The sequence below is a fragment of the Lathyrus oleraceus genome, chromosome 5 (assembly GCF_024323335.1).
Source record: "Lathyrus oleraceus cultivar Zhongwan6 chromosome 5, CAAS_Psat_ZW6_1.0, whole genome shotgun sequence".
Classification (NCBI taxonomy): Eukaryota; Viridiplantae; Streptophyta; class Magnoliopsida; order Fabales; family Fabaceae; genus Lathyrus; species Lathyrus oleraceus.
The window spans coordinates 171,284,929-171,357,017 of record NC_066583.1 but is presented as its reverse complement, the minus strand read 5'-3'; the positions used below and the strand labels follow the sequence as shown (position 1 = coordinate 171,357,017).

At 35.8% G+C, this 72,089-nt stretch overlaps 3 protein-coding genes and 1 non-coding gene across 6 annotated transcripts; 2 read left to right on the top strand and 2 right to left on the bottom strand.

Moving 5' to 3' along the window:
• Positions 1-29,726: 29,726 nt before the first annotated feature.
• On the bottom strand, positions 29,727-32,713 carry LOC127081135 (uncharacterized calcium-binding protein At1g02270). 3 transcript variants are annotated; one of them, XM_051021416.1, is made up of 10 exons: positions 32,341-32,713; positions 32,161-32,265; positions 31,979-32,084; positions 31,404-31,624; positions 31,248-31,324; positions 31,048-31,156; positions 30,841-30,966; positions 30,624-30,731; positions 30,408-30,515; positions 29,727-30,276 (listed from the first exon to the last, which is right to left on the bottom strand). In XM_051021416.1, the coding sequence occupies exons 1-10, from the start codon at positions 32,497-32,499 to the stop codon at positions 30,040-30,042; spliced, it is 1,356 nt and encodes a 451-aa protein (XP_050877373.1). In that variant the 5' UTR covers positions 32,500-32,713; the 3' UTR covers positions 29,727-30,039. The 3 variants fall into 3 exon arrangements, with proteins under 3 accessions (XP_050877373.1, XP_050877374.1, XP_050877372.1); XM_051021417.1 differs by having other exon boundaries at positions 29,727-30,279; positions 31,527-31,624; positions 32,341-32,712; XM_051021415.1 differs by having other exon boundaries at positions 29,727-30,279; positions 32,341-32,711.
• Positions 32,714-33,355: 642 nt separating this feature from the next.
• TRNAM-CAU (transfer RNA methionine (anticodon CAU)) lies at positions 33,356-33,427 on the bottom strand. The gene has a single exon. It is a non-coding gene; the product is annotated as a tRNA-Met (tRNA).
• Positions 33,428-53,367: 19,940 nt separating this feature from the next.
• On the top strand, positions 53,368-54,787 carry LOC127081134 (60S ribosomal protein L9). The gene is made up of 3 exons (NM_001426876.1): positions 53,368-53,949; positions 54,133-54,255; positions 54,345-54,787. Exons 1-3 carry the CDS (start codon positions 53,578-53,580, stop codon positions 54,429-54,431), a joined length of 582 nt encoding a protein of 193 aa, NP_001413805.1. The 5' UTR covers positions 53,368-53,577; the 3' UTR covers positions 54,432-54,787.
• Positions 54,788-60,117: 5,330 nt separating this feature from the next.
• Positions 60,118-66,837, top strand: LOC127081132 (uncharacterized). Its single transcript, XM_051021413.1, has 9 exons — positions 60,118-60,402; positions 60,490-60,736; positions 60,820-60,969; positions 62,839-62,896; positions 62,985-63,077; positions 63,218-63,316; positions 63,797-63,888; positions 66,153-66,212; positions 66,305-66,837. Exons 1-9 carry the CDS (start codon positions 60,242-60,244, stop codon positions 66,572-66,574), a joined length of 1,230 nt encoding a protein of 409 aa, XP_050877370.1. The 5' UTR covers positions 60,118-60,241; the 3' UTR covers positions 66,575-66,837.
• Positions 66,838-72,089: the final 5,252 nt, after the last annotated feature.

Sequence of the window (72,089 nt, the reverse complement as noted above, 5' to 3'; positions counted from 1 at the left end):
ACCAACAAGAAAAATAGAACTTTTATAACTATCATCATATTTGAGTTTAATTCAATTGTTATATAGACCATAGCACTGGACATATCCAATCTGGACACATATCCTTTACTGTTGCTCTCTTATGTTTTTTATGTTGTTTCAATCTTAATCATTTATACAGTAATTAATATTAATTATTTTTTATATTTGATTAAAATGAATGGCTGAGATAGAACCTGATCATTCAGCCACCACAGAGGATCCATGTTCATCAAATCTCTTGCCCCAAAATCCTAGTATTTTTTTGGACATGGTTGCCCTTCTCGATTTCCTTCTCCACATACATGATTTTCATGATATTTTATTTATTTATTTTTAAATTATGAATTTTAACTAAAAAAATTGAATGCTCATAAATTTTAAATAATACATATTTTTTACTTTTTTTTAAAGAAGACGTGTACCTTTTGAATTTTAACAATATACTTTTTACTATTTTAAATAATATATTTTTATAAAAAAAGTTTAAAATCAATATATTACTAATTATATACATGAAGTAAAATTCACGAGAGAAAATATTTAAGTATGTGAATATTTCCAAATTTTAATGATCTCAAGTTTTATATCGATACAATCCGAAACTAAAGATGTTTTGGTATATATACTATGATGAAACTTAAAAAAAAAAAGACAGTTTAATTACATTATTTAAATATTTTTTGTATTTTATTTATAACCTAAGTATCATTTATAACTAACTTTTCCGTTTTGAAGATATTTTAGATTTTTCGATATAAATATATTTTTTTTTATTTTTTTATCTAGCATTTGGGTGGTGGATGGCTCTATAAAGAAAAAGGCAAATTGTATGACGCATTCCGGCGGCTGCTACAATTAGGTTTTTAATTTACATTCCTTTTAAATTAAATATGATCGATTAAAAAGTGAATCTAGTTTCTTAAAAAAAAAAAAAATGATAAAATCAAATAAACTATACTTTCTAAGGGAAACAAAGTCAAAAACATCATTAACAAAAAAAAAAAGTCCAAAATATCAATGGGATGAGGGGGAATAACATGATAGAGGGCCAGTTTATTTTAACTTTAAAAAAATGAATTTTTTCTTTGTATTTTTAAAAATAGATTCTACAAAAATGTTTTTCAAAATATTATAAGTTTTTCTAAATTTGTTTTTTATAAATTAAAAGATTGAATTGTTCATTTTATAACATAGATATACATAATTGAAGATCAAAATATAGTCAAAATCACAATTTTTTCAAAAAGTTGTATCTTAAAAATGATTTTTATGAAAAACTATTTGAAATAGCTTCAAAATTAAGTGATTTTTTTGAAAATTTGATACCCAAAAAAAGTTTCGATAAAATGATGAAATACCTAAAATAACATTTTAAGAATAACTATTCAAACCAAATTTTCATTTGAAACTTTTATGAAAAATTTCTTTGTAAATTTTTTTTACACTAAAATATATAACACTATAAAAATCATTTTTAAAAAAAGCCAAAACAAACGGGCCCAGAGTTGGTTATGACACCAATTCCAAATTTGCAATGTAGTATTCAGAGATTAGACTATTATCAGCGAGTCTATTTGCAGAATCATTATTTTTCTTTAAGATAATTATTTAGATTAAGATTGTGTTTAATTGAAGAGGAATAGATGGGAGGGGATGAATTATTTTTAAATTAGAGTTTGTTCTAGTCTAGGCTATGGTTCAATTCGCCAGCTCCAATAACACTTCAACTAAGATTCGGTCCATTCAACTCCAAGAACACTTAACACATGCATGTTAGTGGCCTAATTATTTATATGTTGTATTTGATCGGCGGCCTTATGAGATAGTTGTTGATATTCATATCCGAAGGACGACTTAAGAGTACTTGAGTCTACATAATGATCACGATCTAGTATCTTACCAGATTGAAGTCAGTTAAGCACCCAAGCACCGTTGAATTATCAGACACCTAGGTCTGTTGACATCAATCCACTACAGTGTCCACGAAGAAAGGTTATAGTACTTCATAATCATGAGATGGACCTACTCTAAGAAGTACATTTGATCAGAGTTGACATGAGCATTGCTACGATCAAATCGTGCTCCAAGGAATCTTCTAACATTTGTCCTCTGAGAGAGTTGTAGCAAACAGAAGATTAAAAGTCCTTACAACTCTAGAATCTCGCTATAAAAGGTAGATTGCAAATGAGTCTCATGTACACATAACTCTAACCTAAAGCTCACACTTACGACAATCATTGACTTGAGTAATCACTGAAGAAGAAGAAGAAGAAAAAGAAGAAGATTCACTCCATATCATTTGACGTTGTTTGTGGAAAACGTCCTTCGATGTTTCCACATTTTCATTTAACCTAGATCTACTAGTGAATAACATAAGCAAGCAAGCCCCAACCATAGTCACAACCAAAAGGAACCTCATATCACCCTCATTTTATTGCCAACGAGGTTATGAGGTTGAACCAAGAGCCCCGAGACGAACGAATCACTTCATTGTAATCCCATGAAGTATCGACACCCCTACAACAGTCTAGAGATCCTCCCAAGAATGACGAGTCCCCAAGGTTTTGGCGATGAACCACAAGGAATTTTTTTTACTGAGAGGCCCTTGCCCCACCCTCTAGAGCCAGATAGATGCCATCTAGTAGAAGAACGAGGTTTTAGGTCGAGTTGGTCAAATATCATTATTATGCCCCACTGTCGAGGCCTATAAAGGCAGATCTAGATGTAACCCATATAGACGGGGAAATTTCTTTTTTCACTGGTGAATATCGATATACACCTCCCAAGAGTTCCAGGTCTAAGAGAAACAAGAAAGACCCAAGTATACCCATGTATGTATCACCACAAAGGCGCCTGTTTTCCAAGCTATGTCACCAACATCGACGTCGTGATAGACGATACAAAGGCTTGACACCATCTTCCTTTTAAAAAAATCATGGGATAAGGGTAATATCCCAAGAAGGAACACTTTCACATCTAAGATCAACAAGCATCCCATTTGTATGGACCCCCAAAAAACCTCTAGGGATGGGATCATATGATGGAACGACGAATCACAATGACCATATTGAAGTCTTAGATATTGTTCTCACCTTCTAGGATGCCAAGGGCCGAAGGTGTTAGATGACAAGCCATGATCTAGAGGGAGAGGGGGGATGAATAGATCATAAGTTAGAACTTAAACCAAAATTGGTTTTGAAAAAGTTTATAGAGCGGAAGCAAGTTTCAAATTTTTCCCGGATCAAATAATCGTCTAACCGAACCTACTATCGAAAATCTCGGCTATGCGTAGTGGTGTCAATGCAATTATAATAATCCACAAGTCAATTAACAACAACTAATCACAACTAGTTGAATACAATACAATAGGAAAAGTCTATCTCCAATGAAAATACACAAACAAAATTAACTCAGGCAATTTATCAAACACTTAGTGTACGATTAACAATGTTTGGAATTTTATGTGGTGTTTGTTGTTCTAGAAATCCAATCACAACCAAATGGTTTGTGATTTACATAACAACACAAATTTCAAAATGCATTCAAAATTATGATCCAAACAGTATTGATCAAACGATCAATGCAATCGAAAATTTGCAAACTGAAAAACAAAAGAGATATAGAGAGAGCGAGAGTACACATGGATTTACTTAGGTAGTTCCCCAATCGACCTTGCTATGGGTATGTATGTCCTTAACTCGAATTCAAATTGAGATATTATATTATATCTTACTTTCAAAAAGTGTGTATATAAGAGATGAAGAAATCGAATCCTACAAACCCTAGGTTTGATGTTGACTTTACCACCTCCAAAACCCTTGATCAAAGATTGATTAAGTAGCCAACAATGTCGTTTCAATTCACCGTCACACGCTACTTATTTTAATGAAACCCCTTATTCTTCAAATCTTTCACTCAACCGAATTAATCCCAAGCGCACACTTGTTGAAACCCAAGATTTATCAATACGATCCACCGTCACACACTACTCCCTTGCAAGGCACCCTTTGTCCCAAGGCTTTTACTCGATCGGATCCGAATTGCACAATCTTGTCCAAAACCTTCAAACCCTAAGAGATCTTAAACGAAAACCCCAACTCAGCTTTCTAATTTGAATCCCTCAAAGTTCTCAACCCAATATCCTAATAGAGAGATGGGTTCGAAAAGCCTCCCACTCTACACCTTCATATATATCTGATTCGATGCAATATCTTCGGTGCCTATATGAAGATGACCTTTGAAAGTGTCTAAAGTGTGCTTAGTCGCAACCACCCACTGGGATTTTTTCTGTGATTGTTGTCGGAGGATTTTTATAAAATCCCCACAGATAAACCAGTCTGGGAATTGAGGGGTAAGGGCCACTCCAGAATCAGCGTTTGGCAGCCAAGGAAATTTAAGAGGAAACATTTTGAAATCCATTTCATATCGTTTCTCAGAAGGAACGTACGAAGGGATTTTTAAATTCTCTATTTTCTTTGAAATTATTTCCTTTAGAGTGACAGCTGCCTCACAGATGGTTTGACTAAGATCATTGGACCGATAGGCAATTTCAAAGTAGTTTTGGAATGCCTTGATTTCTATGATGTGTGTGTAAGTACCTTTCTTGATTTTTTTCCTGCACAGAGAGGAAAGCTTTGTTAAAGTGCTGAGTGAATGAAGGAGCATCTCAAAATTCTTCAACATAGTATTGTGACCACCATTTCCCAAATTCTGGAGTACAAAGGAAACTTGGCTTGAAGCTAATTGGAGTAAGGTGTGTCCTGCCAGTATATCAAGCTATTTGTTTGAGAGTGGTGGTTTCGTTGTGATTTGAGTTATAGAGAAGGGGGTGATTTTTCTGTCATAAAGGCACTTTGGGAGAACCTGAATCAACCCAAATTATCGAGCCACGAGGTTGGGTTGATAAGCAATCAGGGTAACTTGACTCTTCGACGAATTTAACCTAAGGGTTATTAGTTTTGGAGTTATAAAAGCTTCCCATATTAAAAGAGACTCTATTTCTTGGTTTTTGTTGGGAGATGGTAAAGGTCTTGTGAACCATTATGGCCATATTTTCTAGTGGCGAAAGAGGCCATGTTCGACGTAAACTCATGATGTTTTACAAACATCATGAAATAGCTCATGAATGTTGGTTAAAGGGATTTTCCTTCGTCACTTGGGGTTAACTGAGCCAAAAAGATTCCTTCGACCCTCCTATTTATGACTTCCTCAGCTTCTTCGTCGACGAGACTTTTGTTAGGAAGACTTGCCTCGAAGGTGGCATTTAGCCAGATCTGCATCAACCAGAAAGGACCAGAAAGGAGGAGATTTCCTTTCTCTCCTAGATTCTTGAGTTGAGTAACGCCATCACTCAATGATTCGTAAGTGTTGGCCAGGATCATTTCACTCAGACAGACGTCGTGACCAGAATGAAGTTGGTTCTCCAGAGTGAGATACTTCTTAGCAACTTGGAGTGACTTCGAGTAGAAGACGCAGTGGGATAACCATAAACCTAAGAAGGTGATGCGTTCTACGTCGGAGACGGTGTCAGTATCTTTGTCATGATAGTATGTTATGTGGGTCGAGTAGGCGACCCTAAAGGTGGAGAAGGCTATGGAGTCATCAGATTCTACATCTGGGACATAAGTATTCCCAGTTGGTTTTAGCCATGTGATAGCGGTTATGTCGAAAAGAGTGGGTGTTACCATTCCACAAGGGAGGTGGAAGGTATAGTGAGTGTTGTCCCATAAGTACAATGAGGAAACTAGTAAGGTCGAACTGTAATCCAGTTCTACCTTCGACAACATGATTAAGTCATAAATTCTCATGTCCTTCCAGGTTTGAGATTTAGTTTTTTTTATCTTGTTTAACCAGTTTAGATAGTCAGTTGGGTCTTTAAATGAGGGGGTCGCTCAAAATACTCTAAAGACATTGTTCATAAACCTTAAGTCTATAGTTTCATCTACTAAATATTGGGATTCCTCAGTAGTAGTAGTTCTTTCAGCACTAAGTCTTTTTGCTTGGCCTATTGGTTTGCACTTATGATAAGTGGGGAAAAAGTCCCTAAGTCTACTAGGTTCAATATTCATATCAGGTAAAGGTCCTAACAAAGCATGATTTTTTTCCAGAAACAATTATGGGAATGAGTACCTGAGATTCATAAATTCTCCGTTGTTCTTCAGTCCTTGGTTTAGGAATGTATTATTGGTTACCCATCATCACTGGACCAGGAATTGTGGCAAAAGGAGGGAGGTCCGAGATCTTTTTGGGGGCCCTCGGGTGTTTGATATAAACCTTGACAACTTTGGTTATTTCTTTGAGGGCTTTGCTTGAAGTAGACATTTTTGTTAATGATCTGAAGAGAGAAAATTTGGGTTTTTTGAGGTGGTTTTGAAGAAGATGAAGAGTTGGAGGACTTGAGGGTTTCAAAAAGCGTAAAAAAGTGGAATTACTGAGAAATGCGCTTTTTATAGGGTTTTGTGGGAGAAAAAAATGTTCAAATCAGCATTAGTGATTGACAAACAAGTGGGACATGTGTCTCTCTAGGATTGCATAGTGGGACGGTGGTAATTAAGGCATAATTCCCACAATCTCCTAAGGTCTAGAAAACGTGATGATTAAAAAGATTCATGCATGGGTTGACAAGACATGTTGGAAAAGGGTAATGATGATTCTGACGTCATATGTCAGGTGGGAAAAGATGAATAGTTTTTTCAATGTTGGAGCATGTTGATTGTAATTTTAAGTGTCGGGTTTTTGTTATCGTCTCCACAGGGATTGTGAGATATCACCGCCTTTCGACAGTTGTTTTAATTCTTAGCTTAAGGTAACAATGGTTTTTGGTTTTAGTCACGGTATCTTGCATAAAAGTGTAAGAAATTGCGGTAAAAGATTTGGTTTTAATATTTGAGAAATATTGCCAAAGTTAGGGATCGACGATCACTTTGCATGTATATGTTCGATCAACAAAACTTATAAACTCCTTTAGATGATAAACTATTTCACAAAGTCCTTCCAATGTGTTTATCTCTAACACACATTGTGAGTTTTCCCATTTTGATCCATTGTTTATCTCTAACACAATCTATCAAAATGACAACTTTTTGGTTCAACCTTATGGTGAACAAAATCATTCATTACTATCTCTAGCTAACAAACAAGATTGGATGAAAACCTAGGTAAAGAGTTGGTAAACATCTCTCGATCATAAACCAACACAAAGAGTTTTCAATAAAACAAAGTTTTCACCATATATTCATCATTAAAGAGTTTACAAATGAAGATCATCTCATATACACACAAAGCTTATGACCATCTACATCTAACCTTGACAAAATGAAGAACTTAGCTACTCATTTTCATGGTAGCTTGGTCAACAAGTTTCGGAAGAAGGTTGATCAACATCCGAGTCGAATAATCGAGATTGGATGGGAATCCACCTTATTTTTGTGAAAGATTGTTAAGAGATGAAGAGAAATGATTTCTAGGTCACAAAGTATTTCTAGAGCAATGCTGGAAAAATATCTCAAAAGTACAAAAGTATGGAAGTGTAAGGTATGGCTCCAAAAAGTAGCCCCTGCTACTTATAGTGCTGCTACTGAGTTGTCATGCTCGCTGTAGCACCTCAAATTTGCACCTATCATTGTACATACATTCTCATATTAGGTCATAACATTAACATAGTCCACTGCATAGCATTGCATTGTCCCTTTTGCCCCAAGTGCAAGCCATTCAGAAGAATTAGGTCAAACTGGTCAGGAGATCAGCCAGTCAAGCAAGCAAGTGCAATTTTCAATGAGACAAGGCCCTAGGGTTGGTCCAACATGTTCACATGACCTAGGGGTCCTTTTGGAGTGTTTTGGTCAAGGTTTGAATGCTCAGAAGTCATCAGTCATGGCCCAGTTCACCAGAAACTCTAAAAGGTCAACTGTTGGTCAACTGTGCATTTAATCAGTGATTGGATGGTGGGAATTGGTTTGAGAGGCCTCAATCATGTCCATATAAGCCTCATATAACATGTCAAACATCATCATGGAAGAATTTGAAGCCAGACAAGAAATTTCCAAAAATAGAAAGTTGACCTGTAATTGGAATTTGCCAAAAATGGAAAGTCTTGATCCTCAAACTTACATCATGATAAAAGCTTCAAATGAATTTTTTCCCAACATGAAAGTTGAAGATCTTGTTCTCCCATTTCCAAAAAGTCCAAGAACACTCAATTCCCATGTATGGTTGGAAAGTTATGATCAAATCATTCTCAAAAAATTTTGAACTTCAAAAGGCCATATCTTCCAAACCATTTGGCCAAATTGGGTGGGGTTTTTTGCTACAAGTCATATTTGATGCCCTCTATCCAAATATGTCATCATAATTTACCATAAACTCACCAATCAAAATGGCATTTTTGAACTAGCATGAATTAATTCAAGTGAGGTGGAAAATTGACTTTCCAAAATAACCAATTCCAACCATTTTTACCACTTGCAATAGTTCAGAAAACTCATTTTGGACATGTTTAAGGCCCAAGTTCGCAGCTGTACACATCCACCTTGCAACATGAGTGAAAATTGGTCAATTAGCAAAAACACCTCTCTCACCAAATTCTGTTTACCACTTCCATTAATCATGTTTAACCAACCTTAATCAGACTATATATGCTCCATTTTCTGCAAAACAACCCTAGCCACTATTCTCAAACAGATCAAAAACCTCATATTCTCTCAAACCCTCATCTTGCATTTTTGAACTTTTCTTGAAAAAACTCCAAAGGACACGAGCTAGGGTTGATTGCTTCCTCACTCACCACCATTTTTGAGCTCTTTGCAAGCATCATTGTCCAGCTGTAAGCAAGGATTCATGGATTGTTTTGGAAGAGCTTCATCCATGGCAGAATTTGTTTGAAGCTAGAAGCAAGGCATATGAGCACTCCATACTTGACCATTCATCATTTGGGAGCTTGAAGAACAACTGTTTTGAGCTTACACGACCAAACAACACCTGAATCGGCACTGCACTTCAGATTTGGTAAGGTTTCGAATTTCATTATTCTTAAAATCAAGATATGCTTTGTATAGATCCTTTCTTGCTGGTCATTTTGAGCTTTGAACCAAGGAAAATGGTTGAGTATTTATAAAGTTATGCTGACTTGAAATTTGATGTTCTAAAGTGTTTTTGCATGATTCTTCTTTGATAGCTTGAGTTAGTGGAAATGGTTGTTAGAATGTTGATGTATGTTGTTAGATGTTTCCATTGATATGTTGATTTTCGATTTTGGTTGCAAAAAGATGTTGCTGCAAATTTGGAAGTGATAAGCGATGAACATGCCACTGTAGCGTACCAAACCCTAGAACATTTGCCCAGAACCCTTTTGATTTCATGAGACCGTGTTTTGGTCGTTGGGTGTTGTTTGTTGCATGGATTTACTGTTTTATCGCCCATGAGCGAATGGCTGAGCGACACGTCTATTTCCCATGCGCTGCGTTTCATTTTAAGTTCCACTTAATTGCAAAAATGCCACTGCCGTGCCACATTGCCCTATTGAATCATGTCATTTTTTATTTTTATTTCATTTGATACACCAAACTTCAAAAAATCATAGCACATCCATTTTTAATCCAAAATTCATGGGGTTTTTTGCCAATTGTTCATCTCAATCTCTAGTGTTTTATCATATTTTTTCCAGATTTTTTGGATGATTGGATTTGTAATTGTGCTAGGGTTTTGTTCATGTGTCCATTTTTTGTACACTTTGCCAAATCAATTGTGAAATGATGATGCTTTATCCAATGGCTTTGAAATTTTTTGTGCTTAAACTAGACACATTCATGGTGTTTTTGGTGTAGAGTTTGTGAATTTATCATTGCTGGTTTGTGAGTTATGATTTTTTGAATTAGGGTGTGACAATTTGTGTCACACCATTGATGTCCAATTTCATGATTTTATTTACCTTGCCTAATGAACTCAATTTGGTCTGATTTTTTGCATGAACATGCTTAGGGATGTCTAGTTTACATGTGATTTTTTATGGAATTATTGATGGCATTTCCTAATTGTTTGGAATTTTCTCCCCTGTTTTACCAAAATGTTGACTTTTGTGACACTTGATGCCATTTGTTTTGTGAAATTCTCATACATTATTGGATGGACATGAAATTTGACATGTGATTAGTAGACATTTTAAGGTTTATCATGGTTTTAGCCCCATTCATTTCTCATTTGCTATCACTGATTTATGATTTATTGAAGTTGATGCATGTTTGGTTGACTTCTTTGAGCATGTTTGAACTTGCCCTGCCTTTCTGATTTTCATTTCCCTACTTCCCATGATCCAATTGAGCTGAAATTTGGTGTGCTTACCATGCTATGGATTATGTTTGACCATGATTTATTTGATGATTTTTTGGATTGTTTATGATTGGTTTTGAACTGAGTCTTTCTGTTGACTTCTATGAGCTTCCATATGCCATGCCTTGACCTATTTTGCTTATGAAATGATGATGATGAATGATATGATTGTGGAACCAATTGAGTTTGTTTCTTGATTGTTTGAACTTGATTTTGGACACTTGCCACTTGCTGTTTTGACTTTCTCATCCCCTTTTGACCCTAGGCTTGTCCTAGTGGTCCTGTTGCTCATGTTTGAGTTCATTTTTTCAGGATAAGAAGCAGTTGCCTTAGAGAGATCAATACAAATTGATTGATGCTTGATTGATTATCATGACTAACTTGTTTGTTTTGTAGGTTGCTTGGCTCATATGTTTGAGCCTTGTGCATTGCACAGTTAACTGACTGTGTTGACTGTTGATTTCTATCTCATTTTGATTTAACTTTGAATTGAATACTGATGTTATCTGACTGGTTTCAGGTACCTTTTAGTTGCTTTTAGTTCCTTGTGAACTTTGCTTTGCTTTGCTTGAATAGCAATTTGCATTGAGGTATAATTTCTCATCTTCATGTAGTCTGGAAGACCTGGCCTGTTACTTGGCCAGGCAACTGTCTGAAGTCCTCCTTAAGAGGCAATGTTTGTGACTGTTTACATTTGTCCTTGTATAGAGTCAAAGACCTCCTAAGTGAAGAGGCAATTGGCAGAACCCAAGGGATATGCAATCTATCCCCTGATATTCTGTGTGTCATCTGCTTTGCTCACATCACTGTGTTGATGCATTGCAGATACAAACCCAAGAACTTGTACAATTGTACAGTTGAGTCAGTTTTAAATGTGTAGAAGGGTTCCCACTTTCTGAACCCACACATTCTTGTCTTAAGCTCTCCCAGGCCAGGGATAAGAGCTGTGAAGTCCTATCTTCACTCACCTTTCATCTGCTTCACCTTAGCCCCTCAATGGCAAGGTTAAGAGCTAACACTACCCAGTTCCAGTGGTTTGTTTATTGAGGTTGATATGACCCCTCGACTAAAACCTAACCTTGTTTGAGCCCATTGCTTGCATATAGTGTGTGCTACTTGTGCTTGTGTGTTTGTTTGACTTGCTTCCTGTGCAAGTTAGGTTTAGTTTGACTTGCTTCCTGTGCAAGTTAGGTTAGGTGTGGCTTGCTTCCTGTGCAAGTCATGTTTAGGATAGGCTTGCTTCCTGTGCAAGTTAGTTAGAAACCTTAACTTAGGGATGATTTTGCATGACAACATCTAGGCTCGAGTCGTAGTCTCCCTAGTGTTGTGTCTCCCTCTGTTATCTGGTTAGGCTAGTCCTTTTTCCCTCCGTAGGGGAACTACGTCGCCCTGATCCTCATACCAGATGAGGTACGTAGGCAGGAGATGAGCTGATCTCTCCGGGCGCCCTTTTTGTTTTGTTTGTGTGAGTTGTTTCTCCTTTTTCTGGTTGGAGTCCGACGTAAGTCCAGCGATTGGCAGTTGGTTTCCTGTGTGTGTTTGTTGGTTCGGATGCTGATGTAAGTCCAGTGATTGGCATTCAGGCTCCACGTTTGCCTTTGCCAGTGTTTGTTTGTGTGCGTGTCAGTCGAGCTACGAATGCTCTGATTCTCCTTCGTCCAGAGAGATACGTATGCATAGGATGCGATATCCTAGCAAGCATGTGTCGTTTCCCCAGTCCGAACTACTTTGACTCTGATGTCTATGCTTGATAGACTAAGTAGGCCCAGGATGCGACATCCTGCCGAGTCAGTTTCAGTCTTGTTTGTTTTCTTGTGTCTCTTTCAGCCAGTGTGTGTGTGTGTGAGCAGTGTTTTAGCAACCATTGTCCTTTCTATTGTGCGTGGATCCCGTCGAGTACGACGGATGCGTAGGGGTGCTAATACCTTCCCTTCGCATAACCGACTCCCGGTCTCATTCTCTTTGGTCGCGAGACCATGTCTTTTCCAGGTTTACTCTGAGCGTTTCCTTTCCCTCTTTTGGGATAAATAACGCACGGTGGCGGCTCTGTTGTTCTTGTTTTCCCGCCGGTTTTTCGCGTAATGCGACACTCGCTAGGCGAGCAGAATGGCTCGCCTAGCGAGCCCCAAAATGAGGCACCTGAGGCACCTGCGCCCAAAGAAATATCCTTTGCCAGATTGGCATGTTCGCTAGGCGAACAAAACCTTCGCTAGGCGAAGCCCACGCTTCACCCTTCGCTCCAGCGAGCTTAGGAGGTTTTGCTACTGGAATTGCTCGTTGGGAGCTCGCTAATGGCTCACCTAGCGAGTGAGTGCTGGTTGCGCTTTTGACCAAGTCTGGACGTGTTCGCTACACCCTTCGCTGGCTGCTCACCTAGCGAGTTTGTTGATGTTTGCTACTGTAAAATACTGGAGCTCTTCGCTGGGTGCTCGCCTAGCGAGCTCTTCGCCACAACCCTCGCCTAGCGAGCAAGCTGATGAATGCATCCTTTTTTTGGTCCCTTTCCAACTTTCTTGTGCCTTCATTTTCTATTATTTCATGCCTAATTCCTGCACAATAACACACAAATCAAAGGTACCAAGATCGTTTATCATTGTATTGCAATTCATCTAAAACAAAGGTGGTTTCGAACACTTTAGCAAGGAAATGGAGTGAAAGATGCCCATATTTGATAGCTCAAATAAGCACTTTTTGGTATCTAACAACTCTCCCCAACTAGATTCTTGCTTGTCCTCAAGCAAAGTATGCCTCTTGAAGGACAAGAGGATTTGCATTAAGAAAAAGGTTTCTCCGAAATCGGATAAAACGGCTCAAACACAAGCGAATCAGCAGATACAAATTTCCAACGGTTAGAATAAAATAATACACAAGAACTAAAACTTAATAGCAATGCGAAATATGTATCTATCCACAACAATATTATCTTGAATGAATCACCCTATCTCTCCTCTTCGAATAAGGATTGAAGAAATTACGCGTTTGCAACCGCGGGAATAATCTCACTCTCCAACAAACAATGAAGAAATCAATTCAATTCATACAATGTCTAACAATTATAAATGGTAATGTGGAAGCACGAAGATCACTAAGGACTTTTCGGTTGAAGCTTGGTTAGGTTAACAAACAAGGGTCATTTCTAAGGCCATTGAAAACAAAATTGCCGATGCAAAAGAGACATTCACTGTACATTATTCACACATCTCAACTTCGTTCCATTTGTTTCTCATTTGAAACCTTCACAACTCTTATTTCACAACTCAAATTTTGTTTTTCACTATTTTTCTTCCAAGCAAGCATTCATTTTCATTTTCTCTATTTTTTCTTTTCTTTCACATCATATTTACAAAACAGATGTTTCTCTTTTCTATATTTTATATATTTTTTTTTTATGCTTGCTCGATTTTTCAAGAGTTGTGGCACTTACCGATTCTCATTTTCGTTCTCCCCAACTTATTTCTTACTCACCCTAAGTGAATGCTCTTGACTTTTTACGGCAAAAGAACAATTATCAAAAATTTCTGGGTTTCAAAAAAAGATTTTTGAAATCTCGCTTTATTTCAAGCTGAGATTCAACTGTTTAAGCTCAAAGGGATTAACGAATACTCTCTCTGCTCATAGGTAAGTTGTATTTGGAACTGGTTGTGCTCGATAGAAAACAAGGCTTATTAGAATCCACATATTCATAATAATAAAAGACAAAGCATGAATCAAATGAATCAACAAAGCTTATTAGAATCCAGCATTTAAGTGTACAATGGAGGTTTCCTCACAATTTGTGGTTTTAAGTCCTAGATGAAACATTCATTCAATTATGTTGCAAAAAGACAATATTCAATTACAAAAAAGAGTAAAGGTCTTAATGCATTCTAAAATTCTAGCCGGAGGTAACCATGTACCTTAGCATTATTCACTTGTTTATTTTTATCATTGCCATCCAAGCTCGGATGCACCTTCATTGGATACTTCTTTGAGGAGCAACCAATCTAGAAGGTTTGACACTCAACCAACCAAAAATTTATTAAAACAAAAGAAATTTAAAACATAAATAATAACATTACTTCAAGATTTAAAATTGTGCATGGGGGACAAAACACCCCAAAAGTACATAACCAAAATCAAAATACACAAATCTGAAAATACAATAGAAATAAAACATAATATGAAAAAAAAAAAAAAACTTAGCCCTCCAAGGACTCATAACCCCCATCACTACCGACTTCAGAACCGGTAGCCTCATCATCATCATCATCATCATCTTCAGCAGCACCAGAAGAAGCACCAGCACCACCTGCACCAACACCCGCCCCCTCTCCAAACACAGGCATGTCCACAGGCCAGCTAGCATGCTGCAGAAACTGCTCACGAGTCATCATAGAATGCTCACCGGAGGGGTCACGCATCTGCAACTGTAACAGCTGCATAGAATCGTGCATATCGAGCATGGCGCGTTGAGTTGCCGCCATCCAATCCCAGTTGTAGTTGCAGACAGCCTGCTGGAAAGGATCGGATCCTAGAGTAAAAGTACCAGGACCATCCGAAGCCCCGGTAACCTCAGCAGCTGAACTACTTCTTACATTCTTCGGTTTGCAGTACTTGGCCAGGTATCGGTCATCAATGGTCGGCGGGATCCTTACCTGACCCTTGGAGGGTAGCCTCACCCTCGCTTGTTGGCACAAAGCCATGATTAGACACGGGAAAGCAAGGGGACAATTCACTCGTGCCCCCGACTTTAGCCCGCTTTCAATCACGGACTTCAACTCCAAAGCAATAATCCTTGCCACATCAATCTGGATATTCGTGAGGATGCAGTGAACCAAGTGTGCCACTGGGATCGGCACGGTAGAAGTATGAGACTTGGGTTTGATGTTTGTAAGAACCAACAAAAGGATCAGTTGAGCCAAGGGAATCATGTCCTCCCTATGGTATCTCATCGAAACCCCGGATGGGTTCAGCTCAACTGATTTCCCTTCCAAAAGCAGGGCAGCAGAAATTGAATCGGTATCCCGGTGAAGCCTTAAATCTTGGTGGTAAGTGTCTCTCTCATTGGCTCCCAGATGGAGCGGTTCACCCAGGACACTGTTAATTGCATCCCGATCGAACTCAACAGGACGGCCGGGCACTCTAGACGTCCATGTGAATGGCTCGTCGTCGTCCGGCAGTGCGTTCGCGTAGAACTCACGCACTGTTGCGATGTCATAATGCTCCAAGGGAGATATCAACCGGTCCCACTTTTTGCTGTTAATCAACCCGGCGAATGTACGGTTCGTGCCTTCAGGGTTGATTATAAATCTCTTTTCCAGCAAAATCTTTCGCTTTTCCAAAGCAACATATCTAGCTGCTTGCTTTGGCCCGACAAATTTGTCGATGTCGAATTGTATGGGCACGGGACGGGAAGTGTTCCTGCCCTTTCTCTTTTTCGAAGCGCCGGACCTGGATTCCATCTGCAAAGACATAGAGAGGAAACAACACAAACACAAAACAGATTAGAAAGCAAAACAGAATTCCAACTACTGTCATGGTCGCTGCTGCTTCGCCTAGCGAGAACCTAGCGAAGCTTCGCTACAGGTTCGCCTAGCGAAGTGGCAGCGAATGCTCGCCACTGATTCGCCTAGCGAGTTGCTAGCGAATTTTACGGGTTTTTGGGTTCTGCAATGTTTACACTGAAATTTCAGAAAAACCCAAGGTCTCATGGTATCTATTTCAGAACAAAATGATTTATCATGAAAGGCATCGTTCTAAGGTACATCCAAATCTACACCCACATGCAAAACCTAATTCACTCATTCCCCCAAATTTACCCTAAATGACATATACTTCAGAAATTTACAATGTGAAAGCATAAAGTAATGAGAAGGGGCAAACCTGGTTTGAGATCTGTAGAAGTTAGAATGCACAATGATGGTTGCAATGTAACAGGTGGGGTTGTGAGTGAGATGCAAAGTGAGAGAGTGTGTGTGAGTTATGAAGTTCAGAGCTATAAAAAGAAAAATGGTACTTGGGCCCAAAAGAGTGGCCTGCTGAGAATTAAATGATTCTGCCACGCAGCGCTCGCTGCTGCTTCGCCTAGCGAGCAGCTAGCGAATCCGCTCGCTACTGCTTCGCCTAGCGAGCATCTAGCGAGCATGACAACATTTTCTTTTTCAAAATAGCATTCATGGTACATTCAGCAAGGTTTATCAATTGGCATCCCAATACGACACCACAGAAAAACTGTAAATACTTACAATGTTGGGGTGCCTCCCAACAAGCGCTTGTTTAACGTCGGATAAGCTCGACGGTTCGATGCTCACAGAGGAGCATCCAAAGAAATAGCACAGCTCTCGCGATCCACATGACCGCCGAGATAAACCTTCAAACATTGGCCATTAATGGTCCAACTCTCCTTCTTTTCCATGTCCTCAATGACAATAGCTCCGTACTCCTTAACTTCTTTGACCCGAAATGGCCCGGACCATTTTGATTTCAACTTTCCGGGGAATAACTTCAACCTGGAATTGAACAATAGGACCAACTGTCCGGGCACAAATTCTTTCTTTCGAAGCTTTTTGTCATGATATTTTTTTACCTTCTCTTTGTACAACCAACTTGAGTGATATGCGGCATTGCGCATCTCTTCCAACTCGAGCAGTTGCACCTTCCTTTACTCACCGGCCAAATCCTTTTCAAAATTTAAAAATTTCAGAGCCCACAAGGCTTTGTGCTCCAATTCGACCGGCAAATGGCAAGTTTTACCAAACACCAATTGAAAAAGAGTGAGCCCAATTGGAGCTTTAAAGGCGGTACGGTATGCCCATAACGCTTCATCCAATTTTTTGTGACCACTCTGAATTTGACACAGTTTTTTCGAGAATTCTCTTAATCTCACGATTAGATACCTCGGCTTGACCATTAGCCTGTGGGTGATACGGAGTTGCCACTCTGTGTGATACACTGTAATGTTTTAAAATGCTTTCCAACGGTGCATTACAAAAGTGTGACCCTCCGTCACTTATCAACACTCGGAGGGTTCCGAAACGGGAAAATATGTTTTTCTTCAAAAAATTTATTACCGTTTTCGCATCCGCCCGAGGTGAGGCAATCGCCTCAACCCACTTAGAAACGTAATCAACTACGACAAGCATATACTCGTTACCATAAGAGGGTGGGAATGGTCCTACAAAATCGATGCCCCAACAATCAAATACTTTGACCTCTTGGATGTTTTGGAGAGGCATCTCGTCTCTCTTACCAATCCCACTGCTTCTCTGGCAACTATCACAACTTTGCGCATGGGTATGTGCGTCTTTGAAAATAGTGGGCCAATAAAATCCTGATTGAAGGATTTTAGTGGTCGTTCTCACCCCATTATAGTGTCCGCCGTAAGGCGAGTTGTGACAATGCCAAAGGATGCTCTGCGCTTCATCGCCAGTAACGCATCTCCTTAAAAGGTTATCACTACCCAACTTAAACAAGTACGGGTCATCCCATACATAATACTTGGCATCCGAAAGAAACTTCCTTTTTTGGTTCGAAGTTAGGTCGGGAGGCACAAAACCACTAGCCTTGTGGTTCGCAAAGTCTGCAAACCACGGCCTAACTTGAATTTTGAAAAGTTTTTCATCAGGAAACTCTTCCCGGATTTCCTTCTCTGAAGCGGTAACCTCCACATTAACTAAGCGAGATAAATGATCCGCCACCAAATTTTCCGATCCTTTCTTGTCTTTGATTTCAACATCAAATTCTTGCAACAAGAGGATCCAACTGATGAGCCTTTGCTTCGAATCCGGTTTGGTGAGCAAATATTTAATCGCCGAGTGGTCGGTATACACTACGACTTTAGACCCTATAAGATAAGACCTAAACTTTTCAAGCACATACACTATCGCAAGTAATTCTTTTTCAGTGGTGGTATAGTTAATTTGAGCCTCATTAAGAACTTTACTTGTGTAATGTATCGCATGAAAATTTTTCTCTTTTCTTTGGCCTAATACCGCTCCGATTGCATAGTCGCTCGCATCACACATTAGCTCAAAATTTAAATTCCAATTTGGAGCGACTATAATTGGAGCGGTAACCAATTTTTCTTTCAAAGTCTCAAAAGCTTGCAAACATTCATCGGTTAAGAGAAATACCTGGTCCTTAGCTAGCAAATTACTCAAAGGCTTAGCTACCTTTGAGAAGTCTTTGATAAAGCGCCGATAGAACCCGGCGTGCCCCAAAAAGCTTCGGATTCCCTTCACATTCACCGGAGGAGGTAACTTTTCAATCACTTCAACCTTAGCACGATCAACTTCAAGCCCTCTTGAAGAGACTTTATGGCCAAGCACTATCCCCTCGGTCACCATGAAGTGGCACTTCTCCCAATTAAGCACAAGATTGGTCTTCACACATCTTTCAAGCACCGTTTTCAAGTTTGCCAAGCATAAACTAAAGGAACCACCAAATACCGAGAAGTCATCCATGAAGACTTCCATTGTTTTCTCAATAAGGTCGGCAAAAATGGCTTGCACACATCTTTGGAAAGTCGTCGGTGCATTGCACAACCCAAAGGGCATTTTTCGGTATGCGAAAACTCCAAACGGACATGTGAAAGCCGTCTTTTCATGATCGGCCGGGTCAACCGCAATTTGGTTATACCCGGAATAGCCATCCAAGAAACAATAGTATTGTTGCCCCGAGAGTCTTTCGAGCATTTGATCCATGAACGGGAGTGGAAAATGATCTTTTCGAGTTGCGGTATTCAACCGCCTATAATCAATACACATTCGCCACCCCGTTGCAACTTTAGTAGGGATCAACTCATCCTTGTCATTTCGGATCACGGTAATTCCACCTTTCTTCGGAACCACATGCACAGGACTAACCCATGGACTATCCGAAATCGGGTAAATCATTCCCGCATCCAACAACTTGACAACTTCCTTTCTAACAACCTCCTTCATATTAGGATTTAAGCGGCGTTGTGGTTGAGCTACCGGCTTAAAATCCTCTTCCATTAAGATCTTGTGCATGCAATAGGAAGGACTAATTCCTTTGAGATCGGAAAGAGTCCACCCCATGGCTTCTTGATTTTTTTTAGCACATTGATCAAACGGGCTTCTTCATCATTTGACAAAAGGTTGCTTATGATGACCGGCTTTGCTTCGGTCTCATCTAGGAATACATACTTCAAAGTAGAAGGTAACATTTTCAATTCAATAGGTGCTTTTTCGTCATTAACCTCCTTCTTCAAGTCTTCCTCCTCAACTTCCCACGGTTGTAGTTCGTTTACACTATCAAGTTCCCTTAAGCATTCATCAAGAGCTTGCTCTTCTTCAACTGTGAAAACTTCAAATGAGTCATCAAGAGCTAACTCCATAGGAGATATCTCATGAATATGCTTAGAAACCTCCAAAATTGCCTCTTCGATCACATCGATGCGAAAGCTATCACTTCTATCTTTTGAATGCTTCATTGTTTCGAATAGATCGAAAGTAACTTCTTCATTTTGGACTCTCGCCTTCATCAAACCGTCGTCAACGTCTATCATCATGCGCGCGGTTTTCATGAACGGTCGGCCCAGAATGAGCGGAGCATCATCATCCTCTTCCATATCAATAACAATAAAATCGACCGGGAAAAATAATTTGTCGACTTTAACCAAAACATCTTGGGCTACGCCATGAGGATGGGTAGTCGACTTATCGGCCAATTGCAAAGTCATCCGGATGGACTTAATTTCAATGTCGCCAAGCCTCTTTACAATAGAAAATGGTATAAGATTAATGCTTGACCCCAAATCAATTAGTCCTTTTCCGACATAGATATCACCAATTTTAACCGGAACAAAGTAACTCGTCCCGGATCAACCTCTTTTTTTCGGAAGCGTCCTTTGAATGATTGCACTACAGCTCGCATCTAGGACAATGGTCTCCGGTTCCGTATACCTCCGCTTTTTTGTAAGTATGTCTTTCATGAATTTGGCATACTTGGGCATTTGCTCCAATGCTTCGGCAAACGGAATGTTGATTTGCAGTTGTTTGAAAATATCCATGAACCGTGCGTAATGCCGTTCATTCTCCCTTTTAGATGGAGCATGTGGATAAGGAAGGTTTTGGATTGGAGTAGCGCTCACTACCTCCTTTCCTTTAGCAACTCTAGAACTTCTCTCTCTTTTCTTTGTTACTTTCTCCACCATTACTTCATCACTCTTATTTTTCTCAATTTCCACACTTTCTTTCTTTTCAACTTCATCATTCATTTTGTTCTTTTCAACTTCTTCCTCACTCCACTCCCCCACTTCACCATCAATATTATCCTCCAATATTTCCTCCTCATTTTTTTTCTTTTCCTCTCTTTATTCACTCTCATCTCTTTTTTTATTCTCACTAATCAACTCCCTTCCACTTCTCGTCGTGATTGCTTTACAATGCTCTTTAGGATTTGTTTGCGTGTTCGCCGAAAAAGATGGACCGGGTTGTTGTTCCGCTAGTTGCTTAGCAAGTTGTCCAACTTGAGTCTCGAGATTTTTGATTGCCGCATCGTTGCTCTTTTGATTAGCCATTGACATTTGCATAAATTGTGTCAATGTCTCTTCTAACTTTGAAGTTACGACCGGCGGTTGTTGAGGTTGATAAGGATTTTGGGGAGGGTTTTGACGGCTAGAAGAACCACCCCCATAACCTTGGTTATGGTAATAGTTACTCCTAGGTTGGAACCCTTGATTCCCTTGGAAGTGTTGTTGTTGATTTTGAGGATGTGGTTGATAAGGTTGTTATTGTTGTTGTCTCGGTTGGTAGTCTCGTTGGTTCGCCATGTAGTTTACTTCTTCGAACCCGGGAGGTGGACAAAATCCGGTGTCATGCTCACCTTTGCAAAGCTCACAACAAGCTATTTGTTTAGCTTTTGAAGGTTCTCTCAACTCTTTTATTTGCTGCGTTAAGAGTTCCACTTGTTGTGAAATGAGTTTGTTTTGGGCAAGAATGGCATCGTTCGTCCCAAGTTCAAGCACTCCCGGCTTCTTCAAAGAGTTGCCTCTACTTTGACTTTGGAGATCATTTAGAGCCATTCGATTTATGATATCTGTAGCTTCTTCGGCGTTTTTAGACAATAAAGAACCACCCGAGGTAGCATCCAACAAAGTCTTGCAATTTGGTTGAAGTCCATTTTTGAAAATATGGATTTGAGTCAATTCATCAAAACCATGCCCTTTACATTTCCGAAGCATGGATTTGAATCTTTCCCACGCCTCATTTAATGATTCGTTGGTTCCTTGTGAAAACACTGAGATGGCCGTCTTGGATTCCATGAACCGGTTGTGGGAGAAAAATCTTTCGATGAACTTCTCTTCCAACACGTTCCAATCTGTCATGACGGCAGGTGTTTGATCTAAGTACCAATCTTTTGCTTTGCCGAGCAAAGCGTGGGGAAATAATCTTTTGAACAACGGTAGCTCTTGAGCTTGATCAACTCCGGCCGCTAATGTTATCTCGTAAAGTTTGGTGATAAAAGCAAAGGGATCTTCATGGTCCATTCCGGTGAATGGACTTCCATATAGTAAATTAAGAGTTCTCGTCTTCATCTCGGCTTGCCTTCCCGTGTGGTTAGCAAACTGAGCAGTATTCCTTGGACTGTTTACACATGGAGTGGAAATGGGCGGTGGTTGTGGTGGTTCCATGATAGGTATGAACGGTGGTGGATGTGTGGTAGAAAAACTTTCTCCTTATTCTTGTCATTGTCTAGCTTATTGCCTCCTTCGTCTCGTTCTGCTATTCAGCCTCCTTGCTGTTCTTTCGATCTCGGGATCAAAAAGAAGTTCGTCCACAGGAATCTGCCCAGCATAAAACGAAAGCTGCACACTAAACCAAACAAATTACAAGCACAAGTCAAAAATTCGAAAGCTAAAAATTAAGCAACTATTGCGATGCTCGCAATATCAATTCACAATCCCCGGCAACGACGCCATTTTGTTGATTGTAATTTTAAGTGTCGGGTTTTTGTTATCGTCTCTACAGGGATTGTGAGATATCACCGCCTTTCGACAGTTGTTTTAATTCTTAGCTTAAGGTAACAATGGTTTTTGGTTTTAGTCACGGTATCTTGCATAAAAGTGTAAGAAATTGCGGTAAAAGATTTGGTTTTAATATTTGAGAAATATTGCCAAAGTTAGGGTTCGACGATCACTTTGCATGTATATGTTCGATCAACAAAACTTATAAACTCCTTTAGATGATAAACTATTTCACAAAGTCCTCCCAATGTGTTTATCTCTAACACACATTGTGAGTTTTCCCATTTTGATCCATTGTTTATCTCTAGCACAATCTATCAAAATGACAACTTTTTGGTTCAACCTTATGGTGAACAAAATCATTCATTACTATCTCTAGCTAACAAACAAGATTGGATGAAAACCTAGGTAAAGAGTTGGTAAACATCTCTCGATCATAAACCAACACAAAGAGTTTTCAATAAAACAAAGTTTTCACCATATATTCATCATTAAAGAGTTTACAAATGAAGATCATCTCATATACACACAAAGCTTATGATCATCTACATCTAACCTTGACAAAATGAAGAACTTAGCTACTCATTTTCATGGTAGCTTGGTCAACAAGTTTCAGAAGAAGGTTGATCAACATCCGAGTCGAATAATCGAGATTGGATGGGAATTCACCTTATTTTTGTGAAAGATTGTTAAGAGATGAAGAGAAATGATTTCTAGGTCACAAAGTATCTCTAGAGCAATGCTGGAAAAATATCTCAAAAGTACAAAAGTATGGAAGTGTAAGGTATGGCTCCAAAAAGTAGCCCCTGCTACTTATAGTGCTGCTAATGAGCTGTCATGCTCGCTAGGCGAGCAGAATGGCTCGCCTAGCGAGCCCCAAAATGAGGCACCTGAGGCACCTGCGCCCAAAGAAATATCCTTTTCCAGATTGGCATGTTCGCTAGGCGAACAAAACCTTCTCTAGGCGAAGCCCAGGCTTCACTCTTGCTCCAGCGAGCTTAGGAGGTTTTGCTACTAGAATTGCTCGCTGGGAGCTCGCTAATGGCTCGCCTAGCGAGTGAGTGCTGGCTGCGCTTTTGACCAAGTCTGGACGTGTTCGCTACACCCTTCGTTGGCTGCTCGCCTAGCGAGTTTGTTGATGTTTGCTACTGTAAAATACTGGAGCTCTTCGTTGGGTGCTCGCTGGGTGCTCGCCTAGCGAGCTCTTCGCCACAGCCCTCGCCTAGCGAGCAAGCTGATGAATGCATCCTTTTTTTGGTCCCTTTGCCAACTTTCTCGTGCCTTCATTTTCTATTATTTCATGCCTAATTCCTGCACAATAACACACAAATCAAAGGTACCAAGATCGTTTATCATTGTATTGCAATTCATCTAAAACAAAGGTGGTTTCGAACACTTTAGTAAGGAAATGGAGTGAAAGATGCCCATATTTGATAGCTCAAATAAGCACTTTTGGGTATCTAACAGAGCATTAGTGGCATCAAAGTTATGCAAGAGTTGTTCAAGGGTGCCGAACCATAGTCTCAAAAAATACCTTTTTCTTTGAGGTGTCGAAAATGACATTTTTAGGGCCCAATTTGTTACCTCCAATTTCGACGCCTGATACAGATTAAGGGAATTAAATAAGGAAATAAGTTCTTGTGAAGAAATTGAATGTTTTGACAAAATTATACAGTTTCCAGTCGAAGATACCTTGTTACAATGGTGAAGGTGTTTTGTGGACTTAGAAATGTTTCCAACAATGGGGAAACAGAAGCATCACTAACGGCAGTTCGACAAAGGATTTGAATTCAAATAAGGGAGGGGATTCTTTGTTCTTATCTAAATTATTGGGCATATGTGGGGCATGGTGGGCAGTTACGCACATGGAGAGTGCCACTTGTCTCAATCTGGTGAATAAGTCGTTAGAAGCGGTTATTTTGATTAGTATAAATAGGAGGTCTTAATGTTAGGATCAGGGGTGTTCAAGATTGTACAGATTCATCAAATTACCCAAAGTACCTATGTGTAGAGAAAGTGTAAATTGAGAAAATGTATGTTTGTTGTCGCACCATGTTTTTATTCAAAGCAATTTAATCAATCTTTTCTTTTCTTTTAAGAAATTTATCTTCTTCGCCATTTACTTTCTAGTACTTTCCTTGCTTTCCTTGCATTATCTTTCCTTTATATTCTTTAACAAGTTATTTGAGTATGAACCTTGTCGAAGTGTTTATCATTCCTCAAACTTCACCCTAAAAATAATTAGCACATGTCCTAGGATCAATCTGATCGATCCTGCAAGTAACCAAAATATTTTCAATTTGAAAGATCAAGGGTTGTTTACCAATTTTTACGGTAAACACCACCACTTAAGCTGGACTCTGGTAGAATAACTCCTCGGCCACCACCTAGGTTGAACTCTGGTGGAACAAAATTATGTTCACTTCCGTGACTAGCAGTTTGAACTTCTAAAATGCCAGGACAGACATTGCCTTTGTATGAGGTTCCACGACTGCCACCAACATTGACTCATTTGTCTGGGGTAGGATCTCAAGGTGAGAAAAAGATACACAAGAATGGGGGTTAAATTGTGTATGGGAAATTTTACTTCTTTTTCTTAAACCTATTTCAGAACCTAAGATGTCAAGCTCAAATTCTGATCCAAGTAAGAGTCTGAATCAGATCAGAGTCTGACTTCAGAGTTTGTTGCACAACAGAATGTAAAAGAAGAAGTAAATAAGGAGACAACCAATATATCTCGGTTCCTTTCAACCCAATAGTAGTCCAGTCCCCTTGCAACACAAAAGTTGTTTACTATAATCAATCAGATTACAATTTTCTCAATCAAACTAGAAAGAGACTTCATTACCTAAACAACATGTTCAGGACTTCATGCTCAATCTCATGGAAAGAGACTTCTTGCTCAATCATACCAGATCGAGACTTCCTGTTCTGCCCTCAAGCATGAGACGTCAATGCTCAATCACATTGATCGAGACTTCCTTTCTCTTTCCTCAAGCATGAGACTTCAATGCTCAATCATCAGAAAGAGACTTACTATGAGAACAAATGCTAGATTCTCTGGATTCTCTTAACAAAAGAGTCTGGTATTAACTTTGTGTTTATATGTGTGCTTCTTAGTTAAGCAGATACACAAAGGTTTTACTTTCTTGAGCATAATACAAATTGATTGCTCCTAAGTGTAGAAGAATTAAGACTTCATTCTTATTTTCTTCTTGCATATTTTTCTTCTTTGTTGTGCCTTTTTGTTCTATTTATCTTCTTGATCATATTCACATATTCTTTCTTCAAGTCATATGTGAATATATTTCACTCTACTCTCACACACTTAACCTTTCTGGTTATATTTCCCTTTTTGTGTGTGTTTCTCTTACATGTGTTTTTTGTGTAACACAATTCTCTCACTCAACCCATTTTTGTGAGCTGGTATTACAACCTTGTGAACTCAGTCACATATTCTTCAACCTCATTCATTCTCACTTATTTGAACGTCTTCAATCTTCTTTTTATATAGGTGTTGAGAATAGATTCGTTGAAGACTGAAACTATCCATGGTACAAGTAGTCGTTGAAGGTCTTTAGCTAGAGTACATAAAGTAAACTATAAACCTAACTAGCATAAAGACGTTGAGAGGAGCATAGTAGAGTTCAGAACAGTTGGAGAGATAAGATCCCGACAACGTTACTTTTTGCTTGATTAGACATAAACTAGTGTACCGTTGTCACCTGATCTTCTTTATATAATTTCTGACCGAAGACTTCTTATAGATGTTTGTTGAAGCTTGATTTGAATCATTGTTATCTTTATAATTAATTTTATGGATCAGAAACTTTTATAGAATTAGTTAAAACATGACCAGAAGTTAAAGTATGTATTCAGAACCTGGTTGGAATGAGACTTCAGAGTCTTAAGTTCACAGGTTCTAAGCTTGCCTTTATCAGAGTCTTGATCAGAACTAATTTGGATGAACACTTTCAGAGTTGATGACTTGATATAGACAAATTTACTTTGAAGCAGAATCTTCATAATTGTTGATGAAGCTTGTTCAGAAGTTGCAAAGTCAATCCTTAAGACAAAGTTTGCTTGCTTCAGACGACTTAGTCTTCAGAATCTTGCTGATCTTTTAATTTCAAGTATGCTTAGATTCATCATCTGAAATACTTGAGTTGACTCTTCAAAGTCTAAAGACGTGGTTCTGATCCTTCAAATTCATAACAACTTTGCTTCTCTTTAATGATTCTTCTAAGTGATTAACTTGATTTATATCGAGATTAATGTCTTTTGATCCTGCACACTCGAACAACCATTAGTAAACCCTATTGTTCTTTAAATTCTTTGTTATCATCAAAATCTTTTAAGGGTGTGAGCAAATTTTGTTCCAACAGAATCTACCATTGATAAGATTGAGTAGGAAGAATGGTTGAAAGGAATAATTATATAATATTATAATATATATATTAATATATATATATATATATATATATATATATATATATATATATATATATATATATATATATATATATATAAAAGAAACTCTACTTTAACCCTAATCAGACTCACGATAATATGTAGAGAGGAATATTATGATATATTATTATGATTACAAAGGATGTTTTTATAAGAGAAAATAAAATCAATCCACTCTTAATTTCAAGAGAGAGATAAAAAAGTATAAATTTAGAATAATAAAAAAAGAAAATAATATATTATATTTCAACATTATTTTTAGAATTGATATATAAGTTACGCAACTCAATTTTTTCTTGTCTATTTTCTTATTCTATATTCGTCAATCTACAACAATCAAGCAAAAATATTAATTTCCATTTAATTTATATTTGTAATTGTATTTGTGGTAAATATAATAGAGGATAATTTATTTGCAATGAGATGCACAAGAGAGTTTTTTGAGTTCTTATATATAAAAAAGTGAATCCTCTCTCCAACTATATGGTCGGAGTATTCATAGACTCGATTTCTTGGCCTAGTAGTTGTTAAGAGGGATGGTTCAAATGCCTATATGTTCGGCTACATGTCCTCAGACCTTGACTGGATCGAGGAAGTAAGTGGAATTAGTCACCCTTTAATAGGAAGTGCATTTAGCATATAGAAATTATGAGGTCTTGAGTTACATCCAATATGTGACATGACATATTCTCCTTAGATCCATGACTGAGATATATTGGAATGAGGCGGTCGATCCATGTCTGAGATGTATCAAGATGGATCGGGCATGAGAGCTAGATGATTGGCGACCCAACATTTTTTAGGCCCATCCAAAGTTATTCAAATTCAGTACTTAATATAATACTAAATTAAATTCTTTGGTGCAATTATGAGCATGATAACATATAGTCTAATTCTATATACACTATATTACTCCTGTATGTTCTTTAGTATATCTTGCAGGTTTTGCATAATATATTGCACAATTATGAGCATGATATCATAACTAATCTCACGTGCAGGAAAGGAAAGGTAAAGGCGAAAAAGAAAAGCAAATGCACCTACCTATATCAGTATAAAAAGAGATCAGTGTGTTTACATTACAGCGTCCCTTACTTTTAATTTATGAGTTAACAATTCACATTTGATGTTGGTGCAAAGAGCAAGCTTTATATTTTTGTTGTATACGGCTAGATTAGTAATATTTCTTTTAATTTATGTAAATGTAAAGATTTATAAAAATTAAATGAACAGATTGTTAATGCAATTGCAATGCAATCTTGTCACTCTGTATATTTAAAGGCTTCAGAATACAGATTACTTTTACTTCCTTTTTAATTTTTTTTGCCATTTCAGAGGAAAAGAGGGTGGTGAAAAAGCTCTAGCGTTTATATTTTAATAATGTTACTTTAAAGGGTGTGAGAGAATCTAACTTTAATAATAGTATTAATGCTCTTTAGTAAAGGTAAGTTAAAGCATGGATTGGAGGATTGACTGATGAAGCCTAATGTCACAAATTTGTGGCCTGAAGATCATTACATCATATCTGCTAACCACTTTTACTTGAGAAAGAATAGAGCCCAACATATGAAAACACGCTTGCTTTTGTTTGCTTTATATTCAATTTCATGCTTATCTGAAATGTTGGATATACTTAAAGGTTGATTTTCATTACAGTTTCTTTCTTTTTTTGTTGTTGATATAAGGGAATATGATATTGGTTTGATTTATAAATTATGAGTGCTTGAACTGCAAAAAAAAAACTTGAGAGATCATAAGTAAAAATTATTTTAAAACCCTCAAATCTCCTGTTAACTAGATATTATGACTTCAATATAATTTAAAAACTTAACTTCAGTGTTGATTTCTAGAAGTTTTTTATCTCCAAAATTTAATATGATTTTGATGACTTATAATTTTATATAGAGACTATAATGAGCGTGGTTTGGGTAGAGTATTATAGGATTTATTCCATATTTGTGATTGGAAAAAATTCTAATATCTGAGTCTATACCTGTTTGTATACCAACTTTAACATCCGTATTTGTGCCGTTTGGGTATTTAAATACATGTACTCGTTATCCGTATTTCTAAGAAAAATAAATATATCATTTTATATTTTTAAAATTATTAAAAAGTTGTCAAACATGTATTATTGAATTATGAAATAAAGAAACACCAATAGAATTATCAGTCAATGTACCCAACATGTACATGTTGAAACACATTTCAGTCAGACTCAACACCAATATAGTTATCGGTCAATGTACCCAAACGGCACAAGTATGAAATGTGTTTGTTTCCTTCCTCCCACAATCGTCAATTTATATATAATCTCATAGGTTCAGTGTCCATAAGGTCATTAAGATTCATGTCTCTTTGTCTTCTACATGAGACTAATCAAGGGGAATTAACTCCCTTACATTTTTTGTTTGGGATCGACTATTTATGATTGTTAATATGTCATAAATATTTATCTGCATATTAAAATGTATTAGTCAACAATAAGATACGTTAGTCTTAGGCCGACATGTTCGACTTGGTCCATTTATGTTAATCTAGCTCGGTCCTGCCCCATGGGATGGGTGCCTTGAAACCAACGCGGGCTCTGCTGAGTCAGGGTTTAGATCCGGCCCAAATTTTCAGTTAGAATAACTTAAATTTAATAAAAAAATTCAATTTCAAAAGAAAAAATGAAACAAACTTTTGTAACGGTTGGTTTTATGTTAATGATAGTCCATTGCTCTGCAGGTATAGTTTTCTTTACTTTGTGGTACTAGCTGCATGAATATTGTCTATAATGCACGGCAATGTTAAGTACTTTTAGCCTAAATTCAGTAAATGTACGATCTTTACGATGTTTAATTTATATTTTCTTATGATTCTTTTCTGAAGTTCTTTTTCTGATTTTGGATACAGAATTTGATTTCATTGCTAAGATAGCTGGCAGTATCTACAAAGAAACTATTTAATTCATCTTTATACAATTTGAATACTCTATCAAGAGCAAAATATGTTACAGGATACAATGTGTCTGAACACTCATCTATACAATGCATCTTACCATGCTACAAAAAGGATTGATGCCTAAGAAAACCTATACAAACAAAACAACTATATATACATATCAATTTTTTTGTGTTTTCTTTTGTCAAATCTTTACACGAGACAAGAAAACTCATTCCACTGTTTCATCCTTCGTGTGTTGTGATATCTATGTACACAAGTTTTAATTCTAATTAATAACTCCTAAGCTAGAGCACCAAAAAAGTATTGTGTCAGCAAATCATCTGAGAGCATGGCATTGTTATCGGCGAAAACACAACGGTAAGTCGAGCATGATCAGAAAGGGAGTAGTCTTCAGGCCATCTCCCTTTCTCCACCTCAGGAGGGAATAAAACCGCATTTTTTACACTAAAACCAATTGTTTGTTCTTGAACATCATTTGAACTGTCCTCTTGCTCCCTATTCTTGTTGTCGTCTATCTGATCTAAAACCGACGAAATCCATATTTGCTGCTGCAACCGCATAATTTCAAGACCATGATTTAGCAAACAAACTAGGAGCAAACAATATCAAACAAGCTTGTGACTCTTTTCTTGTATGATATATTGTTGTTTATATAATTTCATGTGAAATACTTTACCAGAAATTCTTTATAGTCAAGAACACCGTTTCCGTCTATGTCAGCTTGGACCCACAACTCCTTTATCTCTTCCTCACTCAACCCATGACAATGGCCAATTAAATTGAGCTGCATAGATTGTAAAAAAATCCTTATAACCAGCTGGATTTCTCATACAAACACAAGCATCAGAAGAAATTTCAGAGAAATAATTCAACTGTGAACGCTGCAACGTACCTGACGAAGTGCTTCACAGAAACCAGAATAGGTAATACAATCTTCCTTATCGGCCCTTAGAAATGCGAATCCATCACTCTCTGTCAGTGAAGCTCTCCGCAATAGATACTGGGAAAAACATAGAAATTTTTGTCAAAACAAGTCAGTTCCACGAAGATAAAGATTGTGCTATATATCATAGTAGACGGTAGTCTAAGAAACATGTGTCTATGATTACCTTGAACATGGCAAACACTGCTTCAGTCCAACTTGCATTTAGCAATTTTCGATATTTGTCAGGATTTAGAAGCCAGATAAAATCAACAGCACATATATTTCCTCGATGATTTCGGTGACTAACCCACTGCATCGATATAGTATAGAATACTATAAGTGATTGACTCATTTTATATAAAAAAAGCTGAAGAGAATGCTAAATAATGACCTTATCCGCCTCTGCATCAGTGTACTGATGTGCAGTATCATAAGATGATACAAAACCTTGAGACCTCAAGAACTTGTAAACATGTCCACGTTTGCTTCCATTCCAATCGCTGAAAAATAAAATGTTGTAAATAAAACATTGTTTGTTCAATAGTTTTACGGAAAAACAAGTACATGGAAGTCGATATAGAGTTTAACTACCCGCATAACATGATTGGCATTGGCTTGAGTTGAAAATCATTCTGATAAGATTCTACATATTGAAGTATCTTATAAACCTGCAACAAAATGGAAATTTTAAGGCAAGTCTGATAATTAGAAAACACTTGTATACCGAATTTGAATGCATACATATACCTGTTTCAGCCGTACAAGCGACAGTGTTGCATCATGAGGAAACAGAAGGTGAGTGTTAACGATAAGAATTTCCTGCCTAATTTCACTATTTTGCCATTTTGAAAACGGAAAGACTAACTCAACATGTAACAACTGAGCTACGCGATCGCCACAGTCGTTGAAGTGCAACTCTTTATAATTAAGAATATTAAAGTATTCCGTTTGCACTGCTATTAGAAGACCTGTTATAACGCAGAGGTAACACACTATATCAGAATTCCCATTTTGCATAAATTTTCAACAAGCAAGTCCTAAACAAAAGTATGCATGTGGAAAATAGAAATTTTCCTTCAATTAACACAATTCTAAATGTCCTTGACCAATTAATATACATATGGTGTTCCCGTTTGCCTAATTACTCAATGCATTATAAATCCATAATGTTCGATGAAAAAAACTATCTAAATCTTGAGGCTTTCTCTTACCCTATTGAACCCTGAAATCCAATTCGCCAAAACTTTGTTACTATAAAAAAGCTGATTATTTATGATAACCAAAAGGGGTAATTTAGAAAATTGGAGGGAGAATGTGCATACCATCTCCTCGGTTATTAGTCCTTCCGAGTTTGAAACTAACATAACCAGCATCTTTAAGTCTTTTCTCATACAAATTAACAAGCTCTTCATTTCCAACCCAAAACTCCTACACAAAATTCATTAAATTCAACGCGTTATTATTAACCACCTATTATAGAATCTCAAAACAGACGCAAACAAACCTGAAGACAAATAATAGAAGACTTTTCATTTAAGAGCCAATCCAAAATTCTATGATTCCTCGCCAACCAATATGCTCTATAATCACTCTCTCGACAAGTCGGGTCCTGGTAGATGAAAACAAATGATAAAAAGAAAGAAAATGAGAAAGGAAATGATGAAGGAAGGAGAAGGAAAAGAACCTCATCTTTGAGACGTTTGTAAATGGGAGCAAGAATATTAAAAGTGGTGCAAGTAATGCAAGGTTGTGGTAGATTATTATCATTTAAGGAAGAAGCAATGGCAAAACTTCCAATCCTTGATATTCTTCCCATACTCTTTGCCCATTTACCCGTTCTCATTCTACGTTTAAACCCCGCCAGAAAAATCTCCCTCTATATATAACAATGATATTTACAATTTGCGTAACGTAATTTTTACACTAACTTGAAAATGAAATATGGTTTTCTGGAAAGAGGGAGGGAAGAGATGAAGATTGCCTCCCTCGGTGATACAACGCCGATAATAGAAAACGTTGTCTCCTTTGAGATTTCAAACACGTCATTACTCTTTTTTATTTCTTTTATAAATAGCTTTTCGTCACGTATACAGATCATGCGATTATTTCGCATCATACAACCAAATTTGACTCTCCACTCCTTTCCATTTTCTTCTACTCACTTTTTTTTTTTAATTTAATATAAACAAAAAGTAATAATAGTCTCATATCCTGAAATATAAATAAATATCAACTAATTTTGTTATTATTCATAAAAATAACGCATCATTCAGATTTTTTAGTTTTTTTATTCATTTCTATAACACAAATTTTAATAAATTCTACTTTGGATAATCCAATTATTCTTTTGATTACAACAAGAAATTTAATAAAATAAAGTGAGATGTTGTGTTGCTTGTATATTTAAAACTGAAGAGTATCAGTATTTGATATTACAAAAATTTAACTTCATTTTTGGTCTTTAATACAGTATGCAACAAGTATCCTAATAAAATATAACTATTTTGCACCAAATAAAATTCAGTCCTATCTACGTTCATATCACCGAGTAATAAAAAATATAAATAGAACTTAACAATTATTATAAGAAGCATGTGTTGTGAATTGTGTATATTACATACTGAAATAGCATTTTGTAATCCAACGGTTAAAACGTAAGAGATCAAAAACATAATATAATGACAAAAGATTTGTAATTTTATCAGAGCCTGGTTTCGATCCAGGGACCTGTGGGTTATGGGCCCACCACGCTTCCGCTGCGCCACTCTGATTTGTTGAAATGAGTTACATTTTAATATTATTTAATCTATATTTATTTCAGGGATATGCATTGATTTGCGTTCTTGTTTTTTATGAATGAATATTGAATACGCTTTGCATCACAAGCATAACTGTTAAGTATCTCTATATAAACTTTAACAAACAAGCTACCGCTAAACAACTCTTATCTACACTTTTTTATTTTATTTTAAGGTAAGACATTTTAAGGATAAATGTGAAATTCATGACATAAATGTACATTTAATAAAACATGGGTGGTGAGGGGCGGACATCGGTTCGGACCTAAACCGGACAAACCCATCGTGATATTGATAGATCCAACTTCCAATTCATTTATTTTTTGATTATTTTTATTTATATTTTTTTAGTTTGGTTATATTTACCGGTTTATTTAATAAATTGGTTAATTTAAAATTGAACTCAGAAATTAACACTTTTTAATACCTTCATTTTTATCACAAATTAGGTTTTATTGGATTAAGAAATACAAAATACAAAATTTTATAGACATGTCGATGTTATATTTTACTTATTTTTTTAAAATTACTTATCTTTTTAAAAAATTGTTGATACAGAACTAAATTATTTTATTAAGAAAAAAAGTTTTAGAGTCTCCTTTAATCCTTTTGTAATTCCTTTTGTAATTGAACTAATTCTAATTAATTTTATCGTTGAAATTGCAAGATGAATAACACTAATATTGACACTTTTTATTTAATTTTTTATTAAAGATGATAATGCAAAATAAAATAAGATTTAATTTTGGATCAAAATCATCTCACAAGAACTTCATAAATCCCATGGTTTATACGCATTAATTAATTTTCACACAACTTGATTTCCCACATTCATTTGGATGTAAATGTTTTGAAATAGCTTGAAAAATAAACATTGTCAAAAAATCCTACAAATATTAAACCAAAAATATAAGTTAGTGAGTTATTGCCACAAATAGCTGGTCTGCAAGATTTATGAAAATTTCAAAAACACTTGATGTTGTTTAGAACTCACCACAACTTCTAATGAATCAAAATAGAAGTAGTTCCTCTTTATGTCACAAATAGGTGCACAATCAGCTAAATCGAGGAAAAAATATAAGAGCCAAAAAGCCAATATGTCTTGAAGATGCAAAACACTTGAAAGCAACAAAATCATAAGTTCTAACAACTTCAATTTTCATATCATAACCACTTACAGATTCAATTTCAACTTCAAAGACACTATCAAATATTCATATATGAATTATAACTAGAACTTGAGATAAACATGAAATTTGAAAAAAAAGATAATCATTAGCAAATATCTCATACAAAAGTATAGTAACTAAAAATACTCATATTTTCATGTGTGAATGATTGAGTCTCTACTAATATTAGTAGTTCTTCAAAACTTTGTTGGTCACTAATCTCAACAAGAGTAACTTTGTTATCATTAATTACCTGCAAATAAAACTCTGTGTGAATGTAGTTTTCCAAAAAATATAACAAATGCTTTGAAACAAATGATGAATTTGATAGATAAAAGTGTCATATCTATATCCAAATTCTCTTTTATTGCTAAGTACCTACAAATATGAGACTAGATAGAATCATTCTCTCTACGCCATGATAGCTCCATTGCATCCCAATTATTCTTCCTTAGATTTAACCTTATGAACTGCAGCATAGAAAAACAATTGTAATTAATTGTTTAACAATTTTATTGTTGGAACAAGATTTATTTCTGCATCCATACTTTGAGTTTTGATGATAACAATGTTATATTTGTGTGAGAATAATTTTGGTATCCTAATGGTTTGTTATTGTGTAGTTTTAACAAACAATTCTAATTCTGATCATGTGATGTACAACATCATCAGTTTCTGAATTTTGTGTTCCAAATTCGCTTATGCGTTGCAATTAGAAGTTCTGAAAGACGTCAATATTGTTCCTGCAATGTTCTCTCTGCTTTTGCATTATCTCACCCATCAGAAGCTTCTGAGGAGACACTATGTTGATGTTGCAAGGATCTCTCAGTTACTTTACTTCTGGACGTGACTCTAATCAACAAGCTTCTGAAGATTGGCAAGCTTCTAAAGTTGTGTTATGTAGCTGAAGATTCTGAAGATCTCAAGACAGACGATTGAAGTTATCAAGGTTCTGACTGAGGTTTTTGAAGACTTTGAAGATTCTGAAGACTCTGAAGAACTCAAGCCAGACTACTGACATTGTCAAGGTTCTGACTCAAGGTTCTAGAGTTTTTGAATCCAGCTCTCTATTTCTTCACTTCATATTTCAATCATCTCTTATCAGAAGCCAATGAATCTGAAGATAATATCAAATGGGAACGTGATCAAATAGTACGTAGTACAAATCAAACAACTTTTCCACTACCTGATTTCGTGGGCAAGAATTCTACTATTCATCACACCTATCACTAAATATATGGGCGAAAGGACCTACATGGTATCGTTCTTTTCTCATCCAACAGTAGACAGCCGCTCAAAGAGTTTTCCCCATTTTGCCATCCAACGGTCACATGCTTACACTATATAAGCATGCATTGGAGACTTGAAAAATTCTCGCTTGCTCACTCACTACTGAAATACGCAAGTTATTTGACAAGCTAATTTTCTTTGTGAAAAACTATCATCTTTTGTATTCAGTGTTCTTTAGGTATTTATTATTCATTTGTGTAAAATATGATTTTGAAGAAGCATCTTGTAACACATAAACTTGTATTCAAACTACTTGTTTGATTCCTTAAGGAGGTTATTCTTGAGAAGACAAAGAAAGTTTTTCTTTATGAATCCTTGAGGAGACTAAGGTTTAGTTGGATCCTTGAGACGACAAAGAATGGTATTCTTTGTGTTTATTGTAATCTGTTAATTATAGTGGATTAAGTCCTTGTGTATAAGGCAAAACATCTTGGCGGGTGAACTGGATTAACTTTGAGTTTCAAGCGAACCAGGATAAAAATCATTGTGTTTTTATTTCTTCATTATTCAACTTGTTAGTAGAGTATTTGTTTTGGAATTTTTTTTTTGCTTTTAAAACCAAATTCAAACTCCCTCTTTCTTGTGTTTTTCACACCTTCAATTGGCATCAGAGCTTTGGTTCTGATTGTGATAAAAAAAATTATCAACACCTCACAGTGTTCAGTATCGATCCAGTTGTGTGAGAAATAATGGTTGTTGCTAACGTTAATAACGTTGTTAACAACAATGATAAAGATCATTACAGTGCTAAACCACCTATTTTTTATGGTGAAAGTTTTGACTACTAGAAAGACATAATATAAAGTTTCTTTTTTGGTTACGATGTTGATCTTTGGGATCTCGTAGTTAATGGCTATATTCACCCAGTAAATGCTGAAGGAAATATTTTAGCAAGAAGTGCTATGCCTGAACAATAAAAGAAAGACTTCAAAAATTATCATCAGGCCATAACCATTTTGCTCAATGTTATCTCTTATACGGAGTATGAGAAGATAACAAACAGAGATTCTACCAAATCCATTTTTGACTCTCTAAGAATGACTCATGAGGGAAACACTCAAGTAAAGTAAAAAAAGGCCTTGACATTAATCCAGAAATATGAGGCTTTCAAAATGGAAGATGATGAAAATGTTGAAACCATGTTCTCAAGGTTTCAAATGCTTGTTGCAGGACTTAAGGTTCTGGACAAAGGGTATTCTACAATTGATCATGTCAAGAAAATTATCAGAAGTTTTCCCAAAAAACGGAGACTTATGGTAACTACTCTAAAACTGGATAAGGATATTAATATCATCAGTCTTGAAGAACTTGCTAGTTCTTTAAGATGTCATGAGATTGATTTACAAGAAGATGAACCTCAGAGGATAGGTAAATCAATAGCTTTAAAATCTAAGCCTGAGAAGACTAAAGCATATCAAGCTGAGGAAGAATCAGAAGGATCTGATGAAGACTCAGAAGATGATGAAATATCTCTAATCTCAAGAAGAGTCAACAGACTCTAAAAACATAGGCAAAATGGTCAAGGGAAATTCAAAGGAGTCAGAAGGACTGTTGGTCGCTTCGAATCCTCTTCTGGTCAAAATAAGCAAACTTCTGGAAACAAAGTTATCTATTTCAAGTGTAGGGAGCCAGACCATTACAAGAATGAGTGTCCCAAGCTGAAAAAGGACGGAAGGCCTAAGAAGAACTTCTCCAAAGTAAAAAGGGGTTGATGGCTACTTAGGATAACTCGTAATCTGAAGAAGAAGATTCTGACAAAAAAAAAGCTTATATTGCACTGATGGCAACTACTAAGGACCCCACAAGCTATGAGGAACCAGAAGACAAGATTTTGTCAAAACCAAAATCAAACTCTGATTCTGACAATGTATTCTCTAATCTATCTCGTTCCGATATTGAAAGTTGTATTTCTGAAATACTGGAAAAGTACCAGAGTCTTCAAAGCAAATACAAGGACCTTAAACAAGTCTAAGTAATTGCTTTTGAAACTCAGAAAGAGCTTGAGAATGATATTTCCTCTCTAAACGAAAAAGTATTTTCTTTAGAAAGTAATAACTCTGCCTTGAAAAGCCAAATTTCAAAACTAAAGGAGGAAATAACTTCATAAGCTTCTAGTATTGATTGCGTCATCAGATATGACAGAGTATTCTAGTATTTTCTGGCTAAAAGCATAGATAGAAGAAAAATGGCCTCCTTGATCTATGGGGTTAGCAGAAATGGCAGGAAAGGTTTGGGTTATATAGAAACTACAAAACCTGACGAAAGTCAAAAGGTTAAACCAAAACCTCTTTATGTGCATTTTGTGTCTGCTGGCACTGAGTCTGATATTACTGCACAGACATAGAAGCATACTAAGGATAAGAACTTTGTTCTGAAACCTAAGTATCATGCACAAATATATCATGATTATCCTTCTGCTAAAAGATCCAAAATTGTAAGAAACTCTATGAAAACTAACAAAAGAGGATCCAGAAAGTGGGTACCTGAGGATAAAATCATTTATGTTGCAGACATCCTTAACAGCTCAGTTGAAACACCAATCATGGTACCTGGACAGTGGATGCTCATGACACATGACGGGATGAATGTCTATATTCCAAGATTTGGAACTTAAGCCTGAAGGCTTTGTTTGTTTCAGAGGAAACCAGAAAGTAAAGATCATTGGCTCTGGAACCATTGGTAACAGTAAACTTACTTCTATTACTAATATTCTTTTAGTTGATGGTCTAATGTGTAATCTATTGCCCATTAGCCAACTTAGTGCCAATGGTTATAATATTATCTTCAATCAAAAGTCTTGTAAGGTTGTTAGTCAGAAAGATGGCACGATCCTTTTTAGTGGAAAGATGAAAAACATAATTTACAAAATTAGCCTTTCTGATCTTGAAAATCAAAATTTAAAATGTCTAATGTCTGTTAACGAATAGCAATGGGTCTGGCATAGACGTTTGGGCCACGTTAGCATGAAAAGGATTTCTCAACTAAATAAGCTTGAATTAGTCAGAGGTCTACCCAAATTGAAGTTCGCTTCAGATGCTCTTTGTGAAGCATGTCAGAAAAACAAGTTTTCTAAAACATCTTTCAAAGCTAAAACTGTTGTTTCTACCTTTAGACCATTAGAACTTCTGCACATTGATTTGTTTAGACTAGTGAAATCTGCCTCTATCAATTGAAAGAAGTATGGACTACTCATTTTTGATGACTACAGTCGTTGGACATGGGTAAAGTTATTGAAACACAAGGATGAGTCTCACTTTGTGTTCTCGGCCTTCTACTCACTAGTGCAAACAGAAATGAATTGCAAAATAGTCAAAGTCAGAAGTGATCATGGTGGCGAATTTGAAAATAAACACTTTGAAAATATTTTTGAATCAAATGTTATTTCCCATGATTTCTCCTGTCCTAGAACTCCACAACAAAATGGATTTGTAGAAATGAAGAATAGGACTTTACAAGAAATGGTCCGCACCATGATCCAAGAAACTAATATGGCTAAACATTTATGGGCAGAAGCAGTCAACACATCGTGTTATATTCAGAACAAGATTTCTATCTGACCTATTATGGGTAAGACTCCTTATGAATTATGGAAGAACAAAAAGCCCAACATTTCTTACTTTCATCGTTTTGGATGTGAATGCTTTATGTTAAACACTAAAGAGAATCTTGGCAAGTTTGACTCTAAGGCACAAAAGTGTTTACTGTTAGGATATTCTGAACGCTCTAAAGGCTACAAAGTCTTTAATACAGAAACACGAATTATTGAAAAATCAATTCATGTTAGATACAATGATAACATTGACCCTGAAAAGTCAAAGTTAGTTGAGAAATTTGCAGATCTGAAGATTAATCTTCCAGAATCCAAAGAAATTGTCTCTGAAGAAAAAGACTCAGAAGGCAAAGCTAAATAATTTGAAGAAATGACTCAACCAGAAGCAATTGTTGATCCAACTCACCAAAAGAAGAGTAGATCAAGAACTTATCATTTTGAAGAACTGATTATGGGAGACAAGAATGCTCCAGTCAAAACTAGATCTTCATTCAGACCTTCTGAAGGAACTCTTCTAGGTTTGGTGTCCCTGATAGAACCTGTAACACCCCGATAAAATATGATAATTATTTAATTTAAGTTTAATAGTATATTATGATGATAATATGAATGAGAGGGTATTATTTTTCAAAATAAAAGATAAACCATTCATATATATTATTATTAGTATATTTATTAATTTAATTAAATAATTGGAATATTATTGGATTATTATTATTGGAATAATAAAGTTGGAATTGGAACGATTTTTGGAATCAGTAAAGAGTCCCATTTAGCAAAAAGGTTGTTTACACGTGAAAACAGAGAACACGTAATAATTGGGAGAAAAGAGAAGAAACTGAGAAAGGGAGAAGAAGAGGCTAGGGCTCAAGAGGAGAATTCACGATTGTTGAAGGTCAAAGAATCAATTGCCGGATTAACTCAGGTAAGGGGGGTTTATCGTCGTTTAATGGGTATTATGGGTTAACATGTAATGGGTAGTAATAAGCCATTGAATCGACTCTGATTAGGTTTTGAGGAATACCCTTGAATTGTGATGAATAAATTACGTTAAACTGTGAATGAACCCATATTTGGATGAGTCGTAATTTTCTGGACGTGTAGCTTTTCACGGAATCGAAATCGGAGGTCCGGAAGTCCTCCAACGGCGAAAAATGCGGGTAATTCTGCATTCTGTTCGTGTTAGCGCAGGAACAGCTTTCTGTCTTGCGTTAACCGGTTAACCCAGGGCGTTAACCGGTTAACACTGTTATGATAATTAAAAATTAATTTCTGTCTTGCGTTAACCGGTTAACCCAGGGTGTTAACCGGTTAACACTGTTAAAAATTGCCAAGAAGCGCATTCTGTTTTGCGTTAACCATTTAACCCAGGGCGTTAACCGGTTAACACTGTTTGAAAAGTGAAAAATTGATATTTAAATATGTGTACGTTTTGGAATGGAATTATGTGTACATATTTGATGATTGGCCTATATTGGTGAATGATATATTGCCTGTATGATATAGTAGGGATCATTTCCCGTTGTTTTGAGCAGTATAGGTATTAGTAGAGTGTGCTAATACTGTGATTTATTATTTGGCATGACATGATATGATTATGTGATAAATATGCTGATGATGTATGATGGTGTGCATAATGCGGTGAATATATCTATTATGTATGCAATTGTGGATGGACTGTTTATGGCTTAGAGTGTGAGCATATGTCCATTGTGAATTGTTGTTGATGTTTGCATGCTAGGTGATTTAGCGTGCATAGCATAGCCTTTATGGTGGTAGCTAATTCCCATGGTGAGGAATTAGTGAGTGAGTCACTAGGTCTCAAATGAGTGGGACTAGTGAGCTTGGTAGCCGTATCTGGGTTTGATCGGTGAGGTTGAACTATGTGTTCACGAATAGTCGGTACCGCATGCATGGAGTCTCATTTCATAATGTATGTATGGCGTATAATATGAATGGATGTATTCCAATATTTTACGTGTGTTGTGTTTGTGTTGAGTATGATTATGAGTTGATGTTGTCGTTGCTGAATGTGTGATATGATTAGGGTGATGAATGTGTTAATTTACTTAGCATTACATGATATTTTATAATGCTTATTATATCGATTGAGGAACTCACCCTTACAACTATGTTTCAGGTAACGAGCAGTGATTGAGTAGAAGCTAGTGCTTGGAGTCTAGTGTAGTTCCTTAGTGGGTCATGCTCTGGTCTATGTAACATCGGGACGGGATGTTTTACTTTGTTTTCATTTTGGTTGTTGAACAACTTTACATGTAATGTGTTACATGGTTTGCATGTTGTTAGATTTCTATCCGCTGCGAATTGTGCAATGTTTTATTTTGATTAATAAATGAGCATGACAAGTTATTTTGGTGAATGGTGTGAAGTGTCAAGTGTGACACCCTGAAATTGCATATCTACTCTGATTCATATTTTGTTGTTTTAAGTAATTATTGGGGTATTTTAGAAGGGTGTTACATTAGTGGTATCAGAGCATAGTCGGTCGAGTCGAGTCGTAATTATTCTGTTTCCCTGTATGTGATAGGTGTTGTGTAACCCTATCAGTACTTATTATTTTAGCTTGTTGGGTTCTCAGAATAGAGATGGCTGGAAGAGGTAGAGACGATGTTGCGATTGCTGAGGCTCTGGGTATGCTAGCTGGAGTACTTGGAGGGAATCCGAATATTGTGGGATTGGGAGCTGCTCGTCAACTGAGTGAGTTCCAGAAGAACAATCCTCCAATGTTCAAGGGAGCATACGATCCAGATGGTGCTCAGAAGTGGTTGAAGGAGATCGAGAGGATCTTCCGAGTGACTGAGTGTGCCGATAACCAGAAGGTCAGGTTCGGTACGCATATGCTGTCAGAGGAAGCAGATGATTGGTGGGTTGCTGCCCGCACTGAGTTGGAAGTTGCTGGGAATGCTGAGATCACTTGGGCGGTGTTCAGAGAGAGATTCCTGAGGAAGTACTTTCCAGAGGATGTCAGAGGAAAGAAAGAGATAGAGTTCTTAGAATTGAAGCAGGGCAACCGGTCTGTTACTGAGTATGCTGCTAAGTTCACAGAGCTGTCGAAGTATTACACTCCCTATGATGAGGCTACTGGGGAATTTTCAAAATGTGTGAAGTTTGAGAACGGGTTACGTCCCGAGATCAAGCAGGCTATTGGGTATCAGCGGATTAGAGTGTTTTCTGACTTGGTTGACTGTTGCAGGATTTTTGAACAGGATACCAAGGCCAGAGCGGAGAGCTATCAGCAGAGGGTTGATAGGAAAGGCAAGAATCAGAACGATTGTGGGAAGCCGTATGCAGCTGGCAAAGGTTTCCAGAGACAGAGTGGGGTGAAGAGACCTAGTGGGGGAGACTCCAGCGCCCCTGCTAAGTGTTACAGATGTGGTCAGGCTGGACATCGTATCCATGAGTGTACCAGTACTGAGAAGAAGTGTTTCAAGTGTGGAAAAGGTGGTCACTTGGCTGCAGAGTGCCGGTTGAAGACTATGACTTGTTTCAACTGTGGAGAGGTGGGTCATATCAGTCCACAGTGTCCTAAGCCGAAGAAAGAGAACCAGTCGGGAGGCAAGGTCTTTGCTTTATCGGGTTCTGAGACTTCTGCAAATGATCGTTTGATCTGAGGTACGTGTTATATTAATGGCTTTCCTCTTGTAGCTATTATTGACACAGGTGCGACTCATTCCTTTATATCTTTGGATTGTGCTGTGAAACTTAAATTAGAGATATCTGAGATGCATGGAGTATGGTGATTGATACTCCTGCGAAGGGTTCAGTGACTACTACTTCAGTTTGTTTAAATTGCCCTTTGAGTATTTTTGGTAGAGACTTTGGAATGGACCTCGTGTGTCTTCCACTAGTGCAGATTGATGTTATCCTGGGTATGAACTGGTTGGTGTTTAACCGAGTTTATATCAACTGTTTTGATAAGACTGTGATCTTTCCTGAGATTGAGGAAGGAAATAGTTTGTTTCTATCAGCAAGGCAGGTGAATGAGGCAGTAGCAGATGGGGCAGAGTTGTTTATGCTGTTAGCGACTTTGGAGGCTAAAGATAAACTGGTGATTTGCGATCTAGCCGTGGTGTGTGATTTTCCTGATGTGTTTCCTGAAGAAGTGAATGAATTACCGCCAGAGCGTGAAGTTGAGTTCTCGATTGATTTGGTACCTGGTACTAGGCCGATATCGATGGCTCCGTACCGTATGTCTGCTGTTGAGTTAACTGAATTGAAGAGTCAGTTGGAAGATCTGTTGGATAAGAAATTTATTCGTCCGAGTGTGTCACCGTGGGGCGCACCAGTGTTATTGGTTAAGAAGAAAGAAGGTACTATGAGGTTGTGTGTGGACTACAGGCAACTGAATAAAGTGACGATCAAGAATCGGTATCCTTTGCCGAGGATTGATGATTTGATGGATCAGTTGGTTGGTGCGAGCGTGTTCAGCAAAATAGATTTGAGATCGGGGTATCATTAGATACGTGTGAAAACTGAGGATATTCAAAAGACTGCTTTCAGAACAAGGTATGGACATTATGAGTATTCTGTAATGCCTTTTGGTGTGACTAATGCGCCTGGGGTATTTATGGAGTATATGAATAGGATTTTCCATCCGTACCTAGACAAGTTTGTTGTGGTGTTTATTGACGATATTTTGGTGTATTCGAAATCTGAAGAAGAGCATGCTGAACATTTGAGAGTGGTTTTAGGAGTTCTACGAGAAAAGAAGTTATTTGCTAAACTGTCCAAGTGTGAATTTTGGTTAGAAGAGGTTAGTTTTCTTGGTCATGTGGTTTCAAGAGGTGGTGTTGCTGTTGATCCTTCTAAGATAGAAGCGGTATCTAAGTGGGAAGCTCCGAAGTCAGTTTCTGAGATAAGGAGTTTTCTTGGACTTGCAGGTTATTATAGGAAATTCATTGAGGGATTTTCTAAGTTGGCGTTACCGTTGACGATGTTGACTAGAAAGGGGCAAGCGTTTGTTTGGGACTCAAAATGTGAAGAAGGTTTCCAAGAGTTAAAGAGAAGGTTAACTACTGCTCCTATTCTGATATTACCAAGTCCGTCGGAACCATTTGAGGTTTACTGTGATGCTTCATTGTTGGGTTTGGGTGGTGTTTTGATGCAGAATAAGCAGGTTGTAGCTTATGCTTCGAGACAACTGAAGGTTCATGAGGGGAACTATCCGACACACGATTTAGAGTTGGCAGCTGTGGTATTTGTTCTGAAGTTATGGAGGCATTACTGGTACGGGTCAAGATTTGAGGTTTTCAGTGACCATAAAAGTTTAAAGTATTTGTTTGATCAGAAAGAGCTGAATATGAGACAGAGGAGATGGTTAGAGTTTCTGAAGGATTATGACTTTGGGTTGAATTACCATCCGGGTAAAGCAAACGTAGTGGCTGATGCATTGAGTCGGAAATCATTGCATATGTCTATGTTAATGGTTAAGGAATTGGATTTAATTGAGCGGTTTAGAGACTTGAGTTTGGTGTGTGAGAGTACTCACAATAGTGTTAAATTGGGAATGTTGAAGTTAACGAGCGGTATTCTGGATGAGATTAGAGAGGGTCAGAAATCCGATGTGCTTTTGGTTGATAAGTTGACTCTAGTGAATCAAGGTCAAGGTGGTGAATTCAGAGTTGATGAGAATGGTGTTTTGAAATTTGGTAATCGGGTGTGTATTCCGGATGTTACCGAACTTAAGAAGAGTATTCTTGAGGAAGGACATCGTAGTGGCCTGAGTATTCATCCTGGGGCTACGAAGATGTATCATGATTTGAAAAAGTTATTTTGGTGGCCGGGAATGAAAAGAGAAATTGCGAGTTTTGTTTATTCTTGTTTGACTTGTCAGAAGTCAAAGATTGAGCATCAGAAGCCGTCTGGGCTAATGCAACCGTTGGCTATTCCAGAGTGGAAGTGGGATAGTATCAGTATGGATTTTGTTTCTGGTTTACCGAGGACAATTAAGAATTTTGAAGCTATTTGGGTGATTGTTGACAGATTGACAAAATCGGTTCATTTCATTCCGATCAGAATGGATTATCCGTTAGAGAGATTAGCTGAGTTGTATATTGAGAAAATTGTAAGTTTGCATGGTATTTCGTCGAGTATTGTTTCGGACAGAGATCCTAGATTTACATCGAAGTTCTGGGAAGGTTTGCAGAGGGCTTTGGGAACTAAGCTGAGATTGAGTTCTGCATATCATCCGCAGACTGATGGTCAGACTGAGAGGACGATTCAGTCACTGGAGGATCTTTTGAGGGCTTGTGTTTTGGAAAAGGGAGGTGCTTGGGATTGTTATTTACCTTTGATTGAGTTTACCTACAACAATAGTTTTCATTCGAGCATTGGTATGGCACCATTTGAAGCTTTGTATGGTAGGAGATGTCGGACACCTTTATGTTGGTATGAGTCCGGTGAGTGTGTTGTGGTTGGACCGGAGATTGTTCAACAAACTACGGAAAAGATTAAGATGATTCAGGAGAAGATGAGGATTGCTCAGAGTCGTCAGAAGAGTTATCACGACAAGAGGAGGAAGTCACTTGAGTTTCAAGAGGGAGATCATGTGTTTCTTCGTGTTACTCCGATAACTGGGGTTGGTCGAGCTTTGAAGTCGAAGAAGTTGACACCTCGATTTATTGGTCCTTATCAGATTTTGGAGAGGATAGGGGAGGTAGCCTATCGTATCGCTTTACCGCCCTCACTTGCGAATTTGCATGAGGTTGTTCATGTGTCTCAGTTGAGGAGGTACATTCCTGATCCGTCGCATGTGGTCAAAGTAGATGATGTACAAGTGAGAGATAACCTGACTGTTGAAACATCACCTATGAGGATCGAGGATCGAGAGTTGAAGCAGTTACGGGGTAAAGAGATTGCCTTGGTAAAGGTAGCTTGGGGAGGACCAGCAGGTGGCAATGTGACTTGGGAACTTGAGAGTCAGATGAAGGAGTCTTATCCAGAGTTATTCGCTTGAGGTGTGTTTTCGAGGACGAAAACTCTTTTAGTGGGGGAGAGTTGTAACACCCCGATAAAATATGATAATTATTTAATTTAAGTTTAATAGTATATTATGATGATAATATGAATGAGAGGGTATTATTTTTCAAAATAAAAGATAAACCATTCATATATATATTATTAGTATATTTATTAATTAATTAAATAATTGGAATATTATTGGATTATTATTATTGGAATAATAAAGTTGGAATTGGAACGATTTTTGGAATCAGTAAAGAGTCCCATTTAGCAAAAAGGTTGTTTACACGTGAAAACAGAGAACACGTAATAATTGGGAGAAAAGAGAAGAAACTGAGAAAGGGAGAAGAAGAGGCTAGGGCTCAAGAGGAGAATTCACGATTGTTGAAGGTCAAAGAATCAATTGCCGGATTAACTCAGGTAAGGGGGGTTTATCGTCGTTTAATGGGTATTATGGGTTAACATGTAATGGGTAGTAATAAGCCATTGAATCGACTCTGATTAGGTTTTGAGGAATACCCTTGAATTGTGATGAATAAATTACGTTAAACTGTGAATGAACCCATATTTGGATGAGTCGTAATTTTCTGGACGTGTAGCTTTTCACGGAATCGAAATCGGAGGTCCGGAAGTCCTCCAACGGCGAAAAATGCGGGTAATTCTGCATTCTGTTCGTGTTAGCGCAGGAACAGCTTCCTGTCTTGCGTTAACCGGTTAACCCAGGGCGTTAACCGGTTAACACTGTTATGATAATTAAAAATTAATTTCTGTCTTGCGTTAACCGGTTAACCCAGGGTGTTAACCGGTTAACACTGTTAAAAATTGCCAAGAAGCGCATTCTGTTTTGCGTTAACCATTTAACCCAGGGCGTTAACCGGTTAACACTGTTTGAAAAGTGAAAAATTGATATTTAAATATGTGTACGTTTTGGAATGGAATTATGTGTACATATTTGATGATTGGCCTATATTGGTGAATGATATATTGCCTGTATGATATAGTAGGGATCATTTCCCGTTGTTTTGAGCAGTATAGGTATTAGTAGAGTGTGCTAATACTGTGATTTATTATTTGGCATGACATGATATGATTATGTGATAAATATGCTGATGATGTATGATGGTGTGCATAATGCGGTGAATATATCTATTATGTATGCAATTGTGGATGGACTGTTTATGGCTTAGAGTGTGAGCATATGTCCATTGTGAATTGTTGTTGATGTTTGCATGCTAGGTGATTTAGCGTGCATAGCATAGCCTTTATGGTGGTAGCTAATTCCCATGGTGAGGAATTAGTGAGTGAGTCACTAGGTCTCAAATGAGTGGGACTAGTGAGCTTGGTAGCCGTATCTGGGTTTGATCGGTGAGGTTGAACTATGTGTTCACGAATAGTCGGTACCGCATGCATGGAGTCTCATTTCATAATGTATGTATGGCGTATAATATGAATGGATGTATTCCAATATTTTACGTGTGTTGTGTGTTTGTGTTGAGTATGATTATGAGTTGATGTTGTCGTTGCTGAATGTGTGATATGATTAGGGTGATGAATGTGTTAATTTACTTAGCATTACATGATATTTTATAATGCTTATTATATCGATTGAGGAACTCACCCTTACAACTATGTTTCAGGTAACGAGCAGTGATTGAGTAGAAGCTAGTGCTTGGAGTCTAGTGTAGTTCCTTAGTGGGTCATGCTCTGGTCTATGTAACATCGGGACGGGATGTTTTACTTTGTTTTCATTTTGGTTGTTGAACAACTTTACATGTAATGTGTTACATGGTTTGCATGTTGTTAGATTTCTATCCGCTGCGAATTGTGCAATGTTTTATTTTGATTAATAAATGAGCATGACAAGTTATTTTGGTGAATGGTGTGAAGTGTCAAGTGTGACACCCTGAAATTGCATATCTACTCTGATTCATATTTTGTTGTTTTAAGTAATTATTGGGGTATTTTAGAAGGGTGTTACAGAACCCGCATCCATTAATGAAGCTCTTCTGGATAATGAATGGATTATGAACATGCAAGATAAACTGAATTAATTCACCATAAACGATGTTTGGGATTTTTGTCGGAAACCAAAAGGCTCCCATGTCATTGGAACCATACGGTTTTCAGAAACAAGTTGAATGAGAAAGGCGAAGTTGTCAGAAACAAAGCTCGACCGATAGCTTAAGGTTATAGTAAGCAAGAAGGTATATACTATACACAAACCTTTGCTCAAGTTGCCAGGTTAAAGTCTATTCATCTTCTGATTTCTTTTGTAGTCAATCATAACATCATACTTTATCAGATGGATGTTAAGAGTGCATTCCTGAATGGTTATATTTCTGAAGAAGTTTATGTGCATTAACCTCTTGGTTTTGAAAGTTCTCGAAATTTTTGCAAGGCACAAAGTTTTTTCCATTGACAATTTGTTGCAATCAGATTGGAGAAAACCAATCATAGAGTACTTGGAAAATCTAGTCGGAAACACCGATAGGAAAATCAAGTATAGAGCTTTAAACTATGTATGTCTGAGAAATGAGTTGTTGAATAAAACTCCAGAAGGAATATTTCTCAAGTGACTTGGAAATACAAAAGCTTACTTGGCCATATCTGAGGTACACAGTGGAGCCTGTGGGGCACACAAAGCATGCGATAAGATGAAATGGGTTTTATTCCGACAAGGTGTTTATTGACCAAGTATGTTAAAAGACTATATTGAGTTCGCCAAAGGGTGCCAAGAATTTCAGATGCACGCGAGTGTCCAACACGTACCAGCAAGTGAGTTGTACGTGATTATCAAGCCTTGGCCTTTTCGGGGGTGGGCATTAGATGTCATCAGTGAAATTCGACCAGCCTCGTCGAAACAACAAAGGTTTATCCTGGTCGGAATAGACTACTTTACAAAATGGATCGAAGCTATCCATTTGCTAAAAGTGGATCAAGAGGCTGTGATCTAATTAATTCAAAAAAACATCGTATATAGGTTTGGGATTCCCGAAACCATTACCATAAATCAAGGCTCAGTTCTGTGGGACAAAAGATGCAAGAATTTGCCGTTGAAACAAGGTTCAAGTTGGTTACTTTTACACCTTACTACGCCCAAGCAAATGGCCAAGTCGAGGCAGCTAACAAAGTGATAATTAGTTTAATCAAAAAACATGCTGCTAAGAAACCTAAGAATTGGCACAAAACATTAGACCAAATTTTATGCGCTTGTCGAGCATCCCCAAAAGAGGCAACGGATTCGACACCTTTCCGTTTGACATTTGGGCACGATGATGTGTTGCCAACAGAGATTCGTTTACAATCAGTCAGGGTGCAACGCTAGAACGACATCCAGTCGGAGCAGTATTGGAAATTGATGTTCGACGACCTGACTAATTTAGACGAAGAAAGGTTTACCGTAATAGACATATTGATACGGCAAAAGGTGTGTGTGCCCATAGTGTACAATAGAAGGGTTTAAACGAAAACCTTTGTAATAAATGATTACGTTTGGAAGGTAATTTTACCTATGGATCGAAGAGATCGAACTTTAGGAAAATGGTCACGAAAGTGGGAAGGACCGTTTCAAATAATCTAAACGTTTATGAAAAATGCCTACGAAATTCAGGAGCTGGGTATGGATCGAAGGATCTTGAGGGTAAATGGGAAATATTTGAAAAAATATAAACATATGCTACAAGAGATTCAAATTCAAACATAGTGAAATATTCATTAATTGTTTAAAGCCAATATGGCATACAAAGTAGTCCACCGACCTTACAAGGGCCGCTACAAAAAGAAAAATGATGCAGGAAACCTAGACTTAAAGTCCTCTAAAAAGTTCTTCTCATGACCGATTCTGCTGTTAAGAAGGCTTTTCTTCTACTGCAGCAGCTTAATATTGGCTTCGATCTTAAGGGCCTTTTCACCATGTGAAATCCCTTTCAGAACTTCCCAGTCGACAACATCTTGAGTAGAAAAAGATTCAGCTTTATCCAAAAAGGCTTTTTGCGCTTCTACTTCAACAATCTTCTTATTAAGTTAAGCTATTTGAGCTTGATAGTTCAAGATTTGCTGATTGAAGGCTTGTTGTTGGCTGAGATGCTCCAGTTTCTTGGCCTTAAAGTCACTAAGTTTCTTCTCGCAGTCCTCACTACAATCCCATTCAAGCCTCATCTTGTTGATCTTTATTTTAATCTGAAAATCAGCATTTCGACAAAGAGCAAGATCCTTGAATAGTTGGGTGAAGAAAGCTTCAAACTCAATCAAATATTTGGCAGCCGGGGCAGAAAGCTCATGAAGGGCAAGTTCGTCGAGAAGTTTAGAGATGTCGCGCGCCAGACCTTCTTCTTCTTCGAGGAAAATTAAAACGTCATGCTCAAACAAATAGTCGTTTAACTGTTGAAGCTTGAGAGTGACCGTGGCATCCATCCCCGGCGAAGGTACAACAGTCAAAGAGAAAGGTTGAGTATCAGCCGAAATTTGACGAAGTTGTTGTAGCTTCCTTTAGGCCTCTGTTGGATTTTGTCGCTTCATAGAAAAAACTTATTCCGGAGTCAAAGTATTGATAGAGATGCCTTCACTAGTAACGATTGAAGGGGCCTGAGTTTGCTGAGCAGTGAGATTTTATTGAGCCTTAGGCGATACGCTTTAAAACTCGTCTTGTTGTTTAGGACTTAAGATAGTCTCGGCTGCTTAACTGTTGACCCTCGCGTCAACTGTGGGCTCAACAGGAGTTGGATCGACCACATGTTCCTATAACCTAGAAGTCAGGACCCACGTCGGAGAATAGTTCGTGAGTTGGTAAAATAAAGGGAGAGCAATATCCGAGAAGCCACGTGTTGCGGGAAAGCAGAAGTGTTTCTTTCTTGACCATGGGGGCAAACACCTTAGTGAGATCATCTGGAACTAAGGTCTTCGCGGTCGAAGGAGCGATTCTTGAAGGGAGTTTCTTGGCCTGGACTTTCTTTTTTCGGGCCGGAGTAGGTGGAGTAGCCGGTGGCACCTTCGATGTTGGAAAGATGTGTGAATGCACACTGCCATCAGAGTCTTCATTGTCGATGGAAGGCACCTCTTCAGGAACCTAAGTTATAAGATAAGTGATAGGGTGACAAAGTTTAAAAAAAATAAAGCCTCATGAGACGCTGACACGAAGTACCTTCGGTTTCGGAGTCGATGGCGCCCTTTGTCTTTTGGAAGGTTTGCTAGGGGTTGGTTCAGTGGCTGGAACCCTTTTTTGACCCTAACACATGATTAAGAGCCCCCCCAATAAACCCTTAAAGTTAGAAGTTACAATGATACAAGGATCTGGATGAACACACTCAAGAAATTATTATGATGCCCAACAAATTATGAAATGAAAACTCTTCACATTAACCCTTAAGGGAGTTGTTATGACATGGTTCAAAACCCTTGCAAACGAGGGCATAAATTCATGGAAGGAACTATGTAACCCGTTCACCACTCAGTATCACATGAAAGCGACAACCTACTATTATGGTCGTACTCAGCAGGATCACGACAAAGAAGAAAGAAACCATTCAGAAGTACAACAATCGATTTACCAAGGATGTTGGATATTCAAAAGGGACTGAAGTCATATTAAACTAATGTTTGATGGAGTTTGTAGCTTACGTGGCTTGCTGAATAAGGTCATACCCTATATCAACTACGAAAAATAACTCTTAGTTAAAGAGAAGACCCAGGGAAAGAGAAACCCCAAATACAATCAGACAAAAAAAATAGTGCATGTTGTAGAGATGACAGGTAATGAGGACCCCGAGCCAAATTTTCTGCATACACTTATTTAAACGCATAGAGGGGGAAACTTGGTGAGAATGCGCAAACATTGAGTTCAACGAAGTCAGCATCCGAAACTCATATTCAATTAGAGAGACAATTAAGGCACATAAGTCCAAATACTGTTAATTTCACAACATTCACGACCACGACACTAATGAATGCCTCAGTCTAAAAGATGTGATTGAAGAATTGATCAAAGAGAGGCGACTTGTTGGGTATATCGAAAAAAGGAGGTCGAAGAGATGACCATAACCAAAAGAAATATCATATAAGGCAGAATGAGTCACCAAAGAGTAAACAACCCTCTTTCATGGAGAAGGTGTCCCCCAAGGAAACTATTGAAGTCGTGAGCATAATTAATGAAAAAAAAGACAGTAGCAACGAGGAAGAGGAAAAACGAAAGGGAAACAACAATATATCACGAGGGAGACATTTAATGCAAATTTTCCTAAAGACATCAAGGTCCCACCAAGGATATTTTATTTTATCTTACCATGTAACAAAGACAAACTTATAAAAACCCTCATTCTACGATGTATGAACAAGGGTTAAGGGTAACTATTTTGGGTTGCCGGCAAGGCCCACGAATAAGGCCACATAACAAGTGTTGAAGAACAAGGCACATAGAACATGTGAACTCCATCCCTGTCAAATCACCCCTTAAATAACATCTATCATTATTGAATTTAATTGAACTAAAACTCGCACAAGGCGTTAAATCACAGGCGAGCAATTTAAACCGTCTAAACTATATAAAAACTAGATCACATCATTTTAAACATTCAATAAATTCACTCTAAAACTACTCATTGCTTATTCACTTAAGGAGACGTTTTGGAATGCTATCTTATAGGTTCACCTCCATCTCCACTACATCAGAAGAGTGGTCTCTCATATATGAACTTCATTCAATCACTTCATCACTCATCTCTATTTTCCAAGTAGAATTTAAATTCAAAAGGTAAATTAAAATAAAATGTAACCCATATGATTATTATATATGTGATTTAATTTATATACTATATATACTAGCCGACAACAATGTGAAATTTAAACACATGACTTGATTAAATGAATGAGAAAAAAATATATACATTGACGGTATAAAAAATTGAAGGGAAAAACAACTGGTACGTCCGAAGTAAGTAAAGGGTGCAAATAGTAATCGAATATTGGGCTAAACCTAACCAGCGCTACTAGATTTAAAAAGCCCAAAATCCGAACAAAACCCGCAGAACAAAAGTGCCACTATATATCAAACTAGGGTTTTGGAATCACATTCTGGAGTGGTGAGCGACACAGAGAGGCTTAGAAGGAGACACAGTTTGTACAATTCCACAGTAGCAGCAATGAAGACCATTCTATCTTCCGAGACCATGAACATCCCTGATGGCGTTAGCATCAAGGTTAACGCCAAGGTGATCGAGGTCGAAGGTCCACGAGGTAAACTTGTTCGTGACTTCAAGCATCTTAACCTTGATTTTGATCTCATCACCGATGAGAACGGAAAGAAGAAGCTCAAGATCGACGCGTGGTTTGGTTCCCGGAAAACCTCCGCCGCCATCAGAACCGCTCTCAGCCACGTCGAGAATCTCATCACTGGTGTCACCAAGGGTTTCCGCTACAAGATGAGGTTTGTATATGCTCATTTTCCAATCAACGCTAGCATTACAAATGACAACAAGTCTATTGAGATCCGTAACTTTCTCGGTGAAAAGAAGGTATGCAATGAATTTAACCATAGTTTCATTCTATTTTAGATTATGTAACCCTAGTTTCAGTCTAATTTCAATTTGTGACCGAATCATTTTTATGATCTGAATTGAAATGAACTAATTTCTTAATAGGATATGTTTGATTAACTAGTTTGAGAATTTGTGGTGATGAATTGAATTGTGTATTAGGTGAGGAAAGTGGATTTGCTTGATGGAGTTTCAATTATTCGATCTGAGAAGGTGAAGGATGAGGTTGTTTTGGATGGAAATGACATTGAGCTTGTTTCTCGATCATGTGCTCTTATTAACCAGGTACACTTTTTGAGATGTGGAATGTTGTATGGTTTTGTGTTTTGATCTTTGGTTATATTCTGAATTGTTTTGGTTTTTTTTTGGAACAGAAATGCCATGTTAAAAAGAAGGATATCAGGAAGTTTCTTGATGGTATTTATGTTAGTGAGAAGGGTGCTGTAGTTGTTGAAGAATAGATTGTGATACTCTTAAGCTTATCTTTTTTGTAGTTTCATTTGAGGTTTTCTTGTTCATGGATTATTGCTTACTCTTTTGTGGAGTACTTGGAGACAGTTTACTTTTGTTTTTTGAGTTTGGATGTTTTTGTCAGCAAGTTTTTGTCTTTGAGAATATCTTATTTAAACGTATTGCTCTTATGTGCTTTATGCTTCTTGTTAATTAGTTTTCACTCTAATTGTCATTTCATGTGTTTAATATGAAGAACATGTTAATAGTTGAATTATTCTGCAGTTAAATTGCTGCGTGTGTTCAATACTAACAATTGCATCCTTGCTTGCAAGTGTAGTAGTAATATTTGTCATGTTGGAAAATTGGAATAAGCATTCAACTTTTTCTTCTGTTTTGAAGATTCTGCATAATTCAGCACAACTAAATTTTGCTGACTTATTTTTTCGGATTCAAAATTGTGCTTAATTGTTAAGTTGAGGAGAAAATCAAGTTTTCAGTTCTCATTTTTATTGTTGATTCTCTGGTATTACTAACTTTTTAGGAATCGTAAGAATATCCTTTAATCTAGTCTCTTGCATGGCTGTTTCATCATAGATATTTTTTTGAGATGTAGTGAAATAGTACTCATTGGATGAATTTGATCATTCATATTGAATTTCGTATATTTTGTTGAAGTAGTTTATCAAAGTATATCGTTGCATTGGAAGAACACATTCTTTCATACAATTTGAAATTACAAAGTATATTAGTTATAAACATCAACCAAAACAGCATGTTGATCCTTGCTGATTGCGAAGTGTATCGGGTTAAAACCCCTTGTGTTAATAGCGACAAAAACTTAATGAATGCTTTTGAAAATAACCCTTTTGTTCACGTTCTTTCTTTCTCTCTCCTGCTTTTCTCAACTGTCTTCTACTTCGCCGTCCTCCATCTCAAGGGCCACTATTACTCTTTATATCAGGATGGTTCCTTTTCATTCATCTGCCTGAATCTTCTTCCTCATAATCTCCACTCTATTTTTCTAGTTAGTTTTTGCTCATTTTCTTCTTCCTCTGCCTCGTGGGTTTATTTATTTTTTACAACAATTTTATACTATTTTCTATTGTGTTTGTCTAATGAGTAATAGTATGTTGATTAAAATTTTATATTCTGTTTTTATTATACTCAATGGCAGCATCCTCATTTCTTAATTTTGCATCGGTTGTCTTTTGTGGTCAAAAGTAATATTAGCAATAGCATGACAATTTTAACTATTAGAAAGCTGATAAAAATAAATGTTACGTGATTTTTGTAATCTCACAATTAGTGAAGAATTAATTAAGTAAAAAGATATCAATTTGCATAGCTTCTAGCTTTAAAACTTAATCGGTAGCAACATTATAGCATGATAGTTATAACCATTGGATTGGAAGGATCTAAATTATAAGGTGACATCTCACTATAGTGGAGTAATAATTAGAGGAAGCAGTAATTCATGTGTGATGTTGCTCATTGTTTTAAAACATTCCTGTTAGAGTGACATTAACATAGCATGACAATTTTATCCACTAGAAAGTTATAAATAATAAGAAGAATGTGATAATATGATTTCTATAATATAATTACTTGTGGAGGAATAAGTAGAGCAAGAAATATAATTACTTGTGGAGAATTAAGTAGAGCAAGAAATAAGTAGAGCAAGAAAACATCAACTTTCATTAAAGCGGCATGTGGTTTTTGTAATCTTTCTACTAATGGAGAAATAAGTAGAGCAAGAAGACATTGTCAATAAAAGGTGATGCTCCTTGTTTTAAAACACCATCTGATGTTAAAACAATATTAGAGGCTGATTTGGATGAAAAAGAAATAATTAAAAAAACTGTAGAAGACATCAGTTGTCAATAAAAGGGTGATGTAGCTCCTTGCCTTAAAACACCATCGGATGTTAAAACAATATTATAGACTGATTTGGATGAAAAAGAAAGAATTAAAAAAGCCGTAGAAGAGATGTTGTTAAAACAATATTATAGACTGATTTTGGATGAAAAAGAAAGAGTTAAAAAAGTCGTAGAAGAGATGTTGGTGTAAATGGATGAAGACGTTACTGATGACATTTAGAAAATAACTAGAATTCTAACTGGAAAGAGGCTAGCAGAGACCTCTTCACATTCATATGTTTTCAAGAATAGGCTAGCAGAGACCTCTTCACATGTTTCAAGGTTCATTTGATTTGATGTTCATGAAGAAGAACACAAGACAAACAAGTATCAATATATTGCGCGCTATTTTTTTTATACAAATGGAATTGCCTTTAATGTGGCTAAAGAAAAAAACTTTAAGTTGATGTTAGAAATGAAGTCACAAGGTTTGCTACCACCTATTTGTTTTTCTTTTTCACATAATGTTTTTCTCTTTTTTAGACGGTGTTTCTTTATACTATCGGTCTTTGTCTTTATCGGTAACTTGATAAACCACACTTTTCTTTGCACTATATTTAACATACATATGATAGGTGGAGTTGTATTGATTTAATGTCGAAACAAAAATGTAACATGCTAACACATCTACTTAGAAAAAACAAGGGAAGTATAAATGAGATAGGTCTTCAATATTAAGTTTTCGCCTGCAATATTTGTTTATTTGTAATAAATTAAAACTACGATGAGATATTAATTCTAGATTCTTAATTAAGACTATCAATTATCTAAATACCCAAATAATAAGATTACATCATGCTATATGATTGTAATTATAATTTAGATAATACTATTAACTATACTATGTACAAGCTAATGCATCTCACACAACCATTTTTATACATAGGCAACAACCTAATGTATAAGAGGATCTCCAATACACGTTGCTTAGTGTCTGCATAGAGGTATTAGTTCTATAAGAGAATCCCCAATACATGTTGCTTAGTGTTTACATAGAGGTATTAGTTCCACAATTTTTTTTAATATTGGACCATATAAATGTGAACTTTTCATTTTTTTTTAAAATGCATTTTTGATCTCCTTATTTATTTATTTTTATTTAAAATTTTAGTCCCTCTATTTAATTTTTTAATTTTTTGATCCCTCAATTCAACTTTCACTGAATCTTTTTTAATCCCCGCAAATTTTGGTCTATCTAACAAGTGAATTGACACACAATAATTAGCGCCACGTTAGTAATAAAAATTAAAAACTATAAAAACCCTTTGATAATTTTACGATGATAGTTCTCTTATACTTTGTTATCATAAAAACTTCACAAACAAAAAACATACATCACTACAATATTTACGAAGTTAGTTTCATCAAAGGTAATGTGCACAAATTCTTCTATAATAATAATCTTTTTCTTATAAATTTGAAAAAGCTTTGTGTTGCAGAGTAATTAGCAAGTTCAATATTATCGTATCCACATACAGTGGTTGTGCTTAAATACATATTCAATAGTATTCCAAGTAACGGTTTATAGTTGTTTGGTTGCAGAAAAATAAATTGATATTTTGGTGTTAACAATGAGAAAACTTGATAGGGATAAATTTTATCATTTTTTATACTCATGAATAATCATTGGTAAATAATATGTTGTTCTACTCAACTATTAATATTACCTTCTAATGCTCTTATTGCATCTCATATTTGACTCAACAATGTGAGATCAGTTGTAACATAACAGGGGATCTCGCACAACATTAAGATTCAACGATGATATAAAGATATTGATAATCAATTATCAGTATTGCGTGGATATTAAATCTAACCATATCTCTAAGCATTAGCATCTGATAGACAGAGACTTGGATTTAGTAATGACAAACACCTCTCGTATGTCAAGTTGTACCATGGAAACATATTTTAAGTAGATAATCTAAAATAAGTATTAAGAATGAAGAATCATCAATATTAAAAACTACAATGAACCATCCCAAAGATCATAATGACATGATCATTGTTATTGTTGTAGAAATTGCAGAACCGTGATGCAAGACCATCCCAAAGATTACAATGAACCACATACATAATGCAATAAAAGAATATAACATAACTGAATTGAGTTAATGAATCTAACTAAAATATAATCCAAATGTAATGCAATATTAAAGACTATTCCGAGTTATGCAAGAATATCTCATATACGTTATGATAAAGACAGTTTTATTTTTTCTATTTGTACCATTCAATTGAGTCTGAATGACTTCACGAACTCCTCCAATACAATCTAAAAATAAATCAAACCATTAAAGAAATAAAACCAAATGAAATGATTACATATGCAAAACAACAATACTAACTCTTAGATGACCAACTAAGAATTCAAGTTGAAACTTTCTCGCAAGCATGTAAGCCAAACTTGTAAATTTAAAATGGTTTAGAGGAATATCGGACAAATTTGCAGCATTTGTAGAAGTTACACGATAAAAAATCAACTTGAAGTTATGAGTGGTTTCTTTGAATGAAAAATCATTTTTAGCAACCTTAAAGTTCTGCATGATATATGTCTTCCTATAGTAACAACATATTTATGCTCCTGAACCATATGTGGTGATATAATAACTTGAATCATGTTGTCTCACTACAAAATCAAATAAATACATTACATCAAAAACAAAAACATCTTGTTATAAATGAAATCAGATACAAATAGAAAATGTAAGGTGAGATTAAACATACACCTTCTCATTAATTAAAACCATTTTCAAGTGCTCTTTGTTAGACATGTTCATGACATACCATAAATCTTTAATCCTAACAACAATCTTTCCTAATTCTTTTGAGTAATTGATATTCCTAATATCTTCAATTGGACGCGCCATTAGCAATTTGTGTTAAACTGCAACACAATAAAAGTAAAACAACTTTACTAATATAAGGTTTACAAATTTGCAGTGGTAATAATTCTTCAAGCAAGATGAAAATACAATCATATTTAAAATGAACAACTAATTCTATATAAAGTTATTTGAGGCACCATTCAAAACACCATGAAAACACATTTCTGTTGTAATCATCAAAGTTGAGGTAAACAAATAGACAATATAAAGATTTTACATAAGATTATTTGATGCACCATTCAAAACACCACGAAAACGCATACAACATACAAATGAAAACACAATGAAATAAAATGCTACCCATACGAAATATGCCGTAAAGTTCAGATATCTATATGAAGAAGAACACATTAATTTGATTTGATTGCATATGAAAGGAAGACGAATGAGTAATACCTGGAATGCTTCAATGTTGAATGAAACAACTTCAATTTTTTCCGACTGCCCCTTCTTCTGCCGAGCTGAAATGTCTGGAATGCAGATGCATAAATGATTTAAGGAGTGTGCCTCTTGCTTCTTGAGTTCCGTTAATGCTTCACATGATAAATATAATGTGACTTTTCATTTCTGAAAAAAAATAAAAAATGTCAAAGGTATTATCGAGATGACGGTAAAATACAAAAGTAAATTGGTTAACTTAGTGAATGGAGAGTAATAATCATGAATAATGCAATGAGTCAATTTTATCCTTTAAATTTAAACATGATTAAAGAAGAGTGTTATGTGAATTAAACCACCTATTCTTTTATTAGGTAGATATTAGATTCTATATATATTTTTTCTTTCAAGCGGTTTACTTAAGTGTAATCTGTATGATGTATCTACAAAATTTCAAGAGATAAATTATGTACAAATAAAATAATAAATCAATTAAAAATATAGAGGTAAGAGGTTTTACTAGGGCTTTAGTTTTATCAACCGAAAATTGACTAACAAAAAAGAAAATTGATGAACACGAAAGAAAGAGAATAAGGGGTTGTTGTTTTTACAGACAAGGTCCAAACCACCACGAAAATGGCCAACATCTTGAAATCCAATTCAGGAAGAATCGCACTTCGTTCAATCACCCGGTCGTTGGCGGCGGCGCCAACTACAACTACCAACCACACTTCTTCACTTCCCTCTCGATTATCTTCCGTTCGATTTCTTCGCAGTGGTCGAGATCCTATCTCAAGGTAGCTTAATTTTATTCTCACTAATTAGGTTTCGCTACATTGAATCCATTTTTTTATTGAATTGAATTGAATTAAATTTCTGATCAGGAATTATGAAACTATTCCCCCGGTTAATTGGGGGGTTCGAATTGTACCGGAGAAGAAAGCGTTTGTCATTGAGCGATTCGGAAAATACGTGAAGACTCTTCCATCTGGAATTCATTTCTTGATCCCGTTTGTGGATAGAATTGCGTACGTGCATTCGCTAAAGGAAGAAGCAATTAGTATTCCTGATCAGTCTGCTATCACTAAGGATAATGTCACCATTCTCATTGATGGTGTGCTTTATGTTAAGGTGTTTCGGTTGTTCTGTAAATAATTTATTTTGTTTTCTTTCTCGGGGTTGTTTTTTTAGTTGTTTTTTTTCTTGGAGTGCAGATTGTGGATCCTAAACTTGCTTCTTATGGGGTTGAGAATCCCATTTATGCTGTTATTCAGCTGGCTCAAACCACAATGCGTAGTGAACTTGGTAAGATTACTCTCGACAAGACCTTTGCGGAAAGGGATACGCTCAATGAAAATATTGTGGTGAGTTTATTTCAATGAACTGGTTGTTTGTGCAAATGCTAGTTATTTTATCATTGATTCATCCTTTTTATGGAAATGTTTAGTTACTTCAGTCTTAAGCCATACTCAGCGTAAATCTCGGATAAGTAGCCCATAGTTACATTCTTAAAGTTAAATGAATGTGCCTTTTTTCAGATGAGGCTTTAGGGACTTGGTTGAAGGATAACCTGTCTAACTTATAACTTGACCTCTTTCAATCTTGTTATATTAAGAGATAAGGGGGAAATAAAAGAAATGAATGAGACGAGCTAAAGATGAAACATTTTGTTGGTCATGGAGCATTGGCTCATTTCCTCTAATTATCAGATGCAGTGTGACCTTTAGTACTTGACTGATGATAATACGGGATCCAGTTGGTGCTTTGGATAGGATAAAGCTTAATTCATTTCAGTAACTTGACTTTAATACATCAAATATTTTAGTCAAGTCTGTTAGATCATTGATAGGCAAAGAGGCACAAAGAGCAGGAACCAACCGGGTATTATGGATATAAACTAGATATTACCAAGTTGGATGAATTATACAGCAGTGGCTAGCTACAACAATTGAACCAGAAAAGAATTGACCACCCAAAATAGTCTTGAAACTACCCTCACAGGACAGATCCCTTACAAGGAGATGACCTCTCGGCCTCTGGAAAACAACTTCCAAAACAGAATATCTTCTTTCCCCTAGAACATCACTTCTATGCGGATTTGCTAACTAATTCTTCCCCCTTTCTTGCTACACCCTTATTTTTACTCTGAAACTCCAAATTCAATGATTTCATACTTCATGTAGTCATTGATCACTAGTTGGAATCATGCCCTTTCTCACAGCTCCTCATAAACAAAATGCCAACAATGTTTTGCAGCTTAATTCATCCTACTATAAACCTTTTAATCAACTTCCAGACTACAAGTTCCTCGAAATATCTGGGTTTGCATGCTATTCCTTTCTTAGACGCTTTCAATCCATAAGATTGTCTAACAACTGTAAAAAATGCATATTTTCTCGGGTTATTCATCCTCTTGGGAAAAGTGTGCCTGCTACTCATATATCAGACTCTTTGAATGAAGAAGACATTATTTATTAATCAAAAGCCTCCCAAATATTACACTCAACATCTGTTTAGAGACCTAACAAAGCCAAGCACCCCCCTAGTAATAAGCCATTCTTGTTCTAAGTTGAAGCATGATAGTCTAAAATAGAATAAAATTTAGAAATAGCAAGTCTTGTTCTAAGTTGAAGTATGATAATCTAAAATAGAATAAAACTCTGAAGTAGCAAGTTAGAATAAAGAATATCAAAAATCAAAAGCCATATTTATGACATTTAAACTCTAAATAACTTACCGAAACTAACCGCCAAATCTACAACAGATCTTTGTTTGCACATACTTACTCATTTGGACATGGTTTCTAATCGTGCTTAAAGCTTAGCAGTTATTTTTATAGCAACGGCAACATTGTTATCAATGGTAGGTGGCGGCAGCGGCAGATTGTTGTGGCCATCCATAAACCCGCCATATAAACATGATGTTGTGGCCTATGGCGGAAACATGGCGAATATAATAGGTGTTATGTCTTATGGTGGCTGTCACATATCTGCCGTGCTATAGCCTATAATGCCGTAGTGGAAATTTGACACCACTGAATGAAGGTAGATTACAAACACAAACCAACAGCTATGGACCTGCTCTCCCATGTATTTTCTTTTTATGTACCATATGTAAAACACGATCTTAAGAGTTTTAAATTTTGTCTTGAAGAAGTATATAAAGAATAACTCTCTCATCATCTGCAGCCAAACTTAATAATGGTTAATTTAATTGTGACTAAATTGTTGCAGGAGTCCATTAACGTGGCTGCAAAAAGTTGGGGTCTAGAATGCCTTCGATATGAAATAAGTGAGTTTTTGGCAATGTGTGAACAATTATCCTTTATCTTTTACTCAACAATATATGTATAATTTCTTTTGTGGTTGTCTTTCTACAGGGGATATCTCTCCTCCACGTGGAGTGAAAGCAGCTATGGAGATGCAAGCAGAAGCAGAACGGAAAAAGAGAGCTCAAATTCTTGAGTCTGAAGGTAATCAGTTTGATATTTCAATTCATCATATGTCCAAGGATGACATTGCATTATTATCATCCTGAAATTAGTTTCAATACCCATATCATTCAAATTTGTAGTTTGTTTTTATGGCTTTCACAACCTATAGTGTTGAACAGGAGAAAGGCAGGCTCATATAAACATTGCTGAAGGAAAGAAGAGTTCAGTGATCTTGGCATCAGAAGCATCTATGATGGATCAAGCAAACAGAGCAAGAGGTTAGTTACATGTTGATATATTGGTTCTAAGTTCCAATTTCCTCTTCTGCGACAATTTTATTCTCTAAGATAGCTTTGATGTCTGGTGGATTTGTTGCGCTAAGTGCTAACTCATTTAATTTGAAACTAATATATATATATATATATATATATATATATATATATATATATATATATATATATATATATATATATATATATATATATATATATATATATATATATATCAGTATGCTCATATGTAGAGTCTAAGCCTCTTTTTAGATGAATGATTTTCTGCATGCAGAGATGGTAAATTATGAATTGGACCATTCTTACTTGAGTATTGAGATGTGACCATAAATTTGGTGTTCAATTTAGCATGCTCTAATCGTCTGTTTTCTTTTATCTATCAATTTAGCTTGATTGATGTTCCCTTACCACACTGTCACTTCCATCTGATATCTTCAAAACCTTATTATTAGCACCATTCTTTTTCAGGTGAGGCTGAAGCCATCATTGCCAAGGCAAGAGCAACAGCTGAAGGACTTTCTGTCGTGTCACAAACTCTAAAAGAAAATGGAGGACCAGAGGTGAGGTTATGCAGTTCTTTCTGTTACAATTTTTTGTTATACATTTTTTAGTAATTTTGTAGCTTTTCATCTATAAGTATTACAATCCGTTGGCCTGAAATCATGTTTAGGTTGCAAACTCCTTATGCTTAGAGTTCCATTGTGTGTGTATCAACGATGCTTGGAGATTTTAAACTTTCGATATCCTAGCATTCCACTCAGACAAACTAAACATGTGAGTGACGACGTTTGCATAGAAACCAGGTCATTACAGTCACAGTTTTCAGGGCAGAACCCAGTTGACCGTTTCTTGTGTAATGTTTGTTTTCTTGAATGAGCATTTAACCCACTCATATCATGTTACAAACTTAATATTTTGCTGTAACAAACCAAAATCAAGAATGCCCATAAATGCATGTTTAGTTAAAAGTGAAAATGTAGCTTTTATGTTGCTTTGCAGTAAAAGTTTCACACTAAGAAACATATGTTTCATTTTTTGTGAAAATGGTTTCCGAGAATAACTTTTTCAGGAAAATAATGCTGGACTCCCATTCTTTGGTAATTTGTAGAAAAGTGTTTGATTAACACTTAATATATTCTTGTGCATTATTTGTCTGAGCGGGGTGTTAAGAGTCCCACGTCGGACCGGACGCCTGAACATGTCCTTATAAGTAGGGGTGAGAAGCCTACTCAGGCTTAGGCCAGGCCAGACTTTTTTTTAGATAGAAAAGGTCTAGGCTTTTGTGTACTTTGAATTAACATACACAAATATTACTTAGTTATCTTGAAGAACTTATGAAAATAAATTGAAAAAACCTTATGAACAATGTCATAAGTCGCTGTCATAAGTTATTTTTACAAGTTCTCTCCAACTAAGAGTATCAAAAAACTTAAGCTAATAGATAAATTCGAATGAGTCAATGAAAACACACATTTAGTCTCACTAAAATTTAAGTAGTTAGTCTATGTAACCTTAGTTGAATTGCTTATTTACAAATGTTCAATGAAACAGACTTTTAAGTAGGCTAGTAGGCCAATCAGACCTTCAAAAAGGTTAGGCTCAAGCCTAAAAATAAGCCTATGATAGGCTACAGACTAGGCTTAGGCTTTGAAATTTTAAGTAGGCCAGGCTCAGGCTTGGAAAAGCCTAGCTCGGCCCAGCCTATTCCCCCTACTTATAAGTGGGGACTATTCTCACGCTACAAGCTGATTTTGTAAGGTTGAGTTAGGCCAAACTCTAATATGGTATCAGAGCTAGGTTTAAGATCCAGTAGACCACCTGCTATCAGGTTTCCGCTATTGGGGCACCCATCGTTTATTTCCACGCTCCAGTTGTCTAGTCTTGAGTGCGAGCGGGTGCATTAAGAGTCCCACATCGAACAATATGGCCTGGACATGTCCTTATAAGTGGGGGCAATCCTCATCCTTCAAGTCGGTTTTGTAAGGTTAAGTTAGACCAAATTCTAATACGGGGTATGTATATGCTATAGGGGTAGGCACACATTTATTCACACGTTTCATGGGGGTAGGCAGTCATTTATTCACACGTTTTATGGAGACCTTTTTTCCGCACCTCCTTTTCTGGGAATTAAAACATGGGAAATAGAAGTTATTTTATTCTTGTGAATATTTTCTGTGAGAATAGAATTTTTAACTCTTTAACAAACACGAGAATCTATATTTCCAACATCCATAATTCTTGGAAATAATTTTTTTTTACAGCTATGAAACAAAGTGCCCTAAATTTTATTACATACTTACTTTTGAGAAGTTTCATAGCATAAATCACTTCTCTTATATTTCACTATAACCAAAATTCATTTTTCAATATCAATTTTGCCAATGCGTGTCTTAACACACATTAAACAGAGTAGAAGGGTTTATTATGTTTAAGTTTGCGTTATTTCTAAAACTAGGAAAAAACTTGTGGTGATCTGGTGTTAGATTAAGTGAAATATCTTATGATATCTTGATATTATGTTTTTGTATCTTGAAGTAGCTCGTAGAATTGGTTTCTCATGTTAGAGTATCTCAGAAGACCAGTTTTCATATTATTTAGTTACTATCACGATTTGTTTCCCCATTCAACTAGGAGTCCTGTGTTTTAGATCAAATTATTATGAATCATGCTGAAGTCTTAATTATTTTTCTTCTCTAGTCTAAATCCCCAATCCCCATAATGTCAGCATCTGGAATGTAAAATTTCCTGTTGATTCTAATCAACAGACAGGGAATGAGTCTCGTGGAATAACAAAGATTGAATCATTATTTCATTTGGTTTGCAGGCAGCAAGCTTAAGGATAGCAGAGCAATATATTCACGCTTTCAGTAACATAGCCAAGGAGGTAATAGCTAAATGCTGTTTGACATGCAAGTTTACGCACTGCACAGTTTTTCCCACTTTGAAATTTGTATATTATTCTTTTCTTTTCCTCAGGGCACCACAATGTTGCTTCCTAGCTCTGCATCCAATCCTGCTAACATGATGGCTCAAGCCCTTACTATGTACAAAAGCTTAATTGGTAATGTTCCCAGTAATACACGCAGTGGGACCACACCTCCTTCAATAGCAGGACAAAAAGAAGGAAATTATTCATCTGATGAGGTTAAAGATGAGAGCTCAACAACCCTTACTACAACCAGAGGAATCCCAGATCATCCTGGAACATCTGGATTTTCACTTCAGAGTCCCCCAAATAGAGAGTAGTATTTGATTTTACTGAACTTGCCATTCTAATGAGTTAATTTGTTCTTTGATGCATGGATGTTATTGTGAAAATTGAGTTCAGAGTTCGGAGAAAGGGAAGTAGAAGAGTTTTTATTAAACTTCATTTTTTATCTCTAGTTGTTGTTGCATTTATCACAGGATACACATAGTTTATGACTAGACAATAGATATTGAATATCTCTTTCTTCCTAACTGGCAAATTTGGGGAGAAAGAAAGAAATGAAAAGAAGTATCATGTCTTAGTATTTTCTTCCATTAATAATTTTTGCCCCGCACACTTATTGCATAGTTTCCCTTGAATTTAGTTGAGATTTTTTATTAGTAGATGGTTGTTTGTGATTTTGTACAGAGCATGTACTCTACACTGGCAGTGTTTCTCGACTTTGCAACTAGGCTCTAGTAAATGTCAAACCAATATTTGCAAGTATTAACCAGGGTATAAACATTACCGGAGTTCTATATACACTATTTAGAATTTTTTACTCAAATAATCAATTTTTTATTTTATTTTTCTAAAATAATTTATATTTAAGATAATTTTCCAAAATAATCCACTTTGAAGAACTTTTATCAGATGAATTGGTGTTTGCTCTCTAAGTTAAAGAGGTGACGTCAATTAGATTGGTTTATGCACATAGTGCTGTCAATCCAATTGGTGTCTAGTGTTAGGTTTAAGAGGATGCGTCAATTGGTCTGACACTTATGTGTGTTGTGTATTTTTTTTAAAATAATGTACATTTTATATAAAAGTTGAAATCAGACCAATTGATATTAATATTAATATACGTTTATACACGAATACCAAAAAGACTAATGTTATTGATCGGAATTACTTAACTGACCTCCGGTACTGGATCCCCTAGCTACCCGAACGCGTGGACTTGATGATTCATCCCAGGTGTCAGAGGATTTGAGGGTCTAGGAACATCACCATCACCTGCATGAGATTCCCTAAGATATTCAAACAAATTCGCGTAGTCTTGTGTATGAAATGAAGCGCTACCGTCATAACTGAGTTTGCGACCCATGTCAGAGTAGTTGGGTTGTGTTTGAGTTATTGGAGGGCGACCAGGACGATTGAAGGGCGACATTGGTGTGAATGATGCGTCGATGAAATGTTGAAATGATTGTTGTGGTGTTTGGTAGTCATATGGTTGTTGCATGTTTTGGTTTTGTGATGTTTGAGCTTCTTGGTATAGTAGAAGGGGAGACTGTTGATGTTAAATGATCGCTAAGTGTTTTGGCTAAGGTAGCTATGGTAGATCAAATTTATCCTATGTTGTCAGACTAAATAGAAGTTGGTGTGACTGTGGCAAGTTCCAGGCCTTCCGTATACCTTGATCCCATGTCATTGCGGCATGCGTATATAGTCGTCAGGACGCTTACAACCATCTATCCGATGTTTACAAGCCCATTACTGTCTATAACAAAAACTTCTCAGTGCTAGCAATGGAGGAATATTGACATCCATATTAAGGGGACATGGTTTGACACAACGATGAGATGCGAAGAAAGAAAAAAGGACGACCAAACAACATGTGTATTAGAATAGAAATGGATACAACTGATAAAATGATAAGATTATGTAGTATATGTCATCAACTTGGACACAATAAGAAAAAATGTATCAATCTCGGAGCAACCTCTGCATCATAATTTAGTACCTCCTTTCAATTTTTGTAACGTTTGATTTTGATATATATTAATAACTTTTTGTTACAATAAAGTTAACAACAAACATCACTCCAACTTAAATACACTTAAAATCAAACAAGTCTGAATAAACAACACATACAACAACAAATATCAAAACTGATAAAAATAGTTAACCACAATATTTAAAAATAACATTTCTAATTGATTACAACAATCAAACCGATATCATTTGGTCCAAACATCATTTCCCTAGTATCCTTATGTGTTTTAACTCTCTCAATACTTCTAATTTTTTCGCCTTCAGATATGTTTCCGTCTAACCAACGAACCAACTCTCTATGTAGTTGCTCGAAACGATGGATTTTCCAGAATAGCATCTCCATAGGAAGCTTGTCTCTCGAATAAATCATTTTTCCATAGCGGCGATGAAGACGAACTATGTTTGCAATATAATGAAAAGAGATTTGGAAAAATGAATCACACGCTACCTCTATTTATACAAAAAAAAATTACACAATTCACAGAGGAGTCAGACCAATTGAGGTCTCCTCTCATTTTTTATACAGACGTCAATTGGATTGACAACAATATGTGTTGTAATCAATTCAATTGACGCTTCCTATTGAAATTTAGGGTTAGAAGTCAATTCATCTGACATTTACGTGTTAACTTTTTTTTTGAAAGTGTGATAGTTTGAAAATTAATCTAAAATATTAATTATTTTAAGATTTTTTTTTTAAAAATAAATTATTTAATTAAAAAATACCTCTTTCGAATTTAGAATAAAACAAAAAATAGAGAATTGATGAGGTGTTAGAATGTGTTAATGGGGCCATTTAACCTCATAAAGTAGTTTATCATTTCAGCAAAACTTTGGAATAATATTAGTAATAGAAGTAACTATTTGGCCTGTTATTACCCAATAAAGGTGGAAATAAAATGGAATAAATATGACTATTTGAATTGTATTTAGTTACATAAAAGTATTTTAATTTTAGCATTGATTTAATTATTCGCAAAGAATAAAACTGTACTATGTATCGGAATAAAATAGCTTTCATAATATAAAAATTAGAATCGACCCTAAACAAGATCAGGAGTCCGATGATCAAAAGCTCAAGATTTTAGGAGTATTATCTTTTTTAATACTAACATAATATTATAAAAAAATATCATACACATATCAACCTATTTTGTTATATATAAGCATGAATCTGAATTATTATTAATTTTCTTTCTCCTATATTATTAAAATAAATAATTTATCTTAAAATATTATATTTTAATTATCAAATTTAGTGTTTCAGATTAATATTCTTATTTTTATATAAAAATATCATTCTCATAGAATATATATATATATATATATATATATATTATATATATATATATATATATATATATAGATATATATATATATATATATAATATATATATATATTATATATTCTATGATAATGATATTTTTATAAAAATAAGAGCATCAATCTGAATCACTAAATTTGATAATTAAAATATAATATTAATAATAAAGTAAAAAGAAAATAAATAATAATTCAAATTCATTCTATTATAAATAAAATTCTATTCTCATAATATATATATATATATATATATATATATATAGATATATATATATATATATATATTATATATATATATATATATATATATATATCTTATAGCTATATATATATATTATATATATATATATATATATATATATATATATATATATATATATATATATCTATATATATATATATATATATCAAATCTTAATAGTTAATACAAATAAATCAAACAAACTACTTTTAAAGAAAAAGAAATGATTATGCATTTTTTAATTTTATATGAATATTTAATTAAATTCTATTAACATTTAAAATTGGTGTAAATCTTTACATGTCTACGGATCTGATATATATATATATATATATAGATATATATATATATATATATATATATATATATATATATATCTATATATATATATATATATATATATATATATATATATATATATATATATATATATATATATATATATATATATATATATATATATATATATATATATATATATATATTTATATATATGATATATTGATTAAATTGATTTTATTTTAAAAATTATTAAGAGAAATTAACGAAATGACAACTTTGGCAATTAAAAAAAATATATTAAAGAATATTAATATTAATGTAATTATAAATAATTTTGTATTTTTAAATGGTTGAAAAAATTATTTATAAATTTTTGGTTAGAAAAATATCTTTAAATTATTTATAAATCTGTTATTATCTATTAAAATGTATTACATTAAATAAAATAGATAATTTCTTTTAGTTTTAATCTTGAGCTTATAAAATATTAAGAGAGGGTTGGCCCAATAGATATTGAGCTTAAAGTGAATTGTATAATGAATTTTTTTAAATTATTAATAAAAAACTAAGAAGCAAGTTTCAAAATAAAAATAAACTTTTAAACTTTTAAAATTTAAAATTATTTATTAAAAATTATTATGATTAATTTGTTTAATATTTATATTCAATCAATAATAAAGTTAATACAGTTAATTTTTATTAAAACACTATTGATCTTAAATAGAGAAGAGACTTTTTTGTGCGTCCGATTAACTTGTAATTTCCTAATACTTTTTTATTTTATACTTATGGACATTTGGAAGAATTTTATACAAAACAGGTTAAAAATGCGTTGATTATAAAACAAACTTTTGTGAAGTCTTGGTGTAGTCTCTCCTGTATTTTTGTGTATCATATAATATGATCTTCATTAAAAAAACAGATTTTAATAACTTAAATTTTAATATAGTTAATAAAAAATAATAATATTCTAGAAGCACTATTTAAAATTTTCTGTTATGTTATATTATAGAATAATATATATTGTTAGTCATGTCTTACACTATTTTAGAAACACGATAAAAGAGAAATTTTTTTGGTTGTTTCAAACAACAAAAAATTTCTGAAGTTATTTGGCAAATAATTAAAGAATCAGAACCCCAATGTTGTAAATTGAATTAAGAGTGAGAATCCTTCAAGGGCCCCAATTAACAACCACCACCATAACAAAATGACACTGATATTTTCTCTTGATTCAATTGTGGAAAACTAGGTCATATGATTAAAAAAAATGTAAGATCCGGTTTGAACCTCGTGCTGCCCCTAATGCAATCCCCACTTGATTTTAAAAAATGTGATTTTAGAAGTAACGTCAAACGTTTCTAAGATTGTGCATAAGCAAAGGTGTCTACCACTTGAACCTTTGCTAGGATTCTGATTCAACAAGAGTGACACAATTATCTTGAACTCTATCTCAGACATTAGACCTGCACACAACCTTTTCTTAAGATGTATTCTAATAGCATGTGCTTTAATGACTCTGGATGTGTATCCCAGTTTAGTGAAGGCTCTAGGAATTCTGCCCTGAAATTCCATAGGAACCGACCCAAGTTCTACAATCACAAAGGTGAGTCTATCAAAAGTACTAATGTAGCATAAATACTCCCTCATACAAAATATAGATCTCATTAAGAGCTTCTATTATCTCATCCTCTTATTACTTCAGGATTCATGCTTCACTTGCATGATAATCTCATATTACTCATAACTTGTTATTACCCATTGAACCTATTTCTTGGGATCTCCAGTCATCTAGGTCGGGTTACCATCGTGAGCAACTCATTTCTTTATAGGCATTAGTCCCATCTTCTTAGATGTATTGTGGACTTTCTCTCTAGCTAATCCTTTCGTCAAAGGATCTGTTAAATTTTCATCAGTGCGTACATGATCCACTCTTAATCCTTTAGAGATA

What these genes read in the sequence shown, in the direction of transcription:
- LOC127081135 (XM_051021415.1), bottom strand. Translation starts at nt 32,499, where the DNA reads ATGAGAACGGGTAAATGGGCAAAGAGTATGGGAAGAATATCAAGGATT. An exon ending in ACAAACGTCTCAAAGATGAG is followed by an intron (nt 32,266 to 32,340) that starts GTTCTTTTCCTT and finishes TTCATCTACCAG; the next exon opens with GACCCGACTTGTCGAGAGAG. An exon ending in ATGCCAATCATGTTATGCGG is followed by an intron (nt 31,157 to 31,247) that starts GTAGTTAAACTC and finishes TTTATTTTTCAG; the next exon opens with CGATTGGAATGGAAGCAAAC.
- LOC127081132 (XM_051021413.1), top strand. Translation starts at nt 60,242, where the DNA reads ATGGCCAACATCTTGAAATCCAATTCAGGAAGAATCGCACTTCGTTCA. An exon ending in ATGGTGTGCTTTATGTTAAG is followed by an intron (nt 60,737 to 60,819) that starts GTGTTTCGGTTG and finishes CTTGGAGTGCAG; the next exon opens with ATTGTGGATCCTAAACTTGC. An exon ending in TCAAGCAAACAGAGCAAGAG is followed by an intron (nt 63,317 to 63,796) that starts GTTAGTTACATG and finishes ATTCTTTTTCAG; the next exon opens with GTGAGGCTGAAGCCATCATT.
- LOC127081134 (NM_001426876.1), top strand. Translation starts at nt 53,578, where the DNA reads ATGAAGACCATTCTATCTTCCGAGACCATGAACATCCCTGATGGCGTT. An exon ending in ACTTTCTCGGTGAAAAGAAG is followed by an intron (nt 53,950 to 54,132) that starts GTATGCAATGAA and finishes ATTGTGTATTAG; the next exon opens with GTGAGGAAAGTGGATTTGCT. An exon ending in CATGTGCTCTTATTAACCAG is followed by an intron (nt 54,256 to 54,344) that starts GTACACTTTTTG and finishes TTTTTGGAACAG; the next exon opens with AAATGCCATGTTAAAAAGAA.